At 47.0% G+C, this 69,289-nt stretch overlaps 4 protein-coding genes across 7 annotated transcripts in view; 2 read left to right on the plus strand and 2 right to left on the minus strand.

Annotated features, from left to right (window-relative positions):
• Positions 1–2,864, plus strand: part of Aicda (activation induced cytidine deaminase) — an 11,113-nt gene extending 8,249 nt beyond the window's left edge. The window contains exons 3-5 of the mRNA XM_060383362.1: positions 1–91; positions 629–744; positions 1,078–2,864. The exon at positions 1–91 is cut by the window's left edge and continues 180 nt beyond it. Of these exons, the coding sequence (XP_060239345.1) occupies positions 1–91; positions 629–744; positions 1,078–1,131 (261 nt within the window). The 3' untranslated portion in view covers positions 1,132–2,864. The remainder of the gene's footprint in view (positions 92–628; positions 745–1,077) is intronic.
• Positions 2,865–10,275: 7,411 nt separating this feature from the next.
• On the minus strand, positions 10,276–32,653 carry Apobec1 (apolipoprotein B mRNA editing enzyme catalytic subunit 1). 4 transcript variants are annotated; one of them, XM_060384163.1, is made up of 10 exons: positions 32,275–32,653; positions 31,793–31,971; positions 29,378–29,445; positions 23,521–23,601; positions 22,303–22,405; positions 19,525–19,549; positions 18,824–18,911; positions 13,903–14,300; positions 12,496–12,614; positions 10,276–11,119 (listed from the first exon to the last, which is right to left on the minus strand). In XM_060384163.1, the coding sequence occupies exons 7-10, from the start codon at positions 18,880–18,882 to the stop codon at positions 11,009–11,011; spliced, it is 687 nt and encodes a 228-aa protein (XP_060240146.1). In that variant the 5' UTR covers positions 18,883–18,911; positions 19,525–19,549; positions 22,303–22,405; positions 23,521–23,601; positions 29,378–29,445; positions 31,793–31,971; positions 32,275–32,653; the 3' UTR covers positions 10,276–11,008. The 4 variants fall into 4 exon arrangements, with proteins under 4 accessions (XP_060240146.1, XP_060240144.1, XP_060240145.1 ...); XM_060384161.1 differs by lacking the exon at positions 31,793–31,971; XM_060384162.1 differs by lacking the exon at positions 31,793–31,971 and having other exon boundaries at positions 22,303–22,456.
• A 2,913-nt stretch (positions 32,654–35,566) lies between these two features.
• Positions 35,567–39,520, minus strand: Gdf3 (growth differentiation factor 3). The gene is made up of 2 exons (XM_021649969.2): positions 39,250–39,520; positions 35,567–36,396 (listed from the first exon to the last, which is right to left on the minus strand). The coding sequence occupies exons 1-2, from the start codon at positions 39,518–39,520 to the stop codon at positions 35,567–35,569; spliced, it is 1,101 nt and encodes a 366-aa protein (XP_021505644.1).
• A 14,623-nt stretch (positions 39,521–54,143) lies between these two features.
• Positions 54,144–57,431, plus strand: Dppa3 (developmental pluripotency associated 3). Its single transcript, XM_060383413.1, has 4 exons — positions 54,144–54,231; positions 56,379–56,635; positions 57,092–57,127; positions 57,336–57,431. Exons 1-4 carry the CDS (start codon positions 54,144–54,146, stop codon positions 57,429–57,431), a joined length of 477 nt encoding a protein of 158 aa, XP_060239396.1.
• The last annotated feature ends 11,858 nt before the right edge of the window (positions 57,432–69,289 follow it).

Genomic DNA, 69,289 nt, shown 5'->3' on the forward strand with positions numbered 1-69,289 from the left:
CTCTACTTCTGCGAGGACCGCAAGGCGGAGCCCGAGGGGCTGCGGAGGCTGCACCGCGCCGGGGTCCAGATCGGAATCATGACCTTCAAAGGTGAGAGCTGGGCACAGGAGAGGGAGGTCTGGATTACGGCTCCGGGAGAGGAGGGTGAACGGGGAGACTGGGGCGCGGTGCTGTGTGCAGGCTCTGGGTTCGTCCTCCAGGTCAGAAGTAGTTGGTTTTGGAGACAAATCCCAGGCTTGCCTTCAACCTGCAAGTCTCCAGCCTCTGCTTTCTGGGGTTCTGGGACTATAAGTGTGCATCAACCTCAGAATAATCAGAATTTGGGAGATAGAAGTTGGGGGGGGTTGGCTGTGGGTACGTTCACGATGATGATGATGATGATGATGATGATGATGATGATGATGATGATGGCCAGCGAGATGGCTCGGTGGGAGCACTTGCCTTAATGACTTAAGTTTGATCCCTGAAACCCTGAATGTCGGAAGAAGAGAAAGGAACCTCACAAACCGTTCTCTGCCCTTCTGACCTTCAACCCCACACTGTCGTGACCTGCGCGCGCGCGCGCACACACACACACACACACACACACACCTCCTTCTTATTTATTTATTTATTTATTTATTTAAGACTATTTCTACTGCTGGAACACCTTTGTGGAGAATCACGAAAGAAGATTTAAAGCCTGGGAAGGGCTGCATGAAAATTCCGTCCGGCTTACTCGACAGCTTCGGCGCATCCTTTTGGTAAGAGTATCCTCGCCCCGCCCCCTCTCTGTCTCTCTCCCTCGCCTGGAGCCTCTTAGGTATTTATTTGTATCGCTCCTTTTTTCGTGTGGGGACTACTCCATGGCGCCCACAATCCAGTTTTCTCTTCTGTCTTTCCCCACGTCAGAGCCCCCACTTGGACTTCTTGTTCTTGCCATCTCTCCGCCCAGTCCTCACAACTCTCTCTCTCTTACTCTCCCCTTCTTTTTTTCCTGGTCCCCATCCCCATTCCACTTCCTTCATCCGCTTTCTCTTTCCCCCCTGCTCAACTCTGAAGCCGGTCCCTCTGCTGACATCTCTCTTCCTCCGCAGCCCCTGTATGAAGTCGATGACCTGCGAGATGCATTCCGTGTTCTGGGACTTTGATGGCAGCCTCCCGGGGCGCCACGTGATGGAATTCCTCTGCTGAAGAGAGCGGGTGGGAAACCATCCTCCGAGCTGCCTGTTTTTCTTCTTAAGCACCCACGTTCGTGGAGCGTAGGCGTGAAACTGTCTATGACTTTTTAAAAACCCTTGAGAGCCGCAGCGTGGCCTAGGACATCCAGCGAGGTGAGGCGACGGGTAGTTCCGATTGCAACATCGCCATCTACCGGGGAACGGCCGAACGTCAGGACGTTGGACCACAGTTAAGAGATGCCCTCTCTGCCTCTCTGACTTCTCCGCAGGGTGGAAACCGAAGGCATATACGCTTAGAACGGCGCGTGGAGACGATCACGCGGTTTGTTACACCCACCCACACAGTCTTTTCTGTTATCATTCACTTGAATTGTGAAGGGCATCAGTGACAGATCTTTCTACTCTTTTCCTTTGAGGCTCACTTACAAGGAACCTCCTCTGACGAGGCCATGGATTGTGGGCTGTCCTGATGAGGGAGTCTGAGTGATACATAGCAAACCATTCTCTCGACAGCATTAACAGGCAGGCACGTGCTGTATGTTTTCACTGTCTGTCGTGTTTTTCACATTTGTGTTCGAGAGGGCTTGGGGTGGGACTGGGAATACACATGATCACCTCTGGGTCATTTTAATAAAGGTCTCAAACGCAGATGAGGATTATGAAGAAATCACGGTGAAAACGAGTTAATGCCCTCAGGGAGCAAATCCTCTGGGAACACAGCCTCTTTTTATTTTTTTTTAAATGTAATTAGTTTATTTACAATCTTATCTAGTATAAGAGTTCAAGAGTTTAATCCAGTTTTCAGATCAGGTCTCTTAAACATTTGTCATTCAGTTAAAGGGATCAGTTAAACATCCTCATTTTTTAAGTAGTTGGTGCCTTTGCTATAAAGAAAGGAGCAGAAAATCCACGTCCAAATCACACAGTCATCATAGCCTGTTTCCTACTGAAAAATGGACCATTCTTCCCCGGGCTCAGACGGACCACAGAGGTGGTGAACCTTGAGAGACTCTGGCCCAACGTGGCTCTTTGGAAAGTTCTGTAAGGGGCACAGAGATCGAAGACGGCAGAAATGGCCACACGACCCTGGTCTCCTTTCCTCACGGCCTTGGGAACTGACCCTTGAAGGAGCCTGTGGTTTAGAACCACCACCAACGTCTACCAATGGACACCTTGGCGTTGCTTGAGTATGGAGAAGTAATTTATTTTCTTTGATGGTGGCAAAAGATGTTAAACAAAATTCTCTAGTTTTTATATGTGTGGGATGCTGCTCCCCCAAATGGTGAACTGTATGAGAGGGTGACAAAATAGAATCATACCTGATGCCAGGCAAGGCGGCACTCATCCGTAGTTCCAGCATCCGGGAGGCTGAGGCAGGAGGATTGAACGTTTGAGACCCTGCTTCAAATAGTGTGGCAGAGGTGGCTGGGAGGCTGTGGGGGTAAACAATGGTTAACAAGGAAAAGAATGAAAGCCCACGGCAAGGAAATTATGCTTTACCCAACCAAATGGAGGGAGCCGGCATAGACTCCCTGTTTGTCCCTCTTTAAGCCTTGTCTCCCTAAACAACTCCGGTGATGAGAAAAAATATTCAGAATAAACAGCCCTTGTAGTTATTTTCTTGTTACCCTCATAACACAATTCAAAGACCCACGGGAAATTCTAAACACACAACTGTATTTACTGTATGGAAGTTGCTGCAGAAGAGTAGAAGAAATAAAGATCGTTAATTGCTTCCTGCATGTCTTCAAGTTTTATATTATGCTGTACGGCAGGCAGTGACGTTCCTGCCATCTTTCGTTTCCTCTTCCGAAATGTTAAATTTCTGAAGCCTCAGAAATTGAGGCTTTAGAAATCACTCTAGCTGTCCACATAATTGTGACCATCTGAAATTGTAATGACATTGCTCAGCAGCTATTCTCTTGATTTTTAGGAACTCCCCCTTCCCCCCCCCACAGCAAATTTATTCTGTCTCATTTTAAAGCAACTGAATAAGTGATTAATCTATGACCAGTTTATTTCTGACAAAGGTACAAGGAGTGGTGAGTCCTGTCAGCAAATGTGCTGGAACAATTTGACACCAGGAGCTAAGGAATGTATTTGACGCCAGGGGTGGTGGCACCCAGCTGTAATCCCAGCACTCTGGGAGGCAAGAGGCAGGCAGATTGCTGTGAGTTCGAGGCCAGCCTGGTCTACAAATCTAGTCCAGGACAGTCAAGGCTACACAGAGAAACCCTATCTCGAAAAAACAAAAATCAAAAACAAGCAAACAAAGAAGAGATCAGTAGTAGTTGAGGCCAGCTTAGGCGGAAGAAAGACTCTGTCTTAAACAGAACAAATAAAAAGAGTAGATTTGGGCCTCTTCCACATGTTAAACATAGGACTGTTTAACATGCTCTGTGGAAAGGACTTCCATGTAGGAACTGAAAGTTTAAACCTCTGGCGTGGCGTAGCTGGAAGTCTTCCTGACTTTGGACTAGGGAACTGTTCCCTCGCCACCAGGATGGCCGTCCGCCCAGCACGGTGTCCACAAGGCAGCAGAGCGACTGGAGCTCGTGGGCGCACGGGAATGTGAAATGGCATAACCACTGTGGGAAGCATCTTGGCAGATCCTCCGAAGTTAAGCAGAGAATGCTGTATGACCCGACAATCCTGCCGCTGAGTTACGAACGCAAGGAGTTAGCTGGCTCAGTTGGTGAAGTGTTTGCCTGGCAAGCATGGGGACCCGGGTTTGACCCCCAGAACCCCCCCGTGTAAGAAAGCTGGGCATGGTGGTGCATAATCCCAGGACTCAGGACAGAGACAGGTGGATCCCTGGTTAAGCCAAAAGTTTGTTTGTAAATATTCAAAATAACACTACGCACAATAGTTCCCGCAAATGACACATTTAAACACTCGTCAGCTGCTGAGTGCATAAATATAGTGTGACCCATCCACAGTAGAAATTCAGTTTATTTGGCCATGAAAGGAGTGACTGTACTGATGAGCTGAAACAGAAATCTACCTCGCAAGTATGATGCTGGGCCAGCAGGATGGCTCAGTGGGTAAGGACCTCGTCCGGCAATTGGGACACCCTGAGCTGGCAGAAGAGGGAACCAAGTCAAAGCTGTCTGTCCTCTGAGCTTCCCACCAGTGTCGCGGCTCATGAGCACCCCCACCTACATACAGTAGGTAAATGCAGCTTTAGAAGGAAAAGGAATTGCTTAACCTCCAACAAAAGTATTGTGCTCTGTGAGAGAAATGCAGCCAACCCCACACACTGTATGGTTCCAGGTTATCTTCAGCTGCACGGTAACGCTAAGACTAGGATCAAATCCCAGCGTGTCTCTTCAACAACAAAAAGATCAAAAGATTAAAACACAATACTAAGCTTCCATTTCATTCGTTAGTGAGATGCGTGTTCTGGGTCTAAAGGCCTGCACCACCGCACCCAGCTTCTGCCTTGTCTGAACAATCGTGGAGAACAGGCCTGTCAACCTGAGGTTTAACACTTCTTAGCTGTAACTCCTTAGAGGACTACATTTTCATGAGGTGCAATCATTTTATATTTTGTTTGTGTGTGTGCTTTAAGAGTACTGAGGCAGAGGCAGGTGGATCTCTGTGAGTTCCAGGCTAAGCCTGGTCTACAAAGTGAAACCCTGTCTCAAAAAACCAAAATTAAAAAAAAAAAAACAAAAATAATAAGAGAGATGGAAGCAAACTATTTCAGAGGCAGGAGGATCTTTATGAGTCTAAGGCCAGCCAGGTTTACAAAACAAGTCCAGGACACCCAGGGCTTGTTATACAGAGAAACCCTATCTTGAAAGAAAGAAAGAAAGAAAGAAAGAAAGAAAGAAAGAAAGAAAGAAAGAAAGAAAGAAAGAAAGAAAAGATTATTGCTTCCAGGTGTGGTGGCTTACACTTGTAATCCCAGCACTCAGGAAGCTTAGACAGGAAGTTGAGGAGTTCCCAGCCAGCCTGAGCTATATCACCAGATCCTTTGGACTCTCCTTCCTCTCTCTAGTCAAACACACCCCCTTCTACTGGTCCCCGAGCCTGCATCCAGCCCCAGTAAGGAGGGACAAAGAACAGATACTGAGGCAGCACCAGCCGTCCTCAGCACCGTTGGCTGTCTCTGCTTTTTAACGCAGCGATGCAAACGCTGGGAGTTACACCGTGGGTGAGTGGACAAGAGTTGTTCTGGGCTCCATCCCACATGGGTATGCAAGTTGAAAGTGACATCTGCCTTACCCTTGGCTCCTGAAGCCTTAACAGCACACTGAAGTATCCTTCCCTCCAAATGACGAACTCCTGCCGTGTCTCAAAAGCTGGGAAGAGCAAGGCTGCCCTGCCCATCCATTTTATAAAAACGGGATTCTAGCTGGAGGAGGTGAGTCTACCCAGGAAACCTAGCAAGCATTTGACTAGAGAAAGGTTTATAGGAGCAAAAGACATAGTGAAGAGTCCCTGGGCTAGCCAATGCTAAGAACTGTGGTCACTTTCTCTGAAAGGGAGGAGGCAGGGTTTGCTAAAGAGAGAGCCACCTGGAGAGGAACCTTGCCTGGAGCCACGAGCCATCCGGGAGATAGGCGCAAAGCCGCTCAAGCTGCTGAGCTGCTGTACACAGCAAGATGTTCAAATCTTCAGACCGTGAAACCTGCTCGGCACAAATTAGCACCTTTGAGTGCTAATCAAATATAATCGGCCCCTAGGGTTTTACAACGGGTCATGGTCCATGGGATTCGGTTTCTTTCTCTTTCCAATTTAAGCCTCACAGGGGTGTCACGTGTCTTTATTAGACATGGGATCTAAATAAGAAAGGAAGCCAAAGACGCAGGAGACAATGATGTACAGAAAGGCTCCACAAACGTCCCGCAAAGTCAGTCGATAGAAATAACAAACCGGGAAAAGACCTGCAGTGGACTTCCACTGTAGTGTCAACCCTAGGCTTTCTTTCCCCAGGTTTTCATGGGGTACCCCACTGAAATTCTGTTTACTCCCAATGGGATGTTTTTACACAAGACAACATTTCATAAAATACGATGTGAAGTAAACATAGCAGTGACAGCCGGGAGTGGGGCTGAGGGGTGTGGCCCGAGGTTTTAATCCCAACACTCTGGAGACAGAGGCAGGTGGATCTCTGTGAGTTCAAGGTCAGCCTGGTCTATGGAGTGAATTTCAGAACAGCTAGGGTTACAAAGAGAAACCCTGTCCTGAGAGAAAGAAAAAAAGAAAGAAGGAAGGAAGAAAGAAGGAAGGAAGGAAGGAAGGAAGACAATGACGCAGCAGCAAAGGAAAGGAAGGACATAGCTCCAGCCGGTGTCTGAGGTAGCTCAGCTGTCCCATCACTTAATTACTTTATTTATTCAAGTTACCAGGAATCTGTCTTCAGCGCATCCCTTAAACAGGCTCATTCAGGATTCACTAGACATGGGCCATTCTGTTATAAAGTAGTTATTGCAGGAATTGATGGTGTAGCTCAGTGGTAGAGTACTTACCCACCAGTGCAGTGCCTGTGCTTGGGAACAGAGGCAGGAGGACCGTGAGATTGAAGCCAGATTGGGCTGTATAGTAAGATCCTGTCTAAACAAAACAAAGGAAGAAGAAGGGAAGAACAACAAAAACTAACAAAAATTAAAGCAGTTCTTCCAGGAGACACCGGTATTTGAGGCGTAGTGTAGCTCTGAGATTTATTTGTGTTTATTTATTTCTATTTTGAGACAGTGTCTATAATGTAGCTCAGGCTGGTCTCATGCATGCTGTGGAGCCAAAGACAACCTTGAACTCCTGACTCTCCTGTCTCCACCTCCCAAGTTCTGGGTTTATAGCCTATGGCATCACTCTGGGTTTCTACGGTAAGCTAGGCAAGCACTCTCAACTGAGCTCCGTCTCCAGCCTTGAAAATTTATGAACCGGTTCTCAGGATGCTTATGGTGACCACTGAGCCTGGGCATCATCTTCATTACCGAGGACCAGATTAGCACCCTTCTAACTATAGTGTGTAAACACTATGTACCTTCTGTGGGCCGGTCAAACTCCAGCGACCAAGTCTACACACCTGTGCACACATCTGGGCATTGGCTTGCCCTGAAATCTGGAGTTATTCAGGAAGTGACTCACACATATTGGTTCCTCTGTCACCAACCCCTGCTGTATTTGTTTACTCTTTAGTAACTGAGCAAGGACTCGGGGCAACGAAGCTCACAAAGACATCACTGTAAAGTGAGTGTGTGTATTTCAGGATGGAGGAGAAGGCACAGGAAAATATTCAAAGCATCAATCCCCATTAGAGTCCCTGTTTAATGAAAGGTCGAATTGCTTAACATCCACAGGCTGAGCCGGGGCTGAGGCTGACTTCCTCCAAGGGGGTAATGTTTGAACTGTAAAATCTGGAGGGAACTTTCATGTAGAAAGAAAGTTGCCAGAAATGCCGTTTTGTTTGCAAGCAGCTTGCTTCCTCTTTCCTGGGGCAGAGGGACTTAGTTCATTCAGCAGCTGGGTGACCTCGGTCGAAAATCATTTGAACTTTCTGTGTTTGCATTTTCTCCTTTCCAAAGTTAAGACAGTAATAGGTCGGGGATCTGGGAAGAGTAAGTGACTTTGCCCTTGGCCCACGACAAAGGCCATATAGATATCTGCAGGATTTTTTTTTTCTCCCACTCACTGCAGTACATAAAATCAAGAATGCATAAACCTGACGGCATTGTTTATGAGTCTTCCTGCTCACGCTGAGTTCCTTGGGAGTGTCCAAGCACTCCGGTTACATTTGGGGGCCGGGGTGGGGGAGGAAACACTTAATCTATGACTTTGTTGCTTATGTTTCACAGCCCGATGACTTTATTGCCCTCATTTTATTGAGGAGGAAACAGAAACAGGTGACCAGCTTGCCCGAGGGCCCTCAGCAGTAAGAAACAGAGCAAGGGTTTGACAGGGTTATCCTGTCAGCTACCACAATGTGCTTGAACACTTTATTGTATCACATAGCGTTTAAATATTGTAGCTGCAGCTGTATCCAGCCGGCTCTAGAGCATTGCCAGACCGTTTACCGTCTTAGTTTGGTCAGGGCTGGCGTGGTATGGGTTGTTAAGTGCCTTGTGATGGCCATTCCTGACTGAAGATGTTAGTTTCTTCCTCAGGGGGTGGGAGAGGGGTGCAGCGGGGGGGGGGGTTAGAGAACCTGCACACTTCGGCTATTTTCCTGCTGCTGGTCTCTCTCTTGTCTCGCTGTCCCCACCACTCTCTCTCCATCTTGCCCTTGTTCCGTCCTGCTTCCCTAGCGCTGGTCGCGTCAGTCTGCTCCTCTTCCTTTCACGCTCTGGACTTTTCCAGATGCCCCTGGGTACTTTCTCTCCCTTAGCCACAATGAAAAAAATGTAACCATGGAGTGGCCTTTTCAACAGTTTCTCTACTATGTCTACTCACAAATACCTGTGAGTAGAAACCTAGGAGGAACACAAGGGACACCCCTTCTTCACCGGGGCCCGGCCTCCTCTAACCGAACCAAGCTGCTGACTTGATTCTCCCCTGAGGTGGAGATGATGTGTTTCTCCTGGCTCCTGCCATCCACACATTCAACTCCACGCTGAACAGGCTGCCTCTTCCGCCACTTCTTCCCCACCTAGTCCAGCGACTGCCTCGCTGGGGAAGTGTCTCTCGGGGAGCTGCCTGTTCTGTCTTTCTCCGCTCCTTTGAGCTTACTACAAAATCATGCGGGTGCATCAGGCAGCCTCCCTACTGTTAGGATTTAGGCAGCCTGCGGGTGCATCAGGCAGCCTCCCTACTGTTAGGATTTAGGCAGCCTGCTTCTGGGTTGCCTAGCAACCTATGATGTCATCAGTTGCTCCATAAAAGGACCAACCCACCACTCCTCCTGCCTTCTTTCTCTTGTGCTCTCTTGCTGGCTCCTGCTCTCTCCCCTCTCTGTCAGGGTGCCTCCTCCCTTCCCCCATCATGTCTTGCTCTCTCCTTCTCTCTCTCTCCAGCCAATAAACCTCTTTGATATATCTGTTGTGGGTACCATCATTTCACCTACACCTTTCGGGTACCCCTTCACAGGGAGGAGGGACACCCCTCCACTGATCCTGATAAGTTTCAGTCCTCTTGGGGATGCCTTCAGACTGGAATTCTGTCCTGTGACACTGATCTTTCACTGTTTCTCTGACACTGTGTCGGAATCCTCCTTCTGGTGGTATTCCTTCTCGCAACCCTCTAAGCCTCTCCCATCTCTTTAACTCTGCCCCTGGATGCCTCCCTGCCTTCTCTGTCTGCCAGCTCTCTCCTAGCTCACTCTGCCTCTAACAGACAGGCAGCCCAATGGCTGGCCTCCAACTCACATCCCCGTGCCTCAGCCTCTGGAGTACTGAGAGCACACTACCAAGCCTAATGCAAACCTTTCTGCAAGAGCAAGTGATGATACACAGTTGTGATGTCTTTCAGGATAGAAGTGCGTGACTGGAGTCAAGGAAATGTGTTCAAAGCCTGAAGAGGTTCTGTGGCAGGAAGCGGCCAGAAAGGGAAATGAGCAGAACCTAAGAGAGAGTGAACTGGAGAGAGACCACAGCTGAGGTCTGGATCCCAGACCGGGTGGTGGATGGAGAGTTCAAGGTCATCCATGACTACATAGTGAGTTGAAAGCTTTTTGAGACTTGAGTCTCAAAATGGAAACAAGTCAAAGCAAGAAGATGCTGTTTGTTTGACTCCAATGAAGCAGTCACTCCTGATCCCCACTAGGATTAACTTTCTTGTCTCATTTTTCTCACGAACTCCAATAGGTGTCAAACACACACAATAGCAATTGATAAACTGTTCTTTCACTGCAGTTTTAAAAAAAAAATGTATAGCCGGGTGGTGGCGGCGCGTATCTTTCATATTAGCACTCGGGAAGCAAGGCTAGCCTGGCCTAGAGAGCTAGTTCCAGGACAGCCAGGGCTACACAGCGAAACCCTTGTCTCGAAAAAAGGACAGCTTGGGGAGGGGGATGTAATTCTCCTGTTTGAACTGGCCATCTGCATTCACTCTCCAGAACGATAGAAGGAGAAGAGGAAGCACCCTGAAAGTTGTCCTCTGCCCTCCACAGGAGTGCCACAGTGTCCACACACAACCCCGTCCACACACGCAATACTAACAGTGAATAAGTACAGGCGATTTGGTTTTTATTTTCATGAAAATGCATAGGTAGATTTTTGTCAGAAGTTAGGAAGGTCCCAGGGACCACTGGCATGCCATGACAGCCTTTGGAGGGTGAGGCAGGCAAGTGACTGAGCCGGTCTGAGTGGCTCCACCATGCAAGCTGGCATGAGGTGTTGTCCGCTGGCTCCTGGCACAACCCGATGGACTTGGCACACCAAGTGTCATAACTGTCCAGGCTGATGTCAGACTTACTGTGTCGCTCAAGATGACTTTGAATTGTCGTCCTCCTGCCTCAACCACTCCATTACTGGGCTTACAGGAATGGACCAACTTACCTGACTCTTCAATGTCTAAATTGTTGATTTGGGGGTGGGGGTTGTTTTTTTAGACAGGATCCCACTGCATAGTCCTAGGCTGGCCGGGGGGGGGGTCTTGCTATATAGACCAGGCTGGCCTTGAACTCACAGAGACCTGGTGCCTCTGCCTCACAAGTTGCTGGCATCACAGGAGTGTACAACCATTCCTGGCTCAATTTCTATATTCTCTGCTTTTCTGGACTTTGAACCCAGAGCCTCGTGTGTGTAACTAGGGCTCCACCCACGGACGACAGCTCCCACTCAGTTTCTAGATTCTTCACGGCAGTCGCTCTTTAGTGGGTCATCATTGCTCTTGTCAAAACAGTATACATGCTGTCATTGTATTCATCTCCATCTCAAAGGGTTCATTTCGACCCTGTAGCCTAAAAGATGTAGTACGGCAGCCTTTGGAAATGGCAGTGTTGAAAAGCGAGATTAAAAATTGTGAGCTGATTTTGGTTTCTTCTTAAAATCTTTAAGCAGGGTGGAAGTCCCTGAAACAGACAAAGAAGATTATATTTTATCCTCAGTAATAGTTAACCATTATTATTGTGAACAATTTAAACATTTCTCTCGGAATTCAACCGAATTGCCATTTGGACCAAGAATCCAAATGAGGCACCTTCTCTTCGGTAATTGTGGCTGACTTCCCCGCTGTGAGAATAAGACCCCTTGGCCCCGGGGTAAATGTGACTGCAACAGCAATAAAGGTAAAAATGGAATCTCTGTGCATCCCAGACACTTCTCACACCGACTGACCCATTTCCTCCTCCGCTTACTTCCCACTAAAGGAGTCTTTTGTGTGGTATGTCTTTGATGGCGGCAATGGTACAGATTTTTGGAACACAGCCTAGATTTATAGCCCAGGCTGGCCTTGAATTCAGGATCCTTTTAACTCAACCTCCCGAGTGCTGGGATTGCAGGCGTGTTTCACCATGCCTGGTTTCAGAACATTGTTTTTCCTTTTTAACATGAGTTAAACAACTTATTTAGTTAAATAAATAAATGTAAGTATAAATCAAAAATGTGATGAGAGTATATGGGAAATTTTTCAGAAGAGAAGCACCAAGGATACATCTTTTTGTATCAAAACTTTTGTCTCTTAAATAAACTGACAAGAAAGTTGTTGGGGGGCAGGGGTATACACGCACCTTAGTCCCAGTACTTGGGACAAGAGGCAGGCAGATCTCTGTGAGTTCCAGGCCAACCAAGGTTATATAGTGAAACCCTGTCTCAAAAACAAACAACAAACAAACAAACAAACTTGTGGGAGGCTCTGGAGAGATAGCCCAGGGTTGTGAGCACTGCGGTGATTTGAATGAAATATCCACCATGGGCTGGTATATTTGAACACTTGGCTCCTACGTGTGGCTGAGATATAATCTCTCCTCTTTCTGTATCTGCGACCGTGTCTCCTCAGAGATATGGGCTCTACCTTCCTTCTATCAGCTGCTCTTGCTCATGATGTTTTATCACACAACTGTGATATAAAGGATCACTGATGAAAGTAACTGATACTCGTGCAGACTGACCCGGGGTTCAGTTCTCAGCACACACCTCAGGTGCCTCACAACCGCCTCTAACTCCAGCTCCAGGGGATCCTATGTAGGTACCTGCACACTTGTGACACCCTTTCATAAACACACACAGGCACACTGGAGGAGGAGGAAAAGGAGAGGGAGGAGGAGGAGGAACTTACTAGGGACCATGGTGACACGAGACTATATATAACCCCAGGACTCAGAAGGTGGAGACAGGAGAACCAGGAATTTGAGGTCATCCTCGACTACATAGTAAGTTCAAGGTCAGCCTAGACTATTTAAGACCTTGTCTCAAAAACAGAAACAAATGAAAAGCCAAAGTCACTTACTAAAAGGATGCAGTAGAGTTCCAAAACATACATCCTCACCCACAGATGTGGGTACCTTGGCCAATGAGCCTCGTTCGAAGGTGAGTAGTTGACAAAATTCCTCCAGCAGTAGTAACACTCTAGAGAAACACAGAATTTGATTCGTTTAACAAATACGACGGTAAATGGCTCAAAATTACCTGGGCAGAGTGGTTCCTGCCTGCAATCCGAGGTATTCGGCAGGCTGAAGCAGGAAAACTGCAAAAATCAAGGCCACCCTGAGCTACATGGCAAATCCAGGGTAGCAACTTACAGACCCTGCCTCGAATACAGTTTAAGAGAACAGGAACGTGGCTCAGTAGCAGAGAGCTTATCTCGCAGGTAAGCTTAGCACGTACAAGCTCTGGCTTCAATCCCCAGTAGCAGCGACCACAGCATGCACTCTACATAAAGGCTCTTCCTATTTACTTCAAGAGGTGGTCACATGTAGAAAGACTTTTAATTCAGAACATGGAGGCTCTGGCAAGAGATCACAGCCAGTGACCTTCTAGGTCTGGGTGCTCGGGCTGGAATACAAACATGCCTTTAATCCAGGAGGCAGAGGCGAGCAAATCTGAGTTCAAGGCCAGCCTGGTATAGCGCAAATTTCAGGTAAAGAAAAGCTTAGGCCCGGGTGTGGTGGCACACGCCTTTCATCTCAAACAGTAAAGGTAAAGTTAGGAGGAATCGTCCCTGTTGAAAAGGATGTCTAATTCAAGGGGCAGAAAAGGTGACTAATCAAAGTTGACAGAATAGGATACACCCAACTCTGAAGGGGAGCTACTTAAAGGGCAACACAGAGAATGGGGGCGGGGGGACGAGGCAGTTTCACTAGGAAAGTAGTATATATAGAGAGAGGTTGAATGTGAGAACAAGCTAGACATAGGGGAGGGCAGAATAAGCCAGAGAATGAGAAGCTAGAAGACTCCTGGAGGTTAGTTTGAGGCCAAGCAGAGCAATTCAGGGGCCTAGAGAAAAGCCACATTGAGTAAATCAGCTAGGAAAGGAGTTTGAACCAAAATGGCTGCGCTGAACCAGCCAGCCCAGAGCTCGGGAAGAAGAAAGGGTGAGCTTATAGAGCAGGAAGTCTCAGAGGCTGCAAACATTCCAGGCCTAGGATAGATTGGGCCTAGGTCAGATTGTACAGAGCCTAATAGTTCCAAGGACTAGGTTAGCAGACAGAGCCCGTAAGAATGAAATTCCTTTCACAGTCATACTCCCTAAAAGGAAGTTAAGAGGCCTGGGAGACAGAGGTACCCAGAGCAGAGGAAGGAATAACTATTGTCCATCCTTCCTGTACGGTGAAGGTCAAGCCTGGTCCTCCCTCCCTCCCTTCAGGATGGACTTTGACTTCTGGGTGTCTGTTCCCCTGCCATCACCACCCTCTACCTTGCTCCGTCATGATCCGGATGGTCACACCTCTGCGACAGAGGTCTCTGAGCCCTTGCCGGTTCCGCTCATCCGTGTGGTGATAAAGCCGTGCCACGTAAATGAACAGAGTCACGTTGGGGTACCGGCTCAGAAATTCCACAATGGCCCTGCAGCATTCCCCGCAGGGACTCCAGGACAGGAACCAGGTGATGGAGCACCTGGTGAACGGACAAAAGTATCTTTCCGAGGTAAATTTTTCTATGAAATTGATTTCCGCGTGTCTGTCGGTGTTCTGGCCCGTGTGCCGCCACACGCTGTGCCTTCCGCCCCAGTTGATCTCGTAGAGCAGGCAGGTCTCCTTCCGAAGTAACTGAGGGTCAAAGAAGGCTCCGAACTCCTGGGGTTCGATTCTTCTCCTGAAACGTAAAAAGACTCCCATGCAGTCTAAGAAAACTAAGAGACCTTTCCCCTCGTGCCTTAAAAAAATAAAATAAAATAAAATTATATATATATATATATATATATATATATATATATATATATATATATACACACACAAACACTAGATCTTACATACTCCAGGCCTGCTGGGAGAGCTGAAGATGACCTTGATCTTTATTCTATTTTTATTTTATTTCACTGTGTGTGTGTGTGTGTGTGTGTGTGTGTGTCGTAGTTATACATTTGCACATATATGTGCACACGCACAGGCTAGAGGTCAGTGCTAGATGCCTTCCTCTGCCGTCCTCCACCTCATTTTTTTTTTTTTCCAAAACAGAGTCTCTGGATGAACAGGAGGACATCCCCGACCAGCGCATTGGTGAGCAGGCTTCCTGGAGCCACTTAGGGGGAGTTTGCACGGACACACGCCACCAGGCCTGGCTTTTCTGCAGTCCAAAATCGTGCACTTGTGCCTGAACAAGTAAGCACTGCACCCCATGAGCTGTCTTCCTGGCCAGACCTTGAACTTTTGATATTCCCGCTTCTACCCAAAGGACTGCAGTTACTGATGTGTGGGAGCCCAGGGCTTCCTGCCTGCAGCAAGCACTCACCAACTGAGATACCTCTCTGTCCTTTTCTCCGGAAAGTTTATCTTTCAAATTTCCAGGACCGGTGGCACGTATAATCTCAGCACTGAGGAGGCCGAGACGGGAAGATGACAACAAGTTGGAGAGCAGCCTGGGTTACAGGCTCTCTGACCTCCACGCTTGTGCCGAGGTGCTCACGCGCACACACACACACACACAAATTAATAATAGTACATGTAAGAAAAAGAGAAGCTGGAGGAAGAGACGAAGCAAGGGAGGGGGTTTGGAGGGGAATAATGTTCCTTAGGTTTGTTGCGCACAGGTTCCTCTGTGTCTGAAAGCTATGACTCTCAACTCAGGACTGTTCTGAGTGAGGACCCTCTCTGCAGCACAAGGCCATTGGTGTTTTTAATCCTAATTGTTCCCCCGGTCCCTGAACTATCATGTTACGCACGGATGAACCCTTCTAGCTAGGCACAGTACAAGGAAGACCGGAAAGACTGAAACAAGCGGGTCTCAAACTCCAAGCTGATGTGTACGACCGTGTGAGACCCTGTCTCAAAAAACCCCAACAGAGTGGGAGAAAAATGTAGAGGGGGCAGCACGGGAGAAGTTGGAGGGGAGAAAAATCTGCGTGGATATGATCAACACGCATTATATGCATGTACAAAGTTCTCAAACAGTGACATTGTCAAAAACCGAACAAAGAAATGGGCACCAGGTTCCATTCCCAGCATCCATATGGCAACTCACAAACATCCCTAACTCTATTTCCAAGGGCTCTCACACCCGCTTCAGACCTCTGCAGACACTACACACACATATACATACAATCACACACATATACACAAACACATATACATAAAGAGTTAAACAAAAATAGATATTTAAAAGCTGGACATCGGTGGCGCTTGCTTTTAATCCCATCACGGGGGAGACAGAAATAAACGGATCTCTATGAGTTCAAGATTTCAGATAGGGCTACAAGAAGAAGGAAGAGAAAGGAGAAAAGCAGAAGAGGAGGAAGAGCTAGTCCACTGAGCCAATCACCTGGCCGAGGGCCCACCCCCTTAGGAAAGAGGGACCACCTTAAACCACGCCCAGGAATAGATTATGTCAGCCGGGCGTGGTTACACACAGCTGTAATCCCAGCACTCGGGGAGGCAGAGGCAGGCAGGTCTCTGTGAGTTTGAGGCCAGCCTGGACTACAAAGTGAGTCCAGGACAGCCAAGGCCACCCAGAGAAGCCCTGTCAAAAAAAAAAAAAAAAGACCTTATTATGTGCCAAAAGAGATGGCTCAGTGGTTAAGAGCACTGGCTGCTCGTCCAGGGGACCCAGGTTCAAACCCTAGCACCCACGTGGTCTGTCTATAACTCACACCCTCACACAGACATACATGCAGACAAGACACCAATGCACATGAAATAAAAATAAATTATTAAAAAATAAAATAAAGGGCTCCTGGGTGGAGGATGGGGGTCACATGCCTTTGACCCCAGGAGACAGAGGCTGGAGGAGCTCTGAGTTTGAGGCCAGCGTGTTCTACAGAGCAAGTTCAAAGACAGCCAGAGCTACACAGAGAAACATGTCTCAAAAAGCCAAAAATTAAATAATAATAATAATAATCAAGCTCATGGTAGGGAACATGAAAATGACTGTGCTTTTCCAAATTTTCCAGTCACTGCATTTTGTTAATACTGCTAATAAAATTTTTGTAAGTGTATTTAATCTTGACTTGGGAAGACTTCCTTTTTCTTCTCTCCTGCTCCTTTCTTCCAGATGCTGGTCAGAGCCTAAGCAGGCTTGCCCTAGTGCGGTAGGCTTGGCTTTTCCTCTGTAGCTCCCCTCCACAGCACGTGCGTACATGTCCACCATTGTGGCGGACCTCCAGGCTGACTTAACTCATCACATAACTTTTCTCTTTCTCCTCTCTGTCTTCCCTTCTGGGCAGCCACTGAGACTTACAGCGTGTCTCTCCTGAGGCTTTTTTTTTTTTTTTTTAACTCACATAAAATCTTTCTTGCACTTTTTTTTCTGAGCTCGTCTTGAATCCTCTCGTTAACAAGACTAAGACCCTCAAGAGGACACCCCGATTCCCTTAGCGGCATGTGGAGACTATGGAGGCAATGCTTTGAATCTCCAGTAATATTGTGGAGTATCCACCAGAAAGGACCTCTCGGACCTGGGTCCAAGCCAATCGAAAGTACTTATTGGCCACTACACTGGCTGTTCAGGACCCGAGTGCAGTCCTAAGCTTTTTTCAGGGTGAGCTTTTAAGCGTGAAACCTACATCCTGTGTTGACACACCTCAGTTAGCAAAAACAGTTAGCCAGAAGTTGAACTATAAAAGCCAAAAAGCAAGGTTCGTACATTTAGAAACTTTCCCAGAACTATGGACATTGATGGATTAGGTATTTGTTATTTCTTTGGCAGGTGTTGCTGCGTACAAGCAGGTTTCTCAGGCCTGAATGGTCCCTCCAACATGGCGTCAGTTTTGCTAGGGCCTGGGGGCCTGTTAGTATAACAGAAACAAAGTCACAGGAGCTAAACCCGATCACAGTAACCACAGAAATTAAGCTGAAGAAGCAAAAAGAGATGAAGAATGGTGACAATGAAAACACAAAACGAAATAAAACCTGCAGCCCCCTCCCATGACCCCCTCCCAGCTTCACTGTGATCTGGACCACTTGGAGTCAGAACCAAGAGTGAGAACTTCGGATCCCCAAGGAGGTACCAGCAAAACTAAACAAGTCAGTTAATAACGACTAAGAGAAGTCTGGGGGGCTGGAGAGATGGCTCAGCGGTGAAATGCACTGGCTGCTCTTACAGAGGACCTGCCTTTGGTTCCCAGCCAGCACCCACACGGAGGCTCACAACCATCTGTGACTCCAGATCCCAAGATCAGACCACCCCCTTCTGACCTCATCCAGCACCTTGCATTCACATGGTGTATGCACACAGACGTACATGTGAGCAAAGCATTCATACACATATAGAAAGAAAAGTCTGCTGAAATCGCGTCTAAGTGATCTATAAAGATCCGGTTTCTCAGTGACCAACGAATGATCCTTTTCAGAAAGAGCCCTCAACAAGAGGCAGCAGACATCGGCTCAAAACCACAGGTGGGAAGGCACAGGCTTATCAGGATCTAATCCTTAGCCCTGATGCTTCAGAACGAGCACGCGGCAAGCCAGACTTGGCACAGAGACTTGCGTTCCCCTGAGAAGCGCACATCCAAAAGAAGGACGCATCGGGTTTGAAAGCCGGATCGGTGGCCTCTAGGTACCAGAAAAAGGCAAACGCGCCCCCATGTGGTAGATAGTGGGCGCTTCTTGGAAAATGGTCGGAGGAAGAGGTGATTCACCACACACATAAAAAGCCTTAGATAGATAGACAGACAGACAGACAGATAGATAGATAGATAGATAGATAGACAGATAGATAGATAATAGATTGCTCTGCCAGGACTTTGCACAAATCTTTGAAGAAGAACATGGCAGATAGTAGGCAGAGTCTGGAGAGATTCTAGGGTCCAGGCACGCAGTGGTTGGTAAAGCATCAGCACTTTGGGCGTTCATTCACACCACACTGACAGTAGTGTGGCAGGGCCAAGGGGAAACCTAAAGCAAGGAAGATGCTCTGAGCGCTGCTTTTTAACCTTTCACCACCCACAATCCCTCTCGCACAAGGAATTTCCTATTTGTTTGTCTCATTAAGTGGGCCATAGCGCGCCTGTTTTCCAACACGCAAAACAGAGTAAATTTAGTGGTAATAATGAAGATGGTTAGACTGTTCCTCAGCTTTTTTTTTTCCCTTAAAGAGAAAGAAGAAAAAAAAATTCCTAAAACTCACAACGGCAGATTAACTAAAGAAATGGAAAAGATAAACGGTTAAAGGATGTTTGTGCTGACCTCTGCGAACTGTGTGTCACCAGGAAACATTTTTCCACAGGACGGAGGCACAACGGCATGTCTCAGTGTGTCTTATCCCCTAAGGTCACTGAGAGAGGAAAGAGAGAGATGTGGGCCTGACTCCTCAGGGCTTGCTGAGAGGCCCTGCTGAAAACCCGTGTGATTGGAGCTTGGCCTGTGAAAGCCAGAACCCAGAACAACCTTAATATAGAAAGCGCCGTTTCTAAAATGCTGTGGAATGAGCTGAATGGTGGTGGCACGCGCCTTTAATCTCAGCACCTGGGAGGCAGAGGATCTCTATAAGTTCCAGGCCAGCCTGCTCTACAGAGTGAGTTCCAGGACAGCCAAGGCTACACAGAAAAACCCTGTCTCAAACAAACAATCAAACAAGCACAAGCCACACAATTTTAGTGTACACATATACACACATAATTTTACCATTTAATGGAAACAAAATCAAATTGTTTTAACACTTTTTTAAATTTTTAGTTATATATTTTATGTATGAGTGCTCTGTCTGCACATTTGTGCAGAAGAGGGCATCAGACTCCATCATAGATGTTGCTAGGATTTGAACCCAGGACCTACTGGAAGAACAGCCAGTGCTCTTCACCACTAAGCCATGTCTCCAGCCCCCGTCCTGGGGTTCTTACATGTCCATTTCTGTGTGACTCTGTTGGGAGGCACTGTGCTTGTCTTACCTCAGAGTGGGATCAGCCGCAGGACCTGTAAACCAAGAGACGATTTTGTCAAATAACACCCAAGTTCACATTGAGCTGCTGTGAAAACAGGTTCTATAGTCTCCCAAATGTACAAATCATGTGGGGAAATGATGTAGAAGCCAGGACAGGAGGGCAGGCCTTTCATCCCAGCACAGCAAATGCCGTGGTGTGTGGATATCCGAGTTCAAGTTCTGCCTAGGCTATGCTTTGAGATCTGACCTAATCAATCTAATGGGAAAGTCTTCTTCTTCTCCTCCTCCTCCTCCTCCTTCTTCTTCACTTGTTTTTTGAGACTGGGATTTCTCTGTGTAGCCCTGGCTGTCCTAAAAACTCACAGAGATCCACCTGTCTCCGGGGTCCTGGGATTAAAGGCGTGTGCCACCATGCTCAGCTTCAGACTTAGGTTTCTAATAAACCCGGAGAGACCGTCCATCCACAAAGACTGCATCTCCTTTCTTACAGCTCTAACAATAGGAATGGCGGGTAATAATTTCTGACTTTAAAACTTTTTCAGATTTTATAAAACTTGGGTTTGAAGTTTTGCTTTTAAGGCAAAACCAACGTCTAAGCTCCCAAGTTTTGTCATTATCTGTCAGGTGTTTTGCATGCCTGGTTTGATTGAATACTTCCAGCCTACAAATGCGGAATAGTCTCTAGTTATTAACAGTAAAGGCAAGATAGGGTGCTCCCTACAGCGTTAGTGGTCAGTGGGTTATTAAACAGTTAACACAGACAGGGTGTCCCCTACAGTAGACTATCCGCATCCTTCCTTTTCTGTCATTGCTCGTGGCTAAACCGTACCCTGTGCGGCTTCCTGAATAGTCTCCAGTTCTTCCAGAGTTGGAGGTTTTAAGGATAAAGCGGGTTTACACAGGATCGTTGTGGTTGCATCTTCCACAGACAACTGTACTTCTTCTGGAAGAACTTCCCCAAACATCGACCTCACGCCTGCCCTGTGTAAACTGTAGGAGAACAGTCCCTTCACGCCTCAAAGTTTTGATCTTTTTCTTGCAGCTCTGGGCATCTGATTTGTAATTATCAGAACCACTGTCTCCTTGACTCAAGCCTACAGAAGAAAGGGTGCAATCCTCTCCAGACGGCTCCACCACCATTCCCTGGGCTTCTGTTTGTTTGTTTGTTTGTTTTTGAGACTCTATGATAATAAATAGGCCGAGTGGCTTCCTTGTTTTCACTCTTTTCTGTGTCCAGCTCCAAACCAATTAAATAGTAGGCAAACGTGTCCAAAGCACTATTTCAGTCATATCTCTTCAGAAATTCTCAAGGTCATCCTCTGCTACACAGTGTGCTCAAGGTCAACCTGGGCTACCTGAGACCTTGTCTCAACTATACATAATAGATAAATAAAAATTTAAAAATTCTCTGAAGACTCGAACTCTACTAAAAATTATTAATTAATTAGTTAATTAATTAATTAATATTGTAGGAGTTGCTTCCAATTCCACCTCCCCTGAAATCATTTCCTTCCAAAGCTAGTCATGCTCTCTCTCCTGTATGTTTTTTTTATATGCCACCTCTCAAATGCTCAGATCACAGGCATGTGCCACCATGTCTATGGCCCTGGGAATGGAACCCGGGAATCTTGGATGCTAGTCTAACTGAGCTATATTCCCAGGCTGTTTGTTTATTTAGAAGTGTGGGGGTGTCTCATATTATCGCCTAAGGTGGTGTGAAACTTATTATATTGCCCAGAATAGCTTCAATTTCCTGGAAATCAATCCTCCTGTTCCAGTTTCTAGACTATTTAAATGACAGGTAGAAATAACCACACCTGATTAACATCAATTAATCATTGGCTAGTCAGGCAACTATGGAATAGTCCATTGCTACCTTTTCCATTTTATCTTAATTAGTCCTTTCAAACTATAGTTTTACTTCTTTCAGTGGGAAGTGGGGCAGGACTGAGGGGTTGAACCCAGGGCCTCACATATGCTAGGCAAAGCTCTCTACCACTAAGCTCTAGCCTCGTTCTTTTTACTTAAAGCTTTTTCCAGTTGTGTGTGTGTGTGTGTGTGTGTGTGTGTGTGTGTGTGTGTGTGTTTGTGAAGGTGCCCGAGGAGGACAGAGGAGAGCATTGAAGCCCTTGGAGCTGAAGTTACAGGCAGTGGTGAGCAGCCTCCTGTGACTGCTGGGAATCTAAGAAGCGCAGCAATCACTCCTAACTGCTGAGCCACCCCTCCAGCTCTCCCACCCTTTCTAAAGGCAGGGTCTTGCTGAGTTACCTAACTTGGCTCTGAACTTGCCCTACAGTCCACAAAGACCTTCAACTTGTAATTCTCCTGCCTTGGCCTCTCCGAGTAACTAGAATTACAGGCCCAGGTCACCAGACCCAGCTAACTTAATTTTTTTTTTTTTTTATTGCCATGAAACCAACATTAATTTAGTGCTAGTCATCAAAAGCATTAGAAGGCAGAAAATCTTCATCAGAATAGTAACTCATCTTAAGAATGGTAGTAAGGTATGAATTATAATAGGAAAGACGGAAAGCACCAGGGACCCAAGCATAAGCAGGTTGTACCAACATGCACTGATGCACCCTTCAAGACCATGGACCCAAGCTAAGCACGGGAGCAGGCACTTGTCTACCCAGATTCTCAAGAGGCTGAGTGAAACAGGGGGATCACTTGAGGCCGGGAGTTGGGGACCAGCCTGGGGCAACATGACAAAGCTTTATGGAAAGAAGCAAAATAAAGGGGAAAAATCAACTAAACGCCTTGCCAGGACCCAGCATCGCTTTACCTGTCTCGGAGCTCATCTCGCTCTGCTCTGGAGCTTCTGTTGCAGGGACGGCTTCTGCCAGCTATGTGCTGGACTTTGTTTCCTCAGGTGTGCCCACAGCCACCTGCATGGACAGAGGATGACTCATTCCTAAGTGTAAGCACTTGCTTGGTATCTGTAGTATGTAAAGGAAGAAGGAAGTGCCATCTGGATTTTTATCCTCTGTGACGAGAAAACCCACAATGACATCAATTCTGCAGAACAGAACGCCAGCGATATCAAACTTCAAAACTCTCTAGTGGCATCTAAACTTAGGAAGCTTTCTCCTTCCTTCAAGTTCAAGTAAGAACGGGAGAGAAGGGGCTGGAGAGATGGCTCAGTGATGATTAAGAGCACTGTCTGCTCTTCCAAAGGACCCGGGGTTCAATTCCCAGCACCCTCAGGGCTGCTCACAGCTGTCTGTTATGCCAATTCCAAGGGATCTGACACCTTCACACTAATACACATAAAATAAATTATTTTTAAAAAATGGCTGGGAGAGAAGACAGTACAGAGGTCAGAGAGAACGAAGGTGTTTCTGTAACTAACTTGGGAGTCCTTGGTGTGACCTGGTGAGACTGTGGTGGGCCTCGACTATTACTTCCTTTCATTTGCTCTTTGCTCCACTTGTCTGTTGGGAAAAGGAGGGGCACTTTAAGATGCAAAAGGAGGACCTTGGCCTCTGAGTCAGATAACTAGTTCTGACGCTCCCTTCCTCCCGAAGGGAAGGTTAACTGTGTGAGTAAACCTGCTGGACTTTTAATCCCTAACAAGAAAGACAATGCACTATCCTTCTCTGTAGCCATCCTCTATTGTCAGAACTTTGGGTCAAGTTCAGGCTACCAATTCCTCTGGGGCTCAGCGTCAGCCCTAAACCTCCCACTAGGGTCTTATCCTAGGTTGGACTCTGTTGCTATTATAATGTCCAAGAGCAAACACAACTTGGGGAGGAAGGGGCTTACTTGGTTTACACTTCCTCCATCACTGAGGAAAGCCAGGGCAGGCTCTCAAGCAGGACCTGGAGGCAGGAACCGAAGCAGAGGCCATGGAGGAACAGTGCTTACCAGCTTGCTCTCCCTGGCTTGGTCAGCCTGCTTTGGAATCTACCCACGGAACACCTGTTCAAGGATGGCATTGCATCCACAGTGGGCTGGGCCCTCCCACACCAATCATCAATCAAGAAAATGCCCGCAGACTTACCTATAAGCCAACCTGGTGGGGGGGAGGGGCATTTCCTCAGCTGAGGTTCCCTCTTCCCGGATGACTCCGCACATTCATACACTAAATAAAAAATGAATCTTTTTATTAAAGGTCTTTAAGTGTGCTGGATCAATCTTTATTTGTTGTTTGTTTGCGTTCTTTTGGGACAGAGTCTCCTTGTAATCCTGGCTGCCCTGTAACTTCCTATGCTGACCTCAAACTCATAGAGCTCCCCCTGCCTCTGCCTCCAAGGGTCGGGATTAAAGGCATTCACCACCACAGCCAGTTTATGAATCCTTTTGCAATTAGTGTATTAGTGGGACTAAGAACGCACAACAGGAACCCCGAGGCCTCCCGAAACAAGCTCATCCTCTCTAAATATGTCTCCGCCGTGCAGCTGCTCACAGACTGCCTCTTTCTAGGTTAGGGAGAGACAGCTCAATGGTTAAAAGCTCCCGTTGCCCTTCCAGAGAACCTGGGTTCAATTCCCAGCACCCACCAGGGCAAGTTCACAGTCATGGGTCACTTTATTTCCAGGAGGCCATAACACCCTTTCCTGACCCCCATGGGCACCAGACATACATGTAATGCACAGACAGGCACGTCTTTTTTTTTTTTAACGAATACTTAGGCATTGTAAATAAGGTCCCAAGCACCATCCTTACACCTCCCTCTCTAGAGAATCACTCCCTTAGGATACAGTCCTAGAGAGGGGGTTACAAGGCAATTAAGACATTAGTGACTCCTTTCAAAGACAGAATTTCATTTATCCCGGGCTAGCCTCCAACTGGCTCTGAGGCCATGATGACTTCTGCTCCTCCCACCGGCCACCTCTGGAGTGCTGGCTTTATCGCTGTGTGCCACCACACCTGGTCTCGAGAATGGAACCCAGGTCTTCCTACCGATGGAACTCATCCCTAGCCCTTTAGACATGCTTTAGCCGGGACCTACGAAATAGCTTTTTAGCCTGGGTGAAGACAGCCTGGATAGAGCAAACACTCCCGCCCAGACTACCCGCCTTTAGACTCTGGCCAGCTGGACCCCGAAAACAAGCATCTTTTTGGCACCACGGGATTAATCTTGAGCACCCTTTCCTTGAGAGACATCCGCGATAGAAATGAAGCCGCGCCCACTGTCTCAGCCAGATCTGAGATCTACTCGGGTTCCCACTTGGGTTCCCACTCGGGTTGTTTCTTAAACAGAGCGGATTTTACAGAACATTTTAGCGATAGGTGAACTAAGCCAAAGAAGATGACGTAATGCTTCAGCAGTGGCGGACTGGCATCACTCGGGATGAGCAATCACTTCACTATTCATCCTTTAAACCAGGAAATTTCAAATCGCGGGAACAGGTTGTTGGCCTGGAACAACACGGTCCAAACAATCCGCGTGCAGGCGTATGCCTCAGTTTCCGCCTCCAATCCAGGTCAGGCGTTCCTCGCTGCAGGAATGGGCCCGGTGGATGCGCAGCAACCGGGCGCATGTGCGTGTTGGGGCTCACGCAGTTACGACCTTGCAGAGACAAAACCCCCGAAGACACCTCGATCCACCGTTTCCAGAAGACAGTCCTCAGGCAAGGACCCGCGAGCAAAACTCGTCTTTCCTAGGCGGAGGACGCCTAAAACTTCAAGTTCCCACCGGCTGGCTCACCTTTCCCGGGAACTGTTTCCTGCAAGGCCCGGGGATGCTGCGATGTTGCTGTGTGTGTGGGGTGGGAGGGAAGGTGTTTGTTTGGGTTTGAATTTTCTCTCTTGTTGTAGCTTTTGTTTTGTTTGTGGAATTTGGGGGGGGGGCTGTCTTTGGGGGTAGTTCTCCTCACGTTTCCCAAGCTGGCCTCAAACTGCGGTGCTGAGGCAGCGCTCCCGGTTCGAGCCTCGGCCTCTCTAGTAGCTGTGGCCAGCGTGGTCATCCTTGTTGTAGCCAGCAGGGGGGCAGAAAAAACAACACAACTAGCTGAACCAAGCCCCAGCTAGACCGACTTACTTACAGACTCACGCCTTCCTTTGTATATAAAAAAAAAAATCTCCCGCTGCTCGCCTGTATCAGATCCAGCTTCTCCTATTTCTGACCTGGACTCTGCTTATGGTGGCTGTCATATTCACGATTCCTGAGTGATTATTGTTATTTCTCTGGGAGATAACTGTCTCTTTGGACAGTTAACCCTCTAGGAGCCGGCAGCCCCCGTATTATTCACTAGGCTATTAATACTTTTTGATTGGTGGCACACGTCTTTAACCCAGCACCCAGAAGGCGGAGCGTCTCACTCAAGCAAGAAAGCTAAGGTAGTTGGTGTGACAAAAGTTATATTTTATTATGCTGGGGGTCGCACACAGGTTCACACTTTCAGTTCCTAGCTATGGTCCTAAGCCAGTGTCCCCAGCGTGGGGTATCTCAGCTGAAGGTCCAGTTCAGATTTAAGGGTCAGGGTGCCTGGGGAGACGGTCTAGACACAGGGCAGATGTCTCTAGCGTCTGCAGTGGTCCTGAAGAAGTGCAGGCGCAGTAGAGCTCTTGTTCTGCTTCTCTATCATCAAGTGGGCGTCATGGGTGGAGTTCCCGTCCTGTGTCTGGTTATCTTGAGTGACTAACGTCACTGGGTTCTGGTGATCAGGTGCAGCCTTGGGTGTAGTGGGCTTCCTGACTAAGCTATTTTTACATCTCTGAGAGACATTTCTTCTTCTTTTTTAACATTTTCTTTATTTATTACATATACAACGTTCTGCCTGCATGCCAGCAGAGGGCACCAGACCTCCTTATTATAGATGGTTAAGAGCCACCTAAAAGGCATTAAAAACAAAACAAAACAAAACAAAACAAAACAAAACAAAACAAAACAAAACAAAAAAAAAACACAACTCTGCTCCTTGCATAGAGACCGGTGGATCTCTGTGAGTTGGAAGCCAGCCTGGTCTACATAGGGAGTTTCGAGACAGCCAGGGCTATGTAAAAGAGACTTTGTCTCAAACAACAGACAAGCAAAAACCTTTAAATTGTTTTACTTATGTGTACATGTGTGCTTGTGTAGGTAGTTAGCACACGTCTGGCATGGCGGTCAGAGAACAATTTGCAGTAGTCGGTTCTTTCCTGCCATCTTCTGGGTCCCAGAGACCAAACTCAGGTCATTAGACTTGGTGGCAAGTGCCTTTACTCACTGAACATCTGACCAGCCCTGCTTTTTGAATTTTAAGATAGGGTCTCATTCTGTAGATCAGGCTGGCCTTGAATTCATGGTAAGATGAACTGTCTCAACTTCCCAAGTGGGCTGCTGTGCCTGGATTACCATTTACCTTCTAAGAACTAAAAACAGTAGTTTGTAGCTAAAACCGTTTTTTGGGGGTTTTGTTTGTTTGTTTGTTTGTTTTGTTTTTTTTAATTTGAGACAGGGTCTTACTGTAAAATTCTAGCTAGTTTGGAATTCCCCATGTAGACCAGGTTGGCCTGGAACTCACAGAGATCCTCCTGCCTCTGCCTCACGAGTGCTGGGATTGATGGTGTGCGCCACCACGACCAGCCTAAAGCAATTGTTCTTAACAGTATTTTTTCTGTGGCTTTCTCAGAGTGACAAGTTATACTCAAATGGGGCAAAGGTACAATGAAGGGGTGATGAGTTTTTGTTCCCAAAGAATTATATCTGTGGTTGAGAATGTAGCTCAGTTCTAGGATGCATGAAGGCCTGCCTGTGTGCTATCTACAGCACATAGTGTTAAACACTATAGTATCAGTCCATGGCAGGTGGAGGGAAAAAGAATCCTAAATTCAAGGTCATCTGTAGCTATATATTAATAGCAACCTCAAGGCCAGCTTGGGATACATGAAACCCTGTTTTAAAAACAAAGCCAGGGCCATCAACATGGCCCCCAGCAGATGATATGATTTCCATCCCCAAGACCCACTTGCTGGAAGGAGACTGACCTTGAAAGTTGTCCTCTGACCTCCCACACACGTGTGCTCACACACTTAAATAACTTAAAAATTAAAACAAAAGCTCTGTGTAATTGCAAATACAAGGAAAAGCGGGTGTGGGCACATAAAAATGCCAAGGAGCAGAGTGATAGAGGAGTCGGGGCGTGGTAAAATTACAAAGACAAGATGTGGGTGCAGGAATTGAACCCAGGGTTTTATGGTTACTCTAGATCACTGAACTGCAAGCCAGGTCCTAAACAGGATCCTTTCTGAAGCAAGGCATTTCGGGACATGCATCAGAGAAGACAGCTCAGACATGGGTATAAGCCAATAGAAGGAGTTTTATTAGCTAGCTGGCAACAATACTGGGTGTTCAGGATCCCAGTGTAGGCCCAAGCTTTTCTTGAAAGGGTGAGCTTTTAAGCACTAGATCATGTTCTGGGTTGACACACTTCACTTAACAAGAACAGTTAGCCAGAAGCAGAATCACAGAAGCCAAAAAGCAAGGTTAGTACACTTAGGGGCTTTCCCAGAACTATGGACTTTGTGTTCGTTTTGGCAGGTAGAGCTACCTATGTGCTGAGTTTTCTGGCCTAAATGGTACTTCCAACATGGAGTCAGTTGTGCTAAGGTCTAGGGGCCTGTGACAACATCACCTGCAGTCTAGGAGGGAATGAGGAGTTCCCAGAGACATCTGGGAAGTCAGATGAGGAGAGTGGGGCAATCTGGCTAGACCCAGTACAATGTTTGCCAGGATCAGACACAGCATCCCAGTTCTGCCAGATACCGCCATCTGATTCCTGCCCAGTACCCTGAACATGAAAGTTGAGAAATTCAATGCTGCTCTGGTCCAGTGACCGTGGCGTGATGGCAGGGGCTCAGAGAAGCCTGGCCAAAGGAGTCAAGGAGAGAATACTATCTCGTGTAATACTCCAAACCATTTATTTCTCCTTCCCCCCCCAAAAAAAAAATGATAAAATCAACAGAACGGGAACACTGACAAAGACAGCAGGGTCAGATCTTTACAGACACACAGTCCAATTTCTCTGTTCATAGACAAAGCATTCCTGTGTGTTTGATGATAGAGGAAGTGTTCAATACTGTTTTAAGTGGAGAAGAAAATGATGAGGAAATAAAGGTTTAGGCAGGCATGGTGGTACATGTGTGTAATTCCAGCAATGGGGCATGGAGGCAGGAGGGGCCAAGGGCTTCCTTGGGCTTCCTGGTGAGTGTGAGGTCAGCCTGGGCTACATGAGACCCTGTCTCAAAACATAATAGATAAAACAAGAAGAAAACTCTCATGCAGTCACTAGAGTTTCGATTATTTATGTCCCATTCCTTACTTAAAAATAAAAACAGGGGCTGGAGAAACAGTTCAGGGGTTAAGAGTGCTTGCTCCTCTAGCAGAGGACCCAGGTTCAGTTCCCATCACCCACATGAGGGCTTACAACTGTCTATGACTCCAGTTCTAGGGGGATCTGGCCTCTGCAGGCTCCTGCACACATGTGGTACACAAACTCAAGTGCACAAATACACATAACATAAAATAAGTAATAAATAAATATTTTTTTAAATTAAAATTGAAAAATATGACCAGCAAGGTGGATGAGTGCTTGCCACCAAGTCTAAGGATCTGAGTTCTATTCCAAGAGCCCAGCTGGTGGAAGGAGAGAATCCACAGGTGTGCACATCCACGGGGCCCATGAGGAGGTCCAGGACACCTTTCTGGAGTGAGTTCTCTTCTCCCACCAATGGATTCTGGAAACTAAACTCAGGTCACTCGGCTCAGTAGCAAGCACCTCTTGCCCACTGAGCATCTTGCCAGTCCACATTGTCCGTTTGTTTTATCAGACAGTCTCATATACTTCAGGCTGCCCTGGAACTCCAGAACCTCTTGCCTCTACTTCCCAAATGCTGGTATTACAGGAGCTGGAGGTAGAAAAATACTGCCATACCTTGCTCATGATGTCCTCAGAGTTAATATGCAGAATCCAGGATCAGAACAAACCAACCAACTGCAGCACTGGGAAAAGGAAAGAACTATTGTTAGAGTCTGAAAATCCAAAACAGCCCAAGCAGTCACGAGAGTCCAGTTGAATTAGGCAGCAAAAACTGACCAGTCAGAGACAACCAAACAGAATCGGGAGCTGACTGGGTCTTCGAATGTTCATCTTAGTAAGTATTTAAGCAGACAACAAAAAATTTATTTTACTCAGGCCTCTACTGATCGTTCAGAGTCCTGGAATAGACTTAAGGGCTGAACTTCGACCACAACCCAGAATGTTACAGTGCTTTTAAACTCCCAAACCACAAACATCTGTGCCAGGTTATCCCACCATTCAGGATTTAGGGACAGGGGACTTTCTTAGGCACAAGTCTTTGTGGTACACTCATCCTGTTCCCATTGGTTAGGTTATTCAACTGTGTTGGGGTGACAATACCCAGCATTCACGTCTCAACTTGCCAACCAGGGTGCCAGTTACCCAGGGAGATCCTGGGAGCTTAAGCTTTATTTGATGCCTATTCAAGATGGAAGTTTTATTCAAAACGGCTTCAGTTTGGTTCCTTCTTACATTCCCCCTTTGTCTTTGTACATTATTCTGATCCTTGATTATCTGTTTCAGAGCATAAAGGATTGTATTGGGTCCTTAGGACCAGGAGTTTAACTGAGTTGAGAATTCAAGGTTCTATGAGGAGCAGGAGTTAAAGGAGGACCAGTGGTCCTGTTAGTGATGAGTCAGGTGGTTAGCCAAGTGGACCAATCAAATCGATTCTGGAACCAGTTACCAGCCTGGTTTCCTTGTTCCTATCCTTAGGTTTTGTTTTATTTGGGCTAGGGTATCTTGGGCTATCCCAGAGGCGTAAAAACAACAAGCTTTCCCCAAAGGGAATTTACTTTTGACTTAGCATTTCAGAATGTCAAGGGGGCAGGGAAGATGTGCTCTCTTCTGTGACTATTTCCAGCTGAAATTGGGGCATAAGTTGTCAGGACCCAGGGAGGCTGAGATTGCTAGTCAAAGGCTGGGTGATAAGGTGTTTTCAGAAGCATCTGATTAGCTGATCCAGCTGCAGGGACAGAGAAGAATTATATCAGCTGGATTAGTTTCCATCAGCTTTCAGCAAGTCAAGAGCTCAGCAAGTTGTAGCTCTTAGGTGCTCCCTGAATGGTGTCGGCCAAGAGGAAATCTGCTGAGACAAATATAGCCTAGGGACAGGAATTAAAATTTTCTGGTAATTGGGGAAAGGAGGAATAGCAAGATCAGGGGAAAATCCCAGTTTCAGGAACGGACAGATGCAGAAACTCAGACTGTACGTATCTGGTGTTTGTTGCCCCGTGACAGGTAGAGCCAAGTCTTCCGTTAGCCTGAATAAACCCTAGGTAAGGAGAGGCAAATTTTTAAGCCCCTGATTCTCAATTTTTTTAGTGCTGTAACCCTTTAATATTCAAGTTCTTTGTCAGACTGCCTAAGGCCTCTCTTCTGTTGCATTGCAATATAGGAATTTTTCAGTCCCGGATGTTTAGTTGTGACCCTAATTATTAAACTCTTATTTATCTATTCATAAAGATCATGTATTAATAAAGAGAGTACAACAAAATATCTGATAAATTTTAAAATGTTTCATAGCTTTATAAATTAAAACATTTTAAAATATCCAGTTTTTAATTTTTTATAAAACTCTAAGCTTTCTTTGAAGTTTAAAATCTCTAAATCATGTGTTTTTTGAAGTATCAAAATAATGTGCTTTTTTTTTTATAGCGTGAAGGCGCAGAGCACAACCATAATTTTTAGAAGGCAAAATCAAGTTTTAACAGGGTAAACAATTTAGTGTTTTCAAATCAATTCCAAGTGGGTTACATTTATGTTACAAAGTTTGGCTGCCAGCAAGAAAAGTTCTTGTCTATGAATGTATGGAGGTGCAGTTTTAAATCTTAAAACAAAACAAAACAAAACCACTGGTTTTTAAGACAGGATAGAAATTATATGAAAATCTTATCTCAGCTTAAAAGTCTCTTTGGAGACCTGTTTCCTTGGCTGGCTCATGACATGCGTTGATGCCCAGAATGGCTCCAGTGCTGAGTTATTAGTTTTAAGTCAACTTTTTGTTACAGATGTTGAGATTTTTTAACCATACTTATAAGCCAATGATCTATAACCAAGACCTCTAGAACATAGTAAACTCATACATTTAAGACCAGTCAGAAACAGCCATGTCGTGGCCACCCACATTCATATATTCAAAACAGACTGACAAAACTTTCCTCACTTCTCCCGGCTGTCATTTCGAGAGAGGAGCTCCTTGCTACCTGCTGAGGCCCGCTCTCACGGGCACAGCGGTTCCGGAGCGGGAATAGCTGCCAGCTTCCTTACCCGAGAAAGCTGAGGAGCTGCTGGTGCCCCTTTAAGAGCCACAGATCAGGCTGTCAGGCTTTGCTGTCAGGCGAGCAGGAGGCGGGGCCTTCACCAGCAGTGCTGGGCTCCCAGCTGCGGGTGCCCTGGCTTATCAGGTTTTTGTTGTCCCAATTCAGCGCCTTTTTTTCCTGAAAATCCTTGAGATGGGTTAAGACTCAGTCAAGGGGTGAACAGTCAGCAGATGAAGTTTGGCTCATTTTTCCAAACAGGAAACACAGAGCAACAATCAAACTAAACGAAACTACAGACAGGAACTGACAGACGTGCACAGACCGGCATGCCCAGAACCAGAACCAGAACCAGGTGTTCCCCCGAGTGGCAACCAGTGAGGGGGCAGGATGTCTCCTGTCCACCTCTGACCCTAGGACCAATGCTGTGTCCAGTTTCTCCTTTCTTGAGCCTCAGACTGGTTCCAACCGTTAACCAGAATACAGGCTTACCTTTGGAGGTCCAGATGACTGAAAAAAAAACAGTCCTAGGTCCTGCTAATTAGGTTTGAGGCTCAAATTTGGCACTTGGTTCCGGGCCAAAGCACCGAATGTTAGGGTCCGAAAATCCAAGCAGGGGCCCAAGAGTCCAGCAGAGCAAGGTCTTTGTTTGAATTAGGCAGCAAAAGCTGACCAGTCAGGGACAACAGCACAGACCCGGGGGCTGACTGCATCTAAGAACGGTCATCTTAGTAAGTATTTAAGCAGATGACAAATATGTATTGTGCTCAGGCCGCTGCTGACGGATCGTTCAGGGCCCTAGAACAGACTCGGGAGCTGAACTGAGACCACAAGCCAGAATGCTGCAGTGTTTATAAGCTCCAAAGCCACAAAGGTCTGTGCCAAGTTAACCCACCAATCAGGGCTTAGGGATAGGAACATGTCCAGGAACATGTCCGTAGGAACATGTCTTGCCTTTGTGGTACACTTCTCCTTTTCCCATTGGTTGGGTTACTCAACTGTGGGGGGGTGACAATACCCAGCATTCATGTCTCAACTTGCCAGCCCGGATGTCAGTTACCCAGGGAGGTCTTGGGAGCTATATTTGACTCCTATTCAAAATGGAAGTTGTATTCGAAATGGCTTCAGTTTGTTTCCTTCTTTGCCGGACTCTGGCTCTGATGAGTTCAGGGGGTCAGGGGCCCTGGGGACAAAGCTTGGGAGTCCGATTAAGAAGGAAACGACCACCAGCTTGCTGTTAAGGAGATGGCCCCGCATAACTTCTTACTTGTTTATTTCATTTCAAAGTCACAAAGCTTTCGATTTCAGTTTTATTTCCTCAGCTGTGTTCCAAGAAGCTAGACAATGATTCTCTGAAAGTTTTTTTTTTTCTTTCACAAGTTTCCTTCTCTTTTATTTCCCTTATGTAGACATTTCCCTTATGTAGACACCCTATGGCCTCGGGGTTAAGCACATCTCTGTAGCCCTTGTGGTTAGCTCACTGCATCTTAAACACCTAGCCGGCTGCCTCTTTAACACACTTCACAAGTTTTTATCTGAATGTCCTCTGACAATGTCTCTGTTTCTGTCTGCACAACCCACAGCCAAGATAAGGAGCTGTAATTTGTTGGCACAAGAGCTGGCTGACTCTTAGCCAACCCCTCCTGTTTTCTGATTGCCTGAGGCTCTGGTACCTACACGGATGAGTTTCGTGTTCCTGAACTAATGCCCTCATGCTTACGTGACTCACTAACTTCTCTGATCCATTCTAGGAAGGGCTGTTTTCCCAGCCAGAGGATACTGTGCTTCTCTGAGACGTGTTACGTGCTTCAAGAGACTGTGTGACCTCTCAGTGTGCCTTGTCTTAAAACTTCCCTGGCTTTCGAGTTGCTTCGGGAATCATCGTGTCAATCCCATCACGGATTTTTAATAAACCCACCCCAGGATTATTAAGAGATATCTATTGTGCCACTCCCGTACCCCTTACAGAGTGGAGGGGGGAGCTACCAAGAGCATACACAGTGTCACCCCAGGAGAAACAGCCGAGGCTGCAGATTTCTGTCAAGTCGGTCCTTGCCAGGCATAGAGGAGCTTCTCCTTTCTTCTCCTCTGGGGCTTCCCACGGGGGGGAGCCGTCCTTGCAGCTCTTGTTCTCTGGGACAAGAGCTTGTAGGATGCAAGCTTGCAGGATGCTGTTCTCTGGGACAGAGCCAAGGTTTGTACCACCTCTTACAACATTATCTTTTTTTTTCCCCCTTTTTTTGGTTTTTCAAGACAGGATTTCTCTGTGTAGGTAGCCTTGGCTGTCCTGGACTCACTCTGTAGACCAGGCTGGCCTTGAGTTTTCAGAGATCCACCTGCCTCTGCCTCTTGAGTGCTGGGATTACAGGTCTGGCTTTTTTTCCTCTTCTTGAGACAAGTTCTTTTTCTGTGGCTCTGGCTGTCTTGGAACCCTAACTCTCTATCTAAGCCAGGCTGGCCCCCACCTCAGAGATCCACATACCTCTGTCTCCTAAAGGTGTGTAAAAGGACTGATTTTGAGCATGGCACCTTTAATTCTATCACTCAGGAGGCAGAAGCAGGCAGATCTCTGTGAATTCAAGGCCAGTCTGGTCTGCAGAGTGAATTCCAAGACAGCCAAGGCTACAGAGAAACAAACAAACAAACAAAAAATTTAACAAACTTCTGCCCATTTTGCAGATGGAGAAGCTGCTAGTTGGTAACACTGACTGTAGCTCAGTTGGTAGAGCACATGCCTAGCATGGCTCCCAGGACCACATAAACACAAGCCAGGTATGGTGGCACAAACCCATAGCTGCCACACTTGCGGGTTGAGGGCAGGATTGTTACAAGTTCAAGGTCAGCCGGGCTCAGTGGTACACACTTTTAATACCAGCACTTGGAAGGCAGAAGCAGGCAGATCTCTGTGAGTTCAGGTCCAGCCTGGTCTACAAGGAGAGTCTAGGACAGCCAGGGCTACACAAAGAAACCCTGTCTCGAAAAACCAAAAAGATAGAAAGAAAACAAAACACAGGGAAGGTCCACAACACCCTAGCAAAGGAAGCAAGTAATCAAAATTATAAGATCATATGAAAGACCTGGGGCTAAAGTAATGGCTCAGCAGTTCCTGCACACTTTCATTATCCACAAGGAGATTCTCCATCTGTAACTTCAGGGGCTTTGTCGCCCTCTGCTGGCCACCATGGATTCCTGCACGTGCATTGGCACACACAAACTCACACACATAAAATACAAGAGTAAATAAATATTTTTAAAGATCACGTAAGTTTTCCAATATTATATTTCCTCAAAATATTTTTTTACATTTTACAGATACATAGTTGTATATACATATGATATGGCCCATGCCTTTAATCTTAGGATTCAGGAAGCAAAGGCAGTTTTGATCTCTGTGAGTTTGAGGCCAGCCTGGTCAACATAGAGACCTTGTCTCAAAAATAAATAATCAACAAAAAATTATTTGGTCCTGGTGGCACACATCTATAATCCCAGCACTCAGGAGGCAGAGGCAGGAGGACTGCTGTGAGTTCAAGGCCAGCAAAGGATATACAGTAAGTCCTTGCCTCAAAGGAAACCAAAAAGTCTAGCACGTTGTGCATAATGAGTATAGTAGAGCCCAAATTAGCTAAGATTACGAGGGCTCCACAGTAAGTACACATATATGAATTAATGAGGATCATTGAATATGATGGTAGACACGTCAGATTCAAGAGGTCATAATCCAGAATGGTAGTTTTTATTACAAGATTTGCCCTAAGGGCGCTGCTATCCTACTCCTGACACTCTAGCCACACCCACATTCATCAACAACCATGTCTTCATAATGTCGGAGAACAACGTTCTCATCATTATCTTGATAGAGCATGGAAATGGGAGAGAGCTTGGTAGGGATACAGACAGCCTTGGGGATGCCGGGGTCAACTGCATGCATCAGTGCCTGCATGAAAGCATAATTGGAACTATTCAAATATGTGGTCATTGAGAAGGGACAATCTCCATGACAGTAATTTGCCATGAAGCCCTTAGGGGCAATGACCCACTTGTGCCAACCCAGGTCCCTGAAGTTGATGAACAGCTGATGACGATGGCAGAGAGTCCTACAGGAACCCTTGGGGACGGGGATGGCCGCCCTTCTTTTTCTGGGAGAAGGGTGACAGTGCTCAGGGTTGAGGGTCACCACCAGCAGAGAGGCGTGAAGGAAACGTATCAGCCGGCTGCAGGGGTTCTCAGGCTGGACATTCACCCCAGAGTATCTCTCCTCTTTGGCCAGAATCTCTAAGTACAAGCCCAGGTTCTTCAGCCTGTTGCTGTTCCAATTCTTCACCACATGCTGCAGGTTGAAATGAAGAGGACCTTGAGGCCCCCAGATGGACTGCTGAGCAAGCAATCTGTTGGGGTTAGGGTGGGATTCCCCACACACACCCGGCTCCTCAACCACAGACAGAGCTACCACGAGTTCTGGTCCCAGGTTGTAGTAGGACCTGGGCCCCAAGTCCAGAGTCAGCTGAGCCATGGTCAACTTTCCCTTTCCTTCGATGGCAGACAAGTTAAAGTAAAGGATCTTCTGCAGACAGGAGCCATCCCGGGAAGGTCTCTGTGCATTAAGGAAGAAACCTAGAAGCAAAAAGAGACGTGTGAGTCACCATAATAATTTTTACTTCAGACCCACTTGTTCCTGAATCTGAGTTCTAGTCAAACCCTTCCTTTTGGGAGCGGTTTCCCCAGTCCCCATTCAAATCTGTTATCATGTGTGCCAGTGTCATATCTCAGGAGCTGTCCACCTGTGTGCTTTACATAAAACAACCTGGGGTTCACCAATTTGGCTAGGCTGGCTGGCCAGTGAGCCCCAGGGACCTGCCTGTCTGTGCCCCAGAATGCTGGGATGACAGGGGACCATGTAGTACCTGGCTGCTTTATGCTCATATATAAGGTACTTAAGGCCCAACCCCAACTTTTTGGCTTATTTGTTTGTTTTAGAGACAAGGTCTCTTGTAATCAAGGCTGGCCTTGAATTCATCATATAGCCAAGGATGGCTTTGAACTTCTGATCCTCCTGCCTCTTACTTTCAGGTTCTGAGATTGCGGATGTATTCCTACACACCTGTGCCACTGTGCCTAATGTTTGTTTGTTTGTTTGTTTATAATGTCTCCCTGACTAGCCTGGAACTCTAAAAAGAGCCAACCAGACTACAGCAATGAAAGGTAAACGCCACCTCACCTGGTCTTATTCTCGCTAATTTTTTTAATGTGCCTATGCCCTGAATTTGAGCAGGCGCCTGCAGAGATTGAGTCAGAGCCCCTGGAACTGGAGTTCCTACAGACAGACAATCCTGAGCTGCCTTATGTGGGCCCTGAGAACTGGAAACGTGGAGTCTGAGTGTCTCTCCAGACCCCTCATTCTCACTGTTATTTTTTCTTTAAAAAAAAAAAAAAAAGTGTATGGGTATTCGGCCTTCATGTACGTCTGTGCGTCACATGCATCAGTGCCCAAGAGGTCAGACCAGGTCTTCGGATCAAAGTTGTGAGCCGTTTTAGGTGGATGCTGGGAACTGACCCCGAGTCCTCTGGAAGAGCAGTGAATGCTCATGACTGCTGAGCCACGAAGCTCCTCTTTGGGCTTTAATAGACACATCTCCTTCACTCTAACACTCGTGGTTTAGGATTTCCACGAACTGTACTGTTTCCGTCTGAAGTTCTCCTTCCCATCTCCAGCTCCCCTCAATGTCCCCACAGCCCGCCCCCGCTTCCGGTCCCCACTTCTGCCCCCACTTCCCTTCCCCAAGCCCTGCCCCGTGACTTTGAGAACCCTTTCATAACAAACTTCATAGTTGGAAGTTCTATTTCAGCTTCCTCTTCCAACCAACCTTGCAGTTTTGCTTCTTTTTAGCTAATTCCCTTCTAAAATCTCTCTTGGTGTCTGTCTGTCTCTGTCTCTCTCTGGTTTTTCGAGACAGGGTTTCTCTGTCTAGCCCTGCCTGTAGACCAGGCTGGCTTCAAACTCAGAGATCCACCTGTAGGGCCGGGACTAAAGTCATGGGCTGCCACCACCATCAGGCTGAAACTAGTAAACAGGGTAGCCTTTTGGCCATATCTGCCTTCTCCAGGCCACACCCAGTCCAGCTCACAGCGGGTATCCAATAAATGCTTCGGGGACAAATGCATGGACAAACCTCTTCATCTGCAGTAAACTCTAACTGTATCCTTGGTCGTCAGTGGTGGTTCGTGTCTACAGTCGGCACCTGGGAGGCTGAGGGAGGAGAATTCCTAAATTCGAGGCCATCCTGGACTACATAGTGAGCTGGAGACCAGTAGAGAGTCTCAAAACAGTAACAAAAGCAACACCCAAACCAAGGAAAAAACCAGTAACTAAAAAGGTTATGCATCTGAATGGCAAGGAGGAGGGGCAGGAATGTGGAGGCCTCAGCCGCCAACCCCGATTTTTGAATAAGAATCAAGTAAGGGAAGGAAGGGCAACCTAGGGCTACAAGAATGACTTTCAAATCAGGTGGCTTGGTAATTTGGTAGGCAAGCAGTTTAAGAAACTACGGGGTGTCGGTAACTAACTCGGACCTTTATATGAAGGGTGTGATTTGTGGCTTAGATTAATAGCATTGGTCTGTATTTAAAAAAAAAAAAAATCAAGTCGTGAGTGGTGGCCCACGCCATTCATCCCAGCACTTGGGAGGCTGAGGCAGGGGGATTTCTTGAACCCAAGGCCATGCTGCTCTACAAATCGAGTTCCAGAACAGCCAGGGCTGCACAGAGGAACCCTGTCTTGAAGATACCGAAAATAAACAAGCAAAACAATTAATTAAATAAAAATAAACACATGCAGATAAAAATCAAGAGACGTGCTGGCCTTTAATCCCGGCACTCGGTACTTGGGAGGCGCATCTTGCTAGGGTCTACATAGCAAGCTCCAGGACAGCGAAGGCTACACAAAGAGACCTTGCCTTAATTAATTAGAATCAAGACATGCTTTTTGCATCCAACGAAAAAGGTAACACACCGGGGCTAAAGCTCAGCTCTGCAGCAACCACGTCGTGGGGCAGCTCACAACCTCCTTCGGACTCTTCGGATAGGCATGTACAAGCACATACTAAAAAGAGGGAGCCGGTAAGGAGGAGAGAGAAGGGAGGTGGGCGGAGCCGCTGACTTTGAAAGCCCACCCTTGAATTCCGTTCACCGGGGCTGTGATCTTGTCTCGCTCTTGGAATGCCGACAGGACTGTCCGAGCCCGTTCTCTGTTGATTGTAAATTAAACTCTGATAAGCCAGCCCAGCGACACTAGCGTGGCGAGGCCCCGGGTGATAAGAACACAAGCCTTCCTGTGGCTTGATCTTGGAAATGAGGCAGAATATGCCAGATCCTAGCTCAGACTTCCCTGCCATGAGGTGCCCATAGGTCCCCTCCTCCCTTCTCCACTCGAGACTTTTTTTTTCTCAGACAAACGCTCGGGTTCCTTACCCTGGTCTGGGAGAAGCTGAAGCAGGTTCCCACGGACACGCAGCTCCTTGACATAGCATAAGTCCTGCGAGGCCCCGCTGGCCGCCGCAGCTTCTCGAGCCTGGAAGATTTTCCTTAAGACGCGAGGCACAGGTTGGAACCTTTGAGGGGATGGCGCTTTCTCTAAGCCCAGAAACTGCAAAAAGTCATTTTCTTGAAACTTGGATGTCTGGCCACAGGCCAGGGTTAACAGGAGGAAGCTGAGAGTCAAAAGCCGTTGGGAAGGCTGCATGGCCAACCGAGTCCTGGATAGTGCGGCCTCTGGGGAGCGGGGCTGGGCGGTCCAGCCTCTGCTGCTCAATTCAGGAATTCAGGAGGTAATCAAGTGTGAATTGGGTGAATTGCTCTCTTCCCAGCTCCTCGGAGACAATTGGATGCGACTAGGCTGAGGTTGTGAGGTTGGGTTTTTTGGTTTTTGTTTGTTTGTTTCTTTCTTTCTTTCTTTCTTCCTTCCCTCCTCTTACTCTACTTCTCCTAGGGTCGTAAAATAGTACCTGCGGGTAGGTCAGCAGTGGACAGGGTGAGTGAGAAAGGGCGACACAGCCATCCAACGCACAGACATCAATGTGTCTGTAATGTGCAAGGCAATTAAATATCTGCTAAGGGCATAGTAGAGAATAATTTATTATATACATAACTTTGAGAACGGGGTCTCGTGTATCCTAGCTTGACCTTCAACGCTTTTCTCTTTTAACACGACTTTTATTTATTTGTTTATTGTGCATGTGGGTAGGGGCGTGCATGCCACAGTACAAGGGTGGGGCTCAGAGGACAGTTCCCCGCTGGAGTTGGGCCCTCCTTCCATGTGAAACACCCCCCCCCAAAAAAAAAAAACAAAACCCAAACAAACAAACTCAGGTGATCAGGGTTAGTGGCAAGCACCTTTATCCACAGGGCCATCTTGCTGGCCCGATTTAGAACTTCTGATCTAGCCTACATGTCACTCCCAGGCCCAGGATTACAGGCATGAGCCCCACAGCTAGCTGAGGAGATGCTTGGTATAGAACCCAGGCCTAGAGCACGCTCAGGAAGCTACAGTCCTAGCCCTGTAATCCTCTCTCTCTTCCCCACTCTTTTCTTTTTTTCTGTTTTGGATTTTCGAGATAGGGTTCTCTGTGTAACAGAGCCCAGGCTGTCCTAGACTTGCTTTGTAGACCAAGCTGGTCTGGAGCTCACAGAGGTCCACCTGCCTCTGCCTCCTGCATGCTGAGATTAAAGGCAGGCACCACCATGCTTGGCTTTCTTTCTTTCTTTCTTTCTTTCTTTCTTTCTTTCTTTCTTTCTTTCTTCCTTCCTTCCTTCCTTCCTTCTTCTCTCTCTCTCTTTCTGATACAGTTTCTTGCAGGATATAATTACAAACCTATAATCCCAGTACTCAGGAAGTCAAGATAAATTAAAAAAAAAATCAGAATATAGGGCTGGAGAGATGGCTCAGTGGTTAAGAGCACTGTCTGCTCTTCCAATGGTTATGAGTTCAAGTCCCAGCAACCACATGGTGGCTCACAATCATCTATAATGTGAACTGATTCTTCTTCTGACAGATGTAAATGCAGATAGAACACTCATATACATAAAAAAAATAATAAAAAATCAGAATATAAAACCAACTTCAGTTATATAGCAAGTTTGAGGCCAGCCTGAGCTACATGGAGACCTGACTCAGTGGAGGGAAGATTCTAATTCTCTTTCCCAGGGGACTCAAAATCCTGGGTTTAGATAATCCTCCTGCCTCATCCTCACAGAAAAACTGTGACTGAGCTATAGTTGTTCAGCAGTTCATCATGATTCTCTTACTTGGAGAGACCGTCCAGTGGTTAAGAGCACTTGCTGCTTGCTCTACCAGAGGAGCCATATTGGTTTCTAGAAGCCATATCCGGTAGTGGCTTATAACTGTGTGTAACTCCTGCTCTAGGGGATCTGACAACCTCTGGCCTCAGCAAACACCCACACTCATGCGCACATACCCATGTGCAGGCACACAACCTACACATAATTAAGAATAATAAAAATAAATCTTAAAAATACATTTTTATAATTTTATACTTCATAGTCTAATCACAAAAAACACTATTTGACAGTGTAGCTCAGAGGTAGATACTCAAGGCCCTCAGTTCAATCCCAACACTGCAATAAAGTTTCTTATTTAAAGTTTCTTATATATATATATATATATATATATATATTTTTTTTTTTTTTTAAGCGAACCTAGTGATACAGGCCTGTACCCAGCCTCAGGAGGCTGAGTCAGGAAGACCAGAAACTTGAAGCCTGTATGAGCTGCAAAGTTTCCGGCAGCCTAGGCTGTCTCGATCTATCCAATGAAAACGCCCATGCGCCTCTTCTGAATTCCACCGTGTAACAGCCTCCTTGATTAGTACGCAGAGTCTTTGGGTGAGCTCTCGTCCCATCACTTACGAGCTGTGTGGAATCAGATGCTTCGTCTCCCTGGTTGTCGTCTCAACTGAAAATAAAACCAATAAATTTGCCACAGAAACTGTGTCAAGGGACTCAGTATGGCGTGCAGGTTGGGACTCACACTGCCGTCTCGGGAGAAAAGTTTAAGCACATGCTTTTCAACTAGACAGCCAGGCAGTTGACTAAAGGAGCTTTGCTTGGAAAAGCACAAAATTACTGACAAGGTGAAAGGCAGGTGTGGACCCAGCCTGTGGAAGGACCAGGCACCAGTACCCCATACCTGTACTCCCAGCACTTTGGAGGCACTGGCAGGTGAATCGTAAGTTCAAGGTTATCCTCAGTTACCTAGCAAGTTCCAGGCCAGCAAAGCATACATTTAAAAGTGTGAAAGTGTCTATTAATTGCATTTTGTTTTGTTTTAGTTGGTTTTGTTTTGTTGGTGGGTTGGTTGGTTGGGGGTTTTTGTTTTTTTAACAGGTCCTCACTACATAGCTGTGGCTGACCTGGAACTTTTTAAGATTTCTTAATTTATATATATAAGTGTTACCTCCCTGTATGTCTGCGTACCATGCCCCAAAGGAGGTCAAAAGTGGGCATAGATGCCCTTCGACTGGAGAGATGGATTGTTTGTAAGCCACCGTCTGGGCACTGAGAACCGAAGGGGGTCTTCTGCATGGACCCCTGAGTCACCTCCTCAGCACTTTCCTGGAACTTCAGGTGTGGTCCAGGCTGGCGTCCGACCTTCGGTGATGCTCTTGTCTCTGCCTTCCAGGTACCAGGCATACCAGTGTAACCGCCACCAAAGGCAATTTCTGACTTCCCCACCCCACCACAAACAAATGACTGGAAAGACTCTCACACCCTTTTGAAAAGCTAACTCATCTAAACTGCCAGGCAGTTGGTTCCGTGGTAGATTTTTTTTTTTTTTTTTTTGCCTGGTATATACAAGGCCCTATAGATCTGACCACTTTTACTTGGAAAATGACTGGCTGGGATGTTCGCATTTTGAACTGTTTTATTCTGTTGTAATAACTTGTTTCCCTGCAAAAGGAGGAAAATGCTGGTTTTTTGGTCACAGGCTAAAGCTTCACCTTTCTGAGCGTTTGAAGATTCTGGTCTGGCTTCCAGCCCCTACCCCACTACACTTCTGACCCTCCCCCCCATCCCCATGGCCATCATTACGGTGGTGATGTTCAGGTGATGTTGGCCTAGCTGCTGCCCTGCCAGCTCCTTTCATCTCTGCCTGTGCACAAAGCAAGCTCAAAGGTCTCAGGACTGCAAACACTTCCTGGACTCCTCGGGAGAGTCAGCTCCTTCTTCCCACTGAGCCTCAGGGGCTATCATCCACAGAGCCTGCCTGGGTCCTCACAGTGTTTCTTCTTCCCACTGAGCCTCAGGGGCTATCATCTGCAGAGCCTGCCTGGGCCCTCACTGTGTTTGTTGACCCTCTGTCAGGCCATACCCCTTGGGAGATCAGAACTGCAGTCTGTAGACACTGTGGACCCACGTGACAGAATATGTGTCATCTCCCTTTATGCCCTGACGCCGTTTCACTCATTTTTGTTTGTTTGTTGTTTCTCAAAATGGGCCTTTCTATGTGGTCCAGGCTGCCTTAGAACTCATGATATTTCTGCCTCAACTATGGAATACTGGGATTACGGGGGTCATTTTGTTTTGTTTTTAGCTGTGAGTGGGGGTAAATGCTTGCAATCCAGCACCTGAGAGACAGGAAAAATGGTTCAGGAGTTCAAAGCCAGATTAGGCAAGGACCAACCTTCTCCTCTCTGAGTCCCCCTCCACCTCTGATAATCACTATAATGTAGCCTCAGCCTCCTGAGTGCTGGGGCTTTTGTTGCTGTTATTTGGGGGGGGGGGAGTTTCACATAGCCCAGGCTAAATCAGAAATCCCTGTGTAGACAAGGCTGACCTTGAACCCCTGACCCTCTTGCCTTTAAACTCCTACGTGCAGGAATCACAGGCATGCCTCACTAGACCCCATTTTATAGAATGCTGGGGATGGAACCCAGGGCTTTATGGGTGTTAGCACTGTACCAACCAAGAGACATGCCAGCCCGAGGCTGTCCTAGAACTCAGTAGAGCAGGCTGGCCTAACCTGCTTTTGTGTCTCTCCGAAGATAACTGTCTGTTACTTTGGTTTCAGAGGATCTGACTCCTGTGCTGGCCTCCCTGGGCACTGTACATAAAAAACACCTGTATGCACAAGATAAACATAAATTATTTATGGTTGCTAATGTAGCTAAGCAGAGCTCACCTGACCCCACCATCCCCGGGCACATTAGAGAGTTAATTGACTGCTGGGGGCTGGAGAGAGACATTTTCTTCCTATAGCCACTAATGTAGTCCATTCCATAAAGAGCCCCACACCTATGCTTCTGTAAATAACCTTAAACCCTGTTTCATACACACACAGTTACTATGTAAGCTAACTTGAGTTTTTGTGTGATGTGCGCATGTGTGTACATGCGTACATGCACGCGCTCCTACACGTGAGCGTCTGTGTTCGTGTCCTCTTGCCTTCCACTAGGTGGGGCCCAGCAACTGAGCTCAGGAGTCAGGCTTGGTAGCAAGTACTTTTACCCGCTAACCTCTCTTTTCAGCCTTGTGAACTAACTTTAAAAATAAATAGGCCAGGGTGGTGTCACACGTCCTTGATCCCAGCGCTGGAGCCGGAGGCAGGAGTATCTCTGTGAGTTCAAGGCCAGCCTGGTCTACAAGTGACATCCAGTCAACAGCAAAAACAACAGTAAAACTGTAAAGCTTTGGTTTTTTTGTTTGTTTTTTTTTTCTTTCTGTTTTTTGTTTGTTTGTTTGTTTTGTGCCAGGACTTCCTCCTCTCATAAAAAACTGGAGGAGGCTAGCTGGGATAGCTGCGAACTTGTTTTTGAAATATTTTTAAATGAGCGTACAAATTCAAGACACGGGTTTTTGTTTGTTTGAGTTTTCAAGACCTGGGTCTCTCTGTGTGGCTCTAGTTCCCCTGGACCTCTCTCTGACGACAAGGCTCGCCTGGAACTCAAAAGATCTGCCTGACTCTGCCTCCCCAGTGCTGGCATTAAAGGCTTGCGCCACCATCTGTCAGCTACAGTTTTAGTTTGATTTGCTCTTTCCCCCGCTCTGGGCCGGACCTCAAGGAAGGTCTCAGCATTTCCTGGAGAGCACTCTACAGCTGAGAGACTCTTTCAGCTGCACCTAATTACCTGTAACAGCAATTTCCTGTTCTGTTCAATAATTTACCCAGCCAACCCCCCACCCCTACTGATCTGGATTGTGTATTGCGGTGTTTTCAGGCTTTCTTCTTTCTGTTTTTCTTTTTGGTTTTTTTTTTGGAACAGCCTCTCAGTTTGTAGCCTCGACTGTCCTGGAAAACCCTGTGGGGACCAAATCGACCTCAAACTTCCGCCATCCTCCTGCCTAGGCTTCCTGAGCTGCTAGGATCACAGGTGTATGTGTTTGTGCTACCTTGACCCCCAGCACAGCGGCCAGTGCTCTTCCCATTATTCGTCTTCTCTTGGTACCTAGGAAGCCTTGAGAAATATGTCACTGTGCAGAACACGAGTCCTGGTCTAGAATATTAACTGTGGTCCTTCCTTCCTTCTTTATTTCCTTCTCCCATCCTTCCCTCCCTCTTTCTCTTTCTTTTTTTTAATTTTTTTTTTTGAGACAGGGTTTCTCTGTGTAGTCTCTGTGTATTCTGGAACTCATTCTGTAGACAAGGCTGGACTTGAACTCAGAGATTCAACTGCCCTTGTCTCCTGAGTGCTGGGATCAAAGGTGTGCACCACCATGCTCAGCAGCTCCTTTCCTTTTTTTTTTTGAACAGGGCCTCACTATTTATTTTATTATTTTACTTTACTATATCTCGCTATATAGTCCTAGCTGTCCTGAAACTCATTATATAGACCAGGCTGGCCTTGAACTCACAGAGAGCCTCCTGCTTCTCCTGAGTGCTGGAGTTAAAGGCAAGAGCCACCATGGCTGGCATTTATTTTATTATTTTATGTGTGTAGGTGTCTGTTTTGCCTCCACCTATGTCCGTGTACCACATGTGTGCAGATACTGGAAGGGGGTTTTATACCCCTTGGACTGGAGTTACAGAAGGTTGTAAGCCACCCTGTGGGTGCTGGGAATCAAACCTTAATCCTCTGGAAGAGCAGACTGTGCTCTTAAGCTGCAGAGACATGTGCTTAGCACAGACTTTTTTTTTTTGAGACAGGGTCTCATATGCACCCTTGACTCGCCTCAAACTCCCTGAGATCCAGCTGCCTCTGCCTCCTGAATGCATGCGCCTAGCTAGAAGTAATTTCCTTCTTTTAGTCATGTATATGTGTGTCTGTGTACACATGATATTGAGTTCCCAAGGAGGCCAGAACAGGGCACTGGATCCTCTGGAAATGGAGCTACAGACAGCTGTGAGTGGGTGCTGGAAACCGAACCCCCGTTTTCTGCAAAGCAATTGCTGAGCCTTGTCGCCAGCTCCTAGAAGTAGTTTCTTAAGAGGCAATTTAAATTTTATGTAGCCAAGGGTAACCTTGAACCCCAGATCTTCCTGTCTCCACCTTCAGAGTGCTAGGATTGAAGACTGTGTTATGCCACCCTCCTGGATACTCACCATTTATCATGTGATTTTTATTTTTAAGAAGAAATTTTTACCGACCTGTCTCAGAATTGAGAAAAGTAAATTGCTTGGGCTTTGCGTTCTTATGATTGTGAGGGATGGAAGCCAGGCCTGAGGTGTGTCAGCTAAGCACTTTATTACTGTGTTAAACCCTAACCCAGGAAAACTGTGTGATATACAGAGACCAGAAAGACCCGGAGAACCCGGAAACGATGTGTCAGCTACACGGGATCCCACAGTGACTCACTTCAGTGGCAGCTGAGCGCATCTTGTTCTGCCTAGATCACCTGAGACCCCCCTCACGAACCACCAGGAACTCGAGTCTGATGAAAAACACACAAGGGTCTTTATTCAAGCTCGAGCTTGGGTTATAATCCTCTCTGACACTGCAGGTTGTGAGAGCGACAGCCAGCTCCCAGGGAACAGGCTTTTTTATTTTTATTTTTTTTTAAGATTTATTTATTATGTATATAGTATCCTGCGTGCATGTTCACCTGCAGGCCAGAAGAGGGCACCAGATCTCATTATAGATGTTTGTGAGCCACCATGTGGTTGCTGGGAATTGAACTCAGGATCTCTGAAAGAACAGCCAGTGCTCTTAACCTCTGAGCCATCTCTCCAGCCTAGGAACAGGGTTTTCAAAGGGAAAAAAAACCGAAAGCAGGTGAGAGACCAAAAGATTAAAAATCAGCAGGTATTATTAATATTTAAGACCTGAACTAGGTGGGTGGAGAGTTCCAGTAATGCCCTGAGGGGAAGAACCCACCTTACTGCATTCTTTCCCCATTCACTAGAGATACAGTTGCTAGGAAACTGGCCCATCCCCCTAGGGAGGGACACCAGATCATTAACGGTTTGGGGACCTTCCTATAGCCAATCAGTTCAAAATGCAGCATTTTGACCAATAGATGCTTGCCAGGCAGGAATCGCTCCTACCTTGGGCATGCTGGGAAGGACCAGAATCTTTAAATCACCCAACTAACCTGAGCACGGGGCTCTCCGCTCTCACCGCTTCAGTGGTGGTGGTTCTGAGTCCGAGCTGCAGCTTGTAATGATTTGTAATAAAAAGATCCTCATGCGGTTTGCAACGGACTCGCCTCCTGGTGGTAGTCTTTTTGGGGTATCGCTATTTGGCACAACACAGGGGCTCCCAGGCCTTAGCATTACGTGATTGGACAAAAGGTGAAGGAATGAAACGCACCTTCACCTAGTTGGTTGACAGCACCCGCCAAACCACCAAAGAGGGACAGCTTGCCAAGAGGAGCACTGCCACCCTGGGAACAAACGACGGGTCTTTATCCATCCGCCTGTGTCTAGCTGCAAGCTGCTGAGAACGTTCTGTGGTTTTCTTTTCCCTCGGAACTTAAGGGAGGGAACCAAGGTACTCCAGGGAAAAGCTAACCTTGGATGGAGCCTGAGAGACAAGACACAGAGTTCGGTCTGCTAACTTAACCCTTTCAGTCTCAACCTGATGCTTCCTCAGAGGGCGGTCCCCTACCCAGTACCACGCCTGCATCCGAGGCCCAGCATCCGTTCTCCTGGCTCTCAGGGCTGGCTGCCGCTGCCTTGGGGGCACACCGTCTCATGCCCTTAGGTGGGGAAGGGTTGAGCTAGCCTCAGGGATGGGAGTTGCACACCCACTCCCAGTTGTACAGACCTCAATCAGTACCCTTGTGCGTGTTCTTGGCTGGCAATTTAAATTTTAAGTAGATGGTGTCAATTCTCCTCAGGATAACAGACTTATACTTCTCTATTTCTCTCAAGACTAACAATAAAAGATATATTTTTTAAATGTCTACATTGCTAGCCAGGCCTAGTGGTACTGAACTTTAACCTCAGCTGAGCCTAGATTGTCCTACAGTTGCCAGATGCTGCTTTTAGGAGAAAAAAAAAAAAAAAAAAAAGGCCAGCCAGGCAGCGATGACACACACCTTTTTGTTGTTGTTGTTTTTCGAGATAGAGTTTCTCTGTGTAGCCTTGGCTGTCCTGGACTCACTCACTTTGTAGACCAGGCTGGCCTTGAACTCACAGAGATCTGCCTGCCTCTGCCTCTGAGTGCTGGGATCACAGGCGTACGCCATCATTAAAGGCTGATGGTACTCTGGAGGCAGAGGCAGGAGGATCTCTGAGTTTGAAACCAGCCTTCTCTACCAGGACAACCAGGGGTACATAAAGAAACTTATCTCAAAATAAACAAAAGAAAAGGAAAAAAAAAGGCCTCTCTTATCTAAAAGACAGCCCTGCTTAGCTCCCTAGTGCTACAGAAAGACATGAACAAGATGGGTGGGTGTCCTTGATGACTGGACAGTAAAGGAAAACAAAAATTGGTCCTTCCCTCCCTGCCTCTGCAGCCATAAGGCCTGGAGGGGTCATTTCTACTTCCAAGATGACCTCTCTGTAAGCCTTGAAGTCCCAGATAGGCCATTCAGAAAGAGATTAATTTAAGAGGGTTGGCAAAAGATGAACAAGGGGTTGCTTGTGGCCTTTACTCTTAGGGTTCTGCTTTTTGGGGGTCCCTTGAGGCTCAGAAGCCAGTTCTGGTTGGCAGGTGCCAGCCATCTTAGCACTTACAGCCAGGGCTACCTGCAAGTTCTCTTCTCCTGGGGGTTGGGGGTTGTAGAGATGGCTCAGTGAGTAAAAGAGGGTCAACTTTCTTTGCTAAAGCCGAGGACCTGAGCTCAGTTCCTAAACCCTATGGTAGAAGGGGCGCTGACCTCTCAGGGTTGTCCCCTGACCTCCGTGTTTGAGCTGTGGCATACACATGTCAGCACGCACACATTTACACAGCATTCACACACGCACAGAGGAGGGATGGGAGTGGGGAAGTGAATGGTGGCACTTGATTACAGTCCCACAATTAGGAAGCTGGGGGAGGAAACTGCTTAAGCTTGAATTTGAGGCCAGTTCAGGTGATATGGGACCCAAGTCAAACACCAAAGAAAACCAGTGAACGGATTTATTAATTTAAAAGAAAGGGTGGGAGGAGGGAGTAAAAGAAAGCTGGGTGATGGCAAACCCCTTTAATCCCAGCACTCCGGAGGCAGAGGCAGGCAGATTTCTGTGAGTTTGAGGCCAGCCTGGTCTATAGAGTAAGCTCCAGGACAGCCGGGGTTACACAGAAAAACCCCGTCTAGAAAAACCAAAAGAAAAGAGAGAGAGAGAGAGAGAGAGAGAGAGAGAGAGAGAGAAATATTTCTACTTTTCTGAACATCATGACTTGATTTAAGGTAAGAGTACTTTAATCCCAACACTCAGGGAGGTAAAGGTAGGCAATTCAGGGCCAACCTGGTCTACATGATGAGTTACAGGCTGGCCAGGGCTGCATAGCCAAGCTATCTTAAGAAGGAAAAAGACCAGGCTGGCCTCAAACTCACAGAGATATACCTGCCTCTGCCTCCCAGAGTCCTGGGACTAAAGGCACATGCCACCACAACCTGCTCAGATCTTGGCACATTAGTTCCGAAGAACAGAGCCAATGACAACACCACAGGTCTCTGTAGTCAAAGGAGAGAACTTTTATTCAGTGGCCAATGAAGAGCAGGAATGGGGAGCGGGCTGTCATCTCTCACATTTCAGACCGGTCCCTGCAGCAGGCGAGAAAGAGGTGGGTAGAAAGTGACATTTCCAGGAAGCAGCCTTCATGCCTGCAAGAATTCTATCTCCCTCTTTCTGCATGACCGTGTTTGCCCAGGTCCCAGGATCACTATGGAAACTGTAAGCTGTCACGTCATTGGTGGGTGAGAGATTTAACCTGGAGAAGTAGTACAGCGGGATGGTAATGAAAAGGAAGGGCAGGGTCTGGTGCACTTGGAGAATCCCAGCTCTGCAGGAAGATGAAGAGTTCAAGTCTAACCTGAATTATATAGCAAGAACCTGCCTCAGAAACAATACAAAACATAGCAACCTGTAGGCCAGCGTTCAAAGGTGGTGGCAGGCTAAGTTTGAACTGGCCTGCCCTTGTTGGGTTGAATTTTTTTCAGAGATGTTCTCCATCCTGATGTGCACTAGGCATTTTAGCGTGTAGGTTGGCTATATGAGGGTGCTTGGGTCAAGGCACAGGGAAGGAAAACAGGAGAACTGTGGAATGGAGAGAACTGGGGGACTGCATATCAGCTGAGGATTAACAGCCCACTTTTCCTGAAATAGCAACTAAGAACTGTTGCTATTTCTAAGGAGTAGTGTTATTTAGCTCCGGGAAGGAAATAAACAAACAAAAAACTGGCTCACATTAATCCAAGTGAAAGGAGAAGGAGGTTCTGAACCATGAAATGTAGTTAAGTCTTTCCTCAGTTAAGGGTTTTGACTTTAACAAACCCACTTTGAAAATGGGCTACGTCGGGCTGGAGAGATTGCTCAGAGGTTAAGAGCACTGACTGTTCTTCCGAATGGTCCTGAGTTCAATTCCCAGCTAAACCACATGGTGGCTCACAACCATCCATAATGAGATCTGGTGTCCTTTTCTGTCAAGCAGGTGTACATGCAGGCAGAACTCTGTATACATAATAAATAAATAAATCTTAAAAAAAAAAGAAAATGGTCTACATCCAGAAAATATATATATATGTATTTTATTTTCCGTTTCATGTGCATTGGTGTTTTGCCTGCATGTGTGTATATGTGAGGGTGTTGGCTCCTCTGGAACTGGAATTATCCAGTGGGTGCTGGGCATTGAATGCAGGTCCTCCGAAGAGCAAGTGCTCTTAACCACTGAGCCATCTCCCCAGCCTGGCAATATTCTTTAAAAGAACAAACAAAAAACTGGCAAGTTTCCATTGAGAATATTAACAGCAACAAGGAATTGTGCTTAAGGCAAAGCTTGTGACCTGTGAGTTTAACCTTCATCCTATCTCAAGTGTAAAACTCTAATCCAAATAATGCGTTTCTGCCTCTCCCAAACCCCAGCTTAAGATTTCTTTGACCCTTGGGCTAGGTGTGGCAGAGCTTGCCTTTATCTCTGGGACTCAGCAGGGAGAGGCAGGCAGCTGTCTGAGATTCAGGCTGGCCTGGTCTTCGTAGAGAACTCCTGACCTTGCGCCGGATGCCTGAGTGGTCAGATAAGGGCACTGGAGCCTCTGGAACTGGCCTCCGTGGTTGGAAGCCGCCATGCTGGGAATCTAACCAGGTCCTCTGAGAGAGAGCGACAGATGCTGTCTAACCAGGTTTCCATGTTTTTATCTTCATCAGCCAGTCACCCTGTTCAAAAACTAACTTATGCTCTCATTTACCAAAGGAAAAAATCCGTAGGGGCCAGTGGTTAAGAACACTGGCTGCTCTTCTGGAGGTGCTGAGTTCAATCCCCAGCAACCACAGGTGGCTCACAGCCATCGGTAATGGGAGCTGTTGCCCTCTCCTTCAATTCAGGCACACATGCAGACAGAGCACTCATGCACGTAAAATAGATAAACACCTAAGATAAGAATAATTTGCCCAGGCACGCTGTACGTTTTACATCCAACACTGGGGAGGCAGAAGCAGGCCGATCGCTGAGTTTCAGGCCAGCCAGGACTACACATAGTGAGAACAAAATAGTTAAGTCTACCTTGGTGGTTCCTTGCTTGTACTGTCAAGGTAATTCTCAGGTCCAGGCTGTCTTGGATTACAGGAGACCCGGTCTCAGGAAACTAGAGTGGTGGAATTCCCAGTGCTCTGGGTCCTGCTTTGTAGAGATGTGAGGTGTCTCCTCCTGTGCTTCCCACAGTCACACCCTCCTCTTTTCTCCATCACTGTGGATTGTGCCTTCCTAAATCACCAGCAACAATAGACGGCTGTTTTAAGGAGCCCACTCCCACACTCTCCAGTACCTTCCTTTCTCTTCACCTGAATGCTTTAGCCTGCAGCGGAACGGTTTTTTATCAAAACCCAAATCTGCATAATAATAACAATGGGCTTGAGCAGTTGGCTTAGTGCTAAAAGCACAGAGAGCAGAGGTCCTATTCCCAGTAACAGCCTGTTACTCTAGCTCAAGATCCCAAATCCCTTCCTGGCTCCGTACATGCATTGTCACACTTATACACGCATACACATATATACATAAATTAAAATATTTTCAAATGTATGTGCTCCCTTGTCACAAGATGTTATATCCTAGCTAGGCGCAGTGACACATACCTTTAATCCCAGAGGCAGAGGCAGGTGGATCGCTGTGAGGTCGAGGCTAGCCTTGTCTACAAAGCAAGTCCAGGACAGCCAAGGCTACACAGAGAAACCCTGTCCCAAAAAAGAAGAAAAAAGAAAAGAAAAGAAAAAGAAGAAAGAAAGATATGAAGAGGTTATTCCTGCTCTGCAACCCGGGTAGATTGGAAGGAAACTGCATTTACATGTTAATTTGCCTAGCAAATACCTGTTTCATCTTTATCTGTTCTAGGTATAATCCATACAAGAAAGAAAGCATGAGGCTGAGGAGAGGAGTCAGCAGGTGAAGGCAGTTGTTGCAGAAACTGAGTTCCATTTCTGGGCCTCCCTTGATAACAGAGTGTGGCTCCCACAAATTGACTGCAATTGTAAAGATATTTAAAAAAACAATAAAGGTAACATGTATTGGACAGGCTATGAAACCTCAGGTGTGTTTGTTTGTTTACTTTGGCTGGGTTGGGACCTGAAACTAAGGCCTTCTGCATGCTGGCCAACCTCCAAACCATTGTGCCTCAGAAGTCCACCTGAGCCTTCTAGGGATTTGTTTTGTTTTGTTTTGTTTTGTTTGACAGGGTTTCTCTGTGTAGCCTTGGCTATCCTGGACTTGCTTTGTAGGCCAGGCTGGCTTCAGTGTGGAACTCTCAGAGATCCACCTGCCTCTGTCTCCCAGAGTGCTGGGATTACAGACGTGTGCCACTGCGAACAGCTCTATTGACTTTTCTCTAGCGTTCCCAACAGAATTCTCAGACACTGAAGTGAGGAGATTCCTCAGGTTAATGAGAGTTGACGGGAGTAGATCGACAGATCCAAGGTGCTATGAAGCAGCGAGTGAGCCTTCAACTATAGCACAGGGGTAAGTATCTTTTGGACATTTAAAACTGGCCTGGACTGTCTCTGTAGACTAGCTGGTGTCTGAGAATTTGCATCTTAACAAGATCCAGTAGTCTGAGCTAGCGCTTCAAATTTGCATATCAAAGAAGGTACCCAGATCCCCTCAACGACAGACAACGTCTTCTGGAAATTACACTGGAAAACTGGGGCTTAGAGCCCAGAGATCCACCTCCCTAGAACCAGGATTAAAGGTGGAGGCCACACACCCTAGTGTTTTGAACAGTTAGGCTACAGTACGAAGGACTCGCTTTTTTCTTTTCTTCCTTTCTTTGGTTTTTCAAAACAGGTTCTCTCTGTGTAACCTTGACTGTCCTAACGGCTTTTTTTGTAGACCAGGCTGGCCTCGAACTCACAGCCAGCATCCGCCTGCCTCTGCCTTCCCAGTGCTGGGATTAAAGGCCTGGGTGTCACCACACCCGGCTAGGACTCCATTTACCTCCCACCTTACCCCCACCCTCCACTGGGTTTCTCCAGTGTAACCGCCCTGACTGTCCTTGGGACTGTCTTTAAAGACCAGGCTGGCCTTGCACACACAGAGATCCCCCTGCCTCTGCCTCCTGAGGGCTGAGATTAAAGAAGAGCGCTGGAAGCAGGCCAGAAAGAAACTCAGGTGGGTCCTTTAATCACTACTTCATTAGCATTAAAGTAGCCTGGAGGAGGGGCTTACACTGCGTTTAAAAGGAAACCAGACCTCTGTCTTCTGCTCACTTCTCCGCTGCTAGCTCTCCCGAGGCTAAGCGGTTTCGTTTGGAGACGGTGTTTGAGGCCTGTGCCCATCGCCATGGAGGAGCCATCAGAGACGCTCGGCCCAGCTGCGGACCCAGAAATTCCTCAGACGAGCGCTGCTGAAGACTCCTCTGACGATTCAGGTAGGGCGGCCCTCGGCCCTTTGCCTGCGGTTCCCAGGAGTCAGTGGTTCCCAGGAGTCAGTGGGCGCTGCCTTGCTTTCTCACCTTGGTGGCTGGCACGCGCCTGGTGCCGTGAGCCTGGCCCAGCGCTTGCTAGGTGGAGGACCAGGAGTTTCAGGTCATCTTTACAGGGCAAGTAGGTAGTCAGTGCGACCCGCAAGAGACGCGGACGTGGGTGCAGATACGGAGTGAGGTGGATACCGGAAGGGGGTGAGGCTGAGGCGTCCCCGGGCGCAGAAGCTTGAGGCCTAGGACCAGTTAGGGGACATACTGAGAAAGGTTGAGGCACCAGGGTGCAATTACAGCTTGGTGGGACAACGTTTAGCTATCAGCAATTGGGCTCCGCAAAGGCTTTTTCCTTTTTTTTTTTTTTTTTTTTTTTAATATTTATATATTTGTTTTTTGAGGCCTCTGGGGTGGCTAGGGTTTTGTTTTGTTTTGTTTTTAATCCGTTTGTTATTGTTTGTGTTATGTTTTAGTACAGAAATCTTGTTTGAAAAAGGGTTTCACTGTTTCGACCTGTATGCCCTGGAACTCGATTTTGTAGCCCAGCCTGGCCTCAATCTCGAGATCCTCCTTCCTCTGCCTTCAGAGGGCTAGGATTAAAGGTGTGCAGACACCATGCTGCTGCCAGGCTGTTTATCTGTCAAGGTTTCTCTGTATAGCTCTGGCTGCCCTGGAACTTGCTCTGTAGACCAGGCTCGCCTGGAACTCATAGAGATCCACCTGCCTCTGCCTCTGCCTCCCAAGTGCTGGGATCAAAGGCTTGGGCTGTCATCAGCTGGCTGTTTATTTTAAACCAGGGCTGGTTGGTTGGTTTTTTTCAAGACAGGGTTTTTCTGTGTAGCCTTGGCTATCCTGGACTTGCTTTGTAGACCAGGCTGGCCTCGAATTCAAAGAGACCTGCCTGCCTCTTGCCTCCTGAGTGCTGGGATCACAGGCATGAGCCACCGTGCCCAGCTTACACAGGAATCTTAAACCTCATTTAAATCTGGATTTTTTTTTTCTTCTTCTTCTTTTCACCCACTTCCTGGCAGCAGTTTCCAGCTAAATTTACATTCCAGGTGAATGGCTTTTCAGGGGGAAATAGGAGCCCAGGACAGGGGGAGCTGTGTCCTCAGTGGGAGGCAGGTCTGGCTGCTGCAGATGAAGCCTATGGCCTGAGGCTCCAGGTTTTTTTGTCACCTCCTGGCCCTCAGTGCTGTGGGGTGACTCAGGAAGGGCCCTCTCCTCCACCCTCCTAGCTCCCTCCTGTCTTGGAGAATCCCACCTGAGAGGAGATGTTTGTCCTGAATCTGCCCTGATACCTGGCAGTTAAATGTGGCCTCCTCAGCTCCCTGTGATAATTCCTTGGCCTTTTATATTTTGTGGCTTTTGTTTTAATCTGAAGGCTGTTGCCCCCACTGGCCTAACTAAAACTCAGTCTAGGCCCAGTTAGACCCAAATTCTGTCAATAATCCTGTCTGTGTCCCAAATGCCGGAACTACAGACTTGAGCTCCTGGAACCTAGCTCAGCCTTGCTGTCAGTTAATGCCTTTTCATTCAGGACAGCTGTGGTAAGTTTTCATCCTGAGATAGGAATCCACTGGGTGTGATGACTCAGGTGGGAAAGAGCAAGGTAGGTTTCCCAAAATGCCCTGTTTACTGTGAAGGTCCAGTATGAAGCTATGAACCCTTTGGGCCACAGTCAATTAGAGGTAGGTGGAAAAATCAAGACCTGGTTTTTGGAGAGTTTGCAGAGCTGATGCTGAACCCAGAACCATACCTGGGCAAGCCCTCCAGCTGAGCCACCTTCCCAGCAGCACAACCAGTTTATGGCTGCAGAATCTGTGTGTGTCTGTCTTCTTGCTCATGTCTGCAGGTCTTGGAACACCTGGAGCTAGAGTTCCAGGCAGTTAGGCTTCTGGAGCAATGTTGTCTTCAGCCTAGCACAGGGTCAAGCAGCTCAGTGGATCTCTACTCAGACACTAGGGTATCTGCCTGGGGTTTATCATGGCCATGACCTGTGCAGGTGATTTACTTCTGGTAGGCCCCTCTCTTGAGAAGAGGGGGATATCTCTCTGTTAGGTATTGCCTTAGAAAATGATACACCTCACCTTCTGTTTCAGAATTCCCACAGCCAGAAATGTTAGTAAAGATCATGAAGAAGCTGAGCCTCAACCCCAGTGCCAAGCAGTCAGGCCAGCGCCGCCAGCGTCAGCGCCAGCGCCAACGTCAGCGCCGCCGCCAGATGATCAACATGCCCGTGGAGAACAGAAGTGAGAAGATTTTAAGGGAGGTTCAAAGTGCCTTTCCCAAGAGAAGTGTCCGCACATTATTGTCTGTGCAGAGAGATCCTATAGCAAGGATGAAACGGTTCTTTCGGGTGAGTTGCATTTGTGGACAGTGCTGCTTGATGGTCTAAGAGCAGTTCCTGCCTCTCAGGAATGACGTCTAAGACAAGGCTATTCCTGCTTGCAATTTCCAGCACTTACTAGGTATAGGTTCAGAGAGGCCAGAGAGTCAAGTTCCAAGGCTGTCCTCTGCTCCATAGTCCAAGGCCAGCCAGAGCCATATGCATATAAGCAGTGATTTTGTTTGTTTGTTTGTTTTTGTTTGTTGAGAGTCTCCCTGTACCACAAACTGGCCTCCAGTTCAATCCACAGTCCTGCCCCTCATTCTCTTCCAGGGCTGGTATTGGTAGACCAGGCTGGCCTTAAACTGGGGTGGTCTTCCTGCCTCTTGCTCTCAGGGTGCTGACAGTAACAACTTCTCACATAGGAGGTGTTTTCACTTTGTCTTGGTCGTTTTGAATAACTCTGTTCTTGTTTTTCCCATGAAGATTGAGGCGAAACTGAGGAGCTTTAATGGAAATGGGGTAAATCCTTTTTATTGCTCATGCATGGGTTTGGGTTGGGTGTCTGTTTATTGTTTGGTTTAGACAAGGTGTGGGGGGGGGTATCTGATCTCAACCTCTAGGGATTCTGGTTACTGAACCCAGTATATAAAGAAGAGGTGGGAATTTATGTTTCTTTGGGTTACAGTATCCTGTTACAATAACTGATTTATTTATTTCTTTATTTCAGTCTGAAGAAAAGAAGGAGCCATTCAGATGTCTCTGCACTTTCTGCCTGTATCAAGGCTGGGATCCTTCTGAGAACGCCAAAATAGGAAAAAATTAGAGGCAATTTAACTTGCATGCTGTTCTCACTGCTGGTAATGCCGTGCAGCAGATGTGAAAGCTTGTTTTTTCTTGTAAGATTCAATTTTTCCCAGGGCTGGAGAATCTTTTCCAAACCTGTTAACCTTTAAGTTATATAGAATGTGTGAAGTTTGAAAGTATGTGAATGACTTCTTCAGTTTAACTTGACACAAGACACAAAGAAGCAAGAATGAGTCAACAGTATTTTGTGTGCTTTAGAAGCCTCAAGTCTGGGGTTAAGCAAGAATGCAAGTAGAATTTTCAGTAGTTTGGTTTAGAAGGTAATTGTAATCGATCTTTGGATTTTCTAGTTTGCAGAAATGTATAATAAAGGCAGTCTTGTTCTCTTACTCTGTAGTAATAAATGAATGCACAAAGCAGATTAAAATGAACCACTGGGGCTGGAGAGATGGCTCAGAGGTTAAGAGCACTGGCTGCTCTTCCAGAGGTCCTGAGTTCAATTCGCAGCAACTCACAACCATCTATAATGACCACTGGTGCCCTCTTCTGGAGGTCAGGCAGAACACTACTTATAAATAAAATCGCTTAAAAAAAAGAGATTGGAGTTTAACATTTATATGTGTAAGCGTGCACACATCAGTGCGAGGGCAGGTCAGAATGACTTGCAATTTTTCCGGCCCTGGGATCAAACTCTGGTGTTGTCAGGCCACCAGACTTGGTGGCAGGCCCCTTTAACCACTGGGCCATCTTGCTGGGCTCTTGTTTCCTTTGGGGGGGGTGGGTGGATCGATCTGGGGATCAAGCTCAGGGTTCCAGGCATACTGGCAACCTAATAGGGTTTTGTTAGTTTGTTTTTTGACAAATCTTACTCAGCATCCCTGCCTGGAACTTACTCTGGACAGGGAAGGCAGGGGCTCAAATTCAATACAAATCTTGCCTCTGTTTCTAGGGACTTGGGGATTAGAGGTCTGTGCCAGCAATCCTGCTTACTATGGAGACAAGGTCTCCATCTCTTGGTCCTGCTTCTATCTCTCAAGTTTTTTGCACCGCGGTCATGTGTCTGCAAGATCTGCAAAATGCCTGTCACACTATGTAATCAAAGAGCCGTTGATGAGAACATGCCTCAATTGCTTGCAAGTGTGTGGCATTGTACTGTGATCTTGTCTCTAGGAGGGCAACCAGAGCACAATATTCATGTGATTTAACTTCCTGAAGGAAGTGTCACGTGTTTGGAGGAAGAAGGCCCCCAGGAACTTGCTAGGCTGGCAGAAGGTTTTCCTTGGGGTCAGGCGAGTCTGCAGCTAAAACCAGCTAGGTGTCCTGATTAAACTCAGGATAATAATGATTAACTCAGCCTTCTTTTTGGTTGAGGGTACCATCTGAGATAGGATACAAGCCTCAGGTAGTAGCCTAGGCTTCCAACCAAACAGCTTTATGCTGTGATCGCCTTCCCCCATACCATAGTAGGTGTTAATTTGCCTGAGTAACTCATAGTGCCTGAGCTCTGGGCACTGCAAAGCTTGCAGAAGAGCATCCAGGCAGAAGAGATGCACAAGGCTAAAGTATGGGAGGAGGGTACACACCGACCTCTGAAACTCTCCCCCGGAATGAGTATTTAACTTGTAAGTCTGCAGTTTAGCAGGTGTGGTGAGAGCTCTGTAGGTAAAGGATTGCTGCTAGGACATTAGGTTGGAGGAAACTGAATCCTGCAAATTCACTTCCGCATGAGCGTCCTGACGTCTGTGTGTGCCCGCCCCCCTACAAATATGCCAGTACGTTGTGGTGGACACCCTTAATCCCAGCCCTTGGCAAGGAAGCAGAGGCAGTGGCTCTCTGGCCTATACAGTCTGGTCTGTATAGTGGATTTCAGGATAGCCAGGGCTATGTAGTGAGGCACGCTCTCTCTCTCTCTCTCTCTCTCTCTCTCTCTCTCTCTCTAATAACTAGTTGCAAATTATATCTCACCTGGAAGTCAACTGAGGCAAGTCACTTTAACTCTTCCTCATTAGTGTAAAGGCATTCACGGTTACCACCCAACTGAACCGAAGTGTTCTGTTTTTGCTACTCACTCTGGTTGACCTGAAACCCACTCTATAGACTTAGCTAGCTTTGAACTCCTACAGATCCATGTCCCCTCTGCCTCCCAAGTGCTGGGATCAAAGGTGTGTGACACCACCGCCTCATCCCCAAATTCACATGGCTCTTTCCAAACCATGTTGGCTTCTAAAGTTGTAAGACTACTTTGAGGTTCTCTTTCAGTTTTGTGTGTGTCAATCTACGGAACCTAGCCCATGTACACAGTCAGGGCAGGAAAAAACTAGAAGTTGCCCCTGGAGCTCTGTGTGTGTCATGTCTGCAGACGGGTATGCCTGTGGAGGTCAGGACAACTATGAGGAGTTGGATTCTCTTGGCTCTTACTTTCAAGGAACAACATTCCTACAGTTAAATAGGGGCACTGGGCATTGGTATTTTGCTGTAGCTTCCCCAAATACTGCCTTACTGGAATCTTTTCTGGCAGTGTCTTCAGGAAGGATTTGGTCAGACTGGCCTGTGTGCTCTCAGTACCAAATACCTCCCTTAGCCTTAGAGGTACTATTTTAAACCTCTTCCCCAAGCCATCTGGAGCTCTGCTGTAGTCTAGAGCCTTGCGATGTTGAAATCAATTTGCTTTTGCATAGTGGGTATGGAACCCAGTCTTGTGCGTGCTGGGCAAGCACCCTACCACTGAGCAGGATCCCAGAATGCTCCATTTCATCACATTCTCATATAGACCAGGCTGGCCTACTCACTGTACAGCTGCGGATGGTCTTGAACAACTGATCTCTCGTCTCCACCTCCAAATGCTGGCACTATTGACATGCCACCCACATGGTTTGAAGGTTTGCTTGCTTTTTTAATTTTTTTTTTGGGTTAGTATCCAAAGGAGCCCCTTCCATTTGGTCTTTAAAGAAGTACCTGTTCCATAAAGAAAACAGGCCAGGTGTTTTGTAAAGCTCCCCATACTCTGAATTAGTCTAATGTCATCTCTTATGTAACACTGACTCTATCTAGAAGTTCTATTTAGTTAAATAAAAGGCAGGAAAGAAGAGTTAGCAGAAACCTGGGAAACCAGGTCCTCTCATGGGTGTGAGCCACCCCAAGACAGGGTTTCTCTGTGTAGCCCTGGCTGTCCTGGAACACATTCTGTAGCCCAGGTGAGCCTCAAACTCAAAAGATTTGCCTGCCTCTCTCCCCTCCTGAGTGCTGTGATTAAAGTAGTGTACCCCAGAGCCCTGCCCCTCCTGAGAGTCTTGGTTTAATAAATGGTTAATTTATTAATAAATTAAATTAAAATAAAGAATGGTTACAGACAGAAGCTTAAGGATAATTTATTATTAGAGTTAAAAGGTGACACCAGGCAGTGGCGGTGCCACATGCCTTTAATCCCAGCCTTTGAAAGGCAGAGGCAGGAGGATCTCGGAGTTCGAGGCCAGCCAGGGTTGCAGAGCGAGTTCCAATACAACCAGGGCTGTTACACAGAAAAACAATGGACAAAAACATGGGAGAGTTAGAGTAAATCCTCGGGGGGTGGGGGGGGTGGAAAAGATAAAGAGCAAAACAAAAGCAATGCTACTTGAGACACCACGGCACAGGCCAGCCACCTGGGGACAGGCAGCCCGCACAACGAGGAGAAAAGCATTAAAGTGGGAAAGCCCGAAGCGGTAGTTGGGGAGTTAACAGCATACCAAGGCTCTGCCAGCGTCTGCACGAAAAGGAGGAAGAAAAATGATTACGTCTTCCCGAGTCGGACTTCAGAAAGGCAGGCAGGCAGGCTGACTCGGCCAAACCTGAAGGGGTAGGAGAGTGAGGAGGGCTAGAATTCTGGAAAGGAAAGTATCTTAACCCGATTTCCTTCTGAAGAAAAACGGGGGAGTGGAGCTGGGAGGAGAGGAAGGAGGGGAAACTGCAGTCGATGTAATAGATGAGAAAAGAATTTCAGAAAACCAAAAAGACCCCACCATCCCAGGGTGCTCCTTTAAGGCAGGTCCCCGGTCGGCCTCTCCTGGGTTGAAAAGAGGAGACGAGGGTCTGTCGCCATCTAGAGGTAGAGCCCGGCCCTTACAGCACGTTGCTGGGTCTTGACATCGTGTTTTGTTATTTGTAGATACAGAGAGAGGGGCAGGAGTTCTGTGCTTCCTGTGCCAGCCAGTGTCATCACATATAGTATGCCTGGCTCCAGACACTGCCATGAGGGTCCTGGTCAGCCCTCCTCAGGTGGCTTTGACTAGACGCAGGACAGCCTGCATCCTGAAATCTAAGGCTTCAGGGATTCTCTTGACCTTTCTCCACAGTTGTATGGAGACGCTGTCAATATGCCCAGATGAAAGGAACACACACACACACACACACACACACACACAGAGCAGGGTCTGAGCCAAATGCGCTTGCTTGGCTGTTTATTGTCATCGGAGCACATTCCTTTTCTTTTATCCTGTAGCCATCCTCTGCATAACTCTGTATAACTTTGGCTGCAGAGTGCTGGGAATGAAGGACAGTGTCCACCACACCTGGATGGTTCTTGTAGACAGTCTCACTGTGTAGCTGGGCTGTCCTTGAACTTGATGGTTCCCCTGCGTTAATCTCCCCCGTGCTGGGATTTCAAGTATGTAAGCCCATGCCTTTCTCATTTCTAGACTTTTCATTCCTATATACTGCCATGCTCCTGTGGTTGTTGTTATTTGCTATTGTTTTGCCCTCATTTTGGTAGCCTCCCTGGCTCACGGTAAAGCCCAGGCTGGCATTGAGCTGAAAGTGATCCTCCTTCCCCAGCCTCCCCTTTGCAGGGATTACAGGCATGAGCTACCGAGTGCAGTGTGTGTGTGTGTGTGTGAGTGTGTGTGAATTTATGCCAACTTAGGGTATTATTTTCAGGTGCTATTCACCTTAGTTTTTTGTTTGTTTGTTTTTGTTTTTAGGCAGGATCTGAGGCTCACCAATTAGTACCCTGGCTGGCCAATGAACCCCAGCAGTCCACTTGTCTCTAGCTCCCCAGCCCTGGGATTACAGGCTTTGCACATGGCTGCTTAGGATCAAGCTCAGGTCCTCGTGTTTGCATTTGAGTCTTCCCGCTGGTCCTTTGTTTTCATGGTCTTTATTCTTTCCCGTGGTACCAGGAGTTGCATGTGAATCTCCGACAGCTCCGGTCTCAGAAATAAATAAATAAATAAATAAATAAATAAATAAATAAATGCAGTGTAAGTTTTTTTAAGATCATTTTTAGTTTATCTGTATGGATGTTCTCCCTGCATATGTGTCTGTGCTCTCCATGTATGCTTGGTGCCCATGGAAGCCAGAAGACAATGTTGGATGGCCTGACACTGGAGTTACAGCTGGTTGTGAGCCACCCTGTGGGTTTGGAGAATCAAACCTGAGTCTGCTTTTAACTGTTATGGAGGGTGACAGCCTTAATGGCAAGTCTCAGGTATGTCCTGAAGGAGGGGTGCAGGGAAGGGTTTCAAAGGAAGACCTTCAGAATCTGCACAAGCAAGCAAAAAGCTGGTCTGTTCTGCCATGTCAACAGGCCAAGAGTCAACACCCAGAATAACCCTTGGGTGTCAGCATAAGCAAGTAACAGAAGCCGAAACCAATGGTTAGTCAAACCCTTATCATAAAGCAGGTGGTTATGGCTGTGCATTTCTGGGTGGAGGTCACAAATTCAGGGTTGTTTTCTGGGACCTCATTTTGCCCAGTCTAGGGCAAATGGTCATTAAATACTAAGATGGAGGCCCAGGACAAAATGGAACTTCTCTGGCCATCGCATTCCCCACTGGCTCTAGAGCCTATGGATCAAATCACTGAATAGTGGTGAAGTACAGGCAGACATCAAGCCTGCAGAAAACTAATTTTTCTTTAACTGTTAGTCAGTAGCCAACTGAAGACACAGTGGCCAGTCATGACACTGAGGAGAGGTAAAAGGGTGGGGACCCATGGGGACCAGGAGAAAGGAGGCTGGTAGGAATTAGAAGCCTCGGCTCCCTTTCGCTTTTGTAGCTATGTTTTTCTGAACAGGTGTGTAAGATTTCCCACATTCCTCCTGAATCACTGGCACAGAAACATTTTTCACCTAGTGCAGCACAAAGACACCCCCCCCCTTCTTTTAAAAGTAACTGATGGGAACAAACAGAAAAAACTTGTTCTAAGTACTGCCATTTTGTTTTCAGACTCCATTTAACCACAGGGGGAAGCTAAGTGCAAGGTTCCAGACTCTAGGGGAGCTGGGGACTTCCCAATAGCTGAACAGCTTCTATTGTAAAAAGACAGGGTCTAGCCATGTCAGGGACAAGGTCTCCATCTTGCCCGCAGGGTCAAACTAAGTTCGTGTTCCCAGGAACCAACTCCTACTCCCATTGATGGGAAAATGTAACACTATCTTGGCACGGATGTTTGTGGTTTGCAAGCTTAAATAGTCTGTGCTGTTCTAGCTCACATTTGCAGTTCAGCTCAACAGTAGTGGCTCGATTGTAATCAATTTTTATTACTTGCACTGAGTGTTTGAATTATGTTGGATCTACAAGGACCCCATAACAGTGACAAATCTAGTTCTCAACAATTTTGTAAAACCATTTCTGTGCACCTACTTCCTCTTTCTCTTCAAGGCAGGGTTTCTCTGTATAGCTTTGGCTGTCCTGGATTTGCTTTGTAGACCAGGCTGGCTTCGAACTCACAGAGATCCGCCTTTCTTTATTTCCCTGAGTGCTGGGATAGCAGGCATGTGCTGCTGCGCCCGGGTTTCTTCATTTTTCTCTAACTTTTCCGATGGAATTCTCAGACATTGAATCGAAGAGATTCTTCAGGTAACAAGAGTTGGGAGTAGCCAGGCATGGTGGCTCATGCTTGTAATCCCAGCACTCTGGGAGGCAGAGGCAGGTGGATTTCTGTGAGTTTGAGGCCAGCCTGGTCTACAAAGCGAGCCCGGGCTGTCTTCAAAACAAACAAACAAAAGAGTTGAGAGTAGATCAACAGGTCCAAGGTGCTATGAAGCAGTGGGTGATCCTTAAACTATAACACAGGGGGTAAGTATCTTCTGGGCATTTAAAACTGGCCTGGACTGTCTCGGTAGACTGTTTGGTGTCTGAGAATTTGCATCTTAACAAGATTCAGTTGTCTGCGCCCGGGGAGGTTCAAATTTACATATCAAAGAAGTTATCCAGGTCCTGTCTTTTGGAAATGACACTGAAAAACCACTTGAATAAAGTAAAAAATGACTAGGCATCCTGGTGTTACTGCACTCCTTTGATCTCAGCTGGGTGGGAGGTAGAGGCAGGAGGATTTCTGCAACTTCAAAGCCAGTCTGTTGACTTCCAAGCCACCGGCAGCTGCATAGTAAGAAACTTGTCAAAAAGAAAAAGAAAAAAAAAAAAAAACTCTAGGAACTTGGGGCTTCGTTCTATTTTCCCAAGAGAGTTGCTGGTGCTGATACATTTGACACAACTCTGAAGGAGTCTGGGTAATTGGAATTCTGCCTCCTGGCCTTGGCAGATGGGGGTCTTATCTAAGTTCCATTTCTCAGAGACTGTCCTTGGCGGTCTCTGCAAGTGAGGTCCCTGCAACCTTGGGAACCAGACAGCAAACTTTATGTAACCTTGAGTGAATTCTTGGATGCCTTGCAGGTGGCGCAGATGTGTTGCTACTGTGAAAAAAATTACTGTACCCTTTGCTCTCTAAGTGTTGTTTGCACATTCAGTAAACTGAGACCTTGATCAGAAAGCCTGTCTTGGTCTCCATTCTTCATGTCTCTGTTCCCCCCATTTCTACTCCCTCTTTCAGGTAGACCCTAAAAGAGTCGTTCAACTAGCTCTAGGGACGGGTCAAAACTCAATGCAGGTATTTTGGTGGTGGGGAGGTAGCAAGTTATATGCCACGGACCGGCCCAGTCGGGCTCCCGTCGTCCGCAGGAGAACAAGGCTTTAGACAGGAAGACACGGTTTCGGCGAAGAATTGACAGACAGAGACACCTTGATGGTTTTGACTCTGCTGCAACTTTACTGAAATCAAGCTAGTATTTTTATAGTGATCTCACAAGGAAGCACCTTAAAATTGGCATGCTTTCCAGAAAATTCAGACTTTTACCAAGGATACAAAGTTTATGTTTTAACATAGGGCAGTGCCCACAAGAAATCTTTGCCTAGAAACTTTCTGATCAATGCAAACAAGAAACAAAAGCCCCAAACTATGGTTTCATTATCACTGACTAGTGAAGAGGAAAGTCAGGAGCTGTAATAGTCCTCCGAGCCAAGTCGAATACCTGCCAAAGTCTAAACACACCTTTGTCAACCATCCTCCCTTATGTCCAGCCCAAGATTTATGATCTTCCTTAGGAACAAGGCACTGAAGGGAGGGGGAAACTTCCGCCAGCTTCACCTCTCATGCTATTACTTCTTAAGAAGGAGCCTATTATTATTTTACTATTTTTAATGCCTATTAATACTAAATCTAATTCATTACCTTTCTTAAACTTATTATTTTTATTAAAGCCTTTAACAATCTACTAATAATAAATTTCTTTATAAAGTTAGTTGTGCTGTTTCAGGTGTCACAGAGAAAGATCAAAGAATTCATTATTCCAGCCCCAGAGCCACAACTGAAGAAGCGTAGAAATCTCATCCCACTTTTTCAAGTGGGATGAGTTTGCCAGGGACCTTCCAGGGGGCGTATTTCCGGGGAAATCATATCCCCCGCCCTGTAGCTTATGCTACTATGGCAACACTGGTGTGGGTGTGGCAGTTATAAATGTATTATTTATTGATTCCTCTCCCCCCACCCCCCATAAAGTCCTCCTGCTCCATCCTGGGTGTTGGGATTACAGGTGTGAGCCACCGTTCCCAACTATAGTTCCTTTTAGATGTTCAGAAATGTTTCTATCCGGGCCTGCTGCCCATGCCAGAAATACCAGCACTGTTGTGGTCAGGATGGAAAATGCCAAACTGGGCAACAGTAGCACACACCTCTAACCTTTAATCCCAGACCCCAGGAGGCCGGTGCAGGCAGATCTCTGAGCTGAAGGCAAGCCTGATCTACACAGCGGGTTCCTGCACAGCCAGGCATACCCACAAACAAACAAACAAACAAACAACAAACAACAATATCAGGACACCCTAGACCACCTACTGAGAGACCTGTGTGTCTTTCTTTAAAAGTTGCAGCGGGGGGTGGGGTGGGGGGTGGGGTGGGTGCATGCTTTTTTTAGTCCTAGCACTTTGGAGGTAGAAGCAGGAAGCTCTCTTGAAGTTGAGGTCAGCCTTCCATACATAAACTTCAAGCAAACAATTAGATGCTATTAAATGTGTTGTCTCTGAAGCAGTCTACAATTCTTAAATTCCATGCTTAAATATATATCATAAAATATCAATGTATTTAAGTGTGTATAAAAAAAAAAACAGGTTTATTTAGTAGCAAAGTGAAATGGTCTCCAAAGATGTAAGATGAGGCAGGCAAAGGAAACTTGTTTTTACCTTTCTTTCTCTCTCTCTCTTTCTTTCTTTCTTTCTTTCTTTCTTTCTTTCTTTCTTTCACAGGGTTTCTCTGTGTTACAGCTCTGGCTTGGCTGGAACCCACAGAGATCCCCTTGCCTCTGCCTCCCAAGTGCTGGGGAAAAGGCATACGCCATCACAACTAACGAGAAACTTTCCAATTAATTAGTAATTAACCAGGAGCTGGAGGGAACCTGCCTGCCTATTTTAGAACATTTAAACCCAGTTCACCATTCACTGGTCACTTCCCAGCCTGTCACAAGCAAAACAAAATCCCTGATATTTCAGGAGAGCAAGAGTGACTCTAGATAAAATTTGTAGTCTTTTATTCTTTCTGAGGGTATGGACTACCTTGCTGTGTAGACTGAGGCTTAGAACTCAAGAGATCCAACCTTCCTCAGCTCCCTAAACCAGGATTAAGGGTGGAGGCCACCACACCCTAGTATTTTTGAACAGGGTTAGTAATTTTGAACAGATCAGGCAGAAGAACTCGCTGGGTTTTTTTTTGTTTGTTTTTGTTTTTGTTTTTGTTTGTTTTTGTTTCCAAGACAGAGTTTCTCTGTGTAGCCTTGGCTGTCCTGGACTAGCTTTATAGACCAGGCTGGCCTTGAACTCACATTGATCTGTCTGCCTCTGCCTCCGTTTTTTGGGATTAAAGGCATGTTTAGGCGCCACCACGTCCAGCTAGGACTCACCTTTTCCGAGGCGGGGTTTTTCCCGTGTAATCCTGGGGCTACTTTTACAGACTAGACTGGCCCTTCGCTCACAGAGATCCGCCTGCCTCTGCCTTCGCAGCGCTAGGATTAAACGGGAAAGTGCCACCACGCCCCGCTAGGACTCACCCTTTTTGACTACCCAGACAGGAATTTTCCTGTGTAACGGCCATGGCTGTGCTGGGACTGTCTTTATAGACCAGGCTGGCCTTGCACACACAGAGATCCCCCTGCCTCTGCCTGATGGGTGCTGGGATTAAAGGCGTGCAACACCAGGCCAGACAGGGGGTCCTTTAATCACTACTTCATTAGCATTAAAGTAGCCTGGAGGAGGGGCTTACACTGCGTTTAAAAGGAAACCAGACCTCTGTCTTCTGCTCACTTCTCCGCTGCTAGCTCTCCCGAGGCTAAGCGGTTTCGTTTGGAGACGGTGTTTGAGGCCTGTGCCCATCGCCATGGAGGAGCCATCAGAGACGCTCGGCCCAGCTGCGGACCCAGAAATTCCTCAGACGAGCGCTGCTGAAGACTCCTCTGACGATTCAGGTAGGGCGGCCCTCGGCCCTTTGCCTGCGGTTCCCAGGAGTCAGTGGTTCCCAGGAGTCAGTGGGCGCTGCCTTGCTTTCTCACCTTGGTGGCTGGCACGCGCCTGGTGCCGTGAGCCTGACCCAGCGCTTACTAGGTGGAGGACCAGGAGTTTCAGGTCATCTTTACAGGGCAAGTAGGTAGTCAGTGCGACCCGCAAGAGACGCGGACGTGGGTGCAGATACGGAGTGAGGTGGGTACCGGAAGGGGGTGAGGCTGAGGCGTCCCCGGGCCATAAGCTTGAGGCCTAGGACCAGTTAGGGGACATACTGAGAAAGGTTGAGGCACCAGGGTGCAATTACAGCTTGGTGGGACAGCGTTTAGCCATCAGCAATTGGGCTCCTTAAAGGCTTTTTCCTTCTTTTTTTTTTTAATATTTATATATTTGTTTTTTGAGGCCTCTGGCCTGGAACTCGCTATGTAAACCGGGGTGGCTAGCCTCCACCACTGCCTCATAAATCCTAGGATTAAACACGAGGGCAGCTGCTGTAGGGTTTTGTTTTGTTTTGCTTTTAATCCGTTTGTTGTTGTTTGTGTTTTGTTTTAGTACAGAAATCTTATTTGTTTGAAAAAGGGTTTCACTGTTTCGACCTGTATGCCCTGGAACTCGATTTTGTAGCCCAGCCTGGCCTCAATCTCGAGATCCTCCTTCCTCTGCCTTCAGAGGGCTAGGATTAAAGGTGTGCAGACACCATGCTGCTGCCAGGCTGTTTATCTGTCAAGGTTTCTCTGTATAGTTCTGGCTGCCCTGGAACTTGCTCTGTAGACCAGGCTCGCCTGGAACTCATAGAGATCCACCTGCCTCTGCCTCCCAAGTGCTGGGATTAAAGGCGTGGGCCTCCATCAGCTGGCTGTTTTATTTTAAACCAGGGCTGGTTGGTTGGTTATTCAAGACAGGGTTTCTCTGTGTAGCCTTGGCTATCCTGGACTTGCTTTGTAGACCAGGCTGGCCTCGAATTCAAAGAGACCTGCCTGCCTCTTGCCTCCTGAGTGCTGGGATCACAGGCGTGTGCCACCATGCCCAGCTTACACAGGAATCTTAAACCTCACTTAAATCTGGATTTTTTTTTCTT

Source organism: Meriones unguiculatus, chromosome 5, assembly GCF_030254825.1.
Source record: "Meriones unguiculatus strain TT.TT164.6M chromosome 5, Bangor_MerUng_6.1, whole genome shotgun sequence".
Taxonomy (NCBI): Eukaryota; Metazoa; Chordata; class Mammalia; order Rodentia; family Muridae; genus Meriones; species Meriones unguiculatus.

What these genes read in the sequence shown, in the direction of transcription:
- Apobec1 (XM_060384161.1), bottom strand. Translation starts at nt 18,882, where the DNA reads ATGCCGTTGTGCCTCCGTCCTGTGGAAAAATGTTTCCTGGTGACACAC. An exon ending in GTGACACACAGTTCGCAGAG is followed by an intron (nt 14,301 to 18,823) that starts GTCAGCACAAAC and finishes TTTACGTTTCAG; the next exon opens with GAGAAGAATCGAACCCCAGG. An exon ending in AACTCTACTGCATCCTTTTA is followed by an intron (nt 11,120 to 12,495) that starts GTAAGTGACTTT and finishes TGTCTGTTTCAG; the next exon opens with GGACTTCCACCCTGCTTAAA.
- Gdf3 (XM_021649969.2), bottom strand. Translation starts at nt 39,520, where the DNA reads ATGCAGCCTTCCCAACGGCTTTTGACTCTCAGCTTCCTCCTGTTAACC. An exon ending in TCAGCTTCTCCCAGACCAGG is followed by an intron (nt 36,397 to 39,249) that starts GTAAGGAACCCG and finishes TTTTGCTTCTAG; the next exon opens with GTTTCTTCCTTAATGCACAG.
- Dppa3 (XM_060383413.1), top strand. Translation starts at nt 54,144, where the DNA reads ATGGAGGAGCCATCAGAGACGCTCGGCCCAGCTGCGGACCCAGAAATT. An exon ending in AGACTCCTCTGACGATTCAG is followed by an intron (nt 54,232 to 56,378) that starts GTAGGGCGGCCC and finishes CTTCTGTTTCAG; the next exon opens with AATTCCCACAGCCAGAAATG. An exon ending in GGATGAAACGGTTCTTTCGG is followed by an intron (nt 56,636 to 57,091) that starts GTGAGTTGCATT and finishes TTTCCCATGAAG; the next exon opens with ATTGAGGCGAAACTGAGGAG.